The sequence below is a fragment of the Peromyscus leucopus genome, chromosome 5, assembly GCF_004664715.2.
Source record: "Peromyscus leucopus breed LL Stock chromosome 5, UCI_PerLeu_2.1, whole genome shotgun sequence".
Classification (NCBI taxonomy): Eukaryota; Metazoa; Chordata; class Mammalia; order Rodentia; family Cricetidae; genus Peromyscus; species Peromyscus leucopus.
The window spans coordinates 127,727,349-127,779,333 of NC_051067.1; the positions used below are offsets into that span (position 1 = coordinate 127,727,349).

At 50.1% G+C, this 51,985-nt stretch overlaps 1 protein-coding gene across 1 annotated transcript; it reads left to right on the forward strand.

The window, feature by feature from the left end:
- Window positions 1-13,205: 13,205 nt before the first annotated feature.
- Trim67 (tripartite motif containing 67) lies at window positions 13,206-43,462 on the forward strand. The gene is made up of 10 exons (XM_028889807.2): window positions 13,206-15,056; window positions 29,284-29,379; window positions 31,089-31,211; window positions 32,453-32,563; window positions 33,918-34,071; window positions 36,514-36,659; window positions 37,820-37,958; window positions 38,869-39,172; window positions 41,758-41,920; window positions 42,729-43,462. Exons 1-10 carry the CDS (start codon window positions 14,049-14,051, stop codon window positions 42,792-42,794), a joined length of 2,310 nt encoding a protein of 769 aa, XP_028745640.1. The 5' UTR covers window positions 13,206-14,048; the 3' UTR covers window positions 42,795-43,462.
- The last annotated feature ends 8,523 nt before the right edge of the window (window positions 43,463-51,985 follow it).

Consider the following 51,985-nt stretch of genomic DNA (forward strand, 5'->3'; position numbering starts at 1 on the left):
ACGAGGATGCGACACAGAATGTTTAAGGAAGGAGTTAGCCAGCTAGTGTGGCAGGCCAGAGAACCCCAGGCCTCACCTCCTGGATATGCCTGCTCCGTCCCAGGACTGGGTATGTAACGGTTTTTCTGTTTCGCAGTTTTGTTCTGTTTTGTTTTTGGGGTACCAGAGGGTGGATCCCCCATGCTAGGCAAGTGTTCTATTGCTGAGCTGCATCCCTAGGCTTTTGAATTTTGCAGACTGGATCTTGCTGTGTAGCCCAGGCTGGCCTTGAACCCCTCATCCTGCCTCTGCCTCTTAAGTGCTGGATTATAAGCCTGCACCACCATGCCCAGTGTTTCTTCATTAAACAAACAAAAACAGTGCCTTTTGAAAAACAGAAAAATTTGAATTTTGATGAAGGTCAATTTCCTGCATTTTAATGAATGTTAGGTATTATTTCTTATATACCCACACAATCTTTGCCTCCTTTTCCGTGAAGAGTCACAAAGCTTTTTTTCTAATAGTTCTAGCATAATAACTTACATCAGACTGAAGAGCAATGTAAAGTCAATTCAATTATACAACACAAGGTCATGGTAAAGGCCTGACTTATCCACATGAACATCCATTGCTCTAACCTGCTGGATCAAAGGCATAATTTTTCCATTGAATTGCCTTTGTCCCTTATTTTTTAAAAAAGTCAACTGGGTCCAGCAACATGGCTCATCATATAAGGGTACTTGTGTGTTGCTGGAGAGCTTCTCTCCGGGTTCCACCAAGCCCCACAGTCCCACAATCCAAATATAAAATAATCACTCAGACACTTATATTACTTATAAACTGTATGGCCGTGGCAGGCTTCTTGCTAACTGTTCTTATATATTAAATTAACCCATTTCTATAAATCTATGCCTTGCCACGTGGCTGGTGGCTTACCGGCGTCTTTACATGCTACTTATCCTGGCGGTGGCTGCAGTGTCTCTCCCTCTCTCTTCCTGTTTCCCCAATTCTCCTCTCTCCTTGTCCTGTCTGGTCACTGGCCATCAGTGTTTTATTTATATAGAGCGATATCCACAGCACTTGTGCCTGGTGGCGGTGGTGGATGCCTTTAATTCCAGCATTCAGAAGGCAGAGGTGGGTGGATCTCTGTGAGTTCGAGGCCAGCCTGGTCTACAGAGTGAGTTCTAGGACAGCCAAGGCTACACAGAGAAACCCTGTCTTGAAAAACAAAAAAGCTACTTGCTCCGCAGCATGACCTGAGTTTGATCCCTGGGAACCACAGGATGTGAGAAGCGAACAGACTACTGGGAGTTGTCCTCTGACCCCACCCCACCCCACCTCTGCCCCAAACACACCCTGGGGCGAGCACTCAGTTTCCCACAGTGTGTCATCTGCTTTAGGGGTTCTACAGAATGCATTCTATTAGACAGAAGACACTCACCTCTGCTCTTGGCTGGCCAAGAGATTTTAATCTCCTGTGGGTTTCAGGTTTTCCAAAATGCATTTCTTCTATTGCCCTAGCTACCCTTTTACTTCTCTTTGTAGAGCAGACATACAATGAATTGTATTGATCAATTTCCCGTCATTGAAATAGAATTACATTTTTGCAAAACTCCACCCGATTATGCAGTGTTATATTTCCCATATGTGATAATTTGGGCTGTCAGAATTCTCCTATGCTCAGGAGGAACATTGGCTGTGGTTTTCTCCTATTGTGAGATCTGTCACCTTGCTTGGGCATAGGGGTAAAGCTAGTTGTACTGGCTAATTTTATGTCAACTTGACACAAGCTAGAGTCATTGGAGAGGAGGGACCCTCAATTGAGAAAATGCCTCATAAGATCTGGCTGTAGGCAAGCCTGTAGGACATTTTCTTAATTAGTGACTGATGAGGAGGCTGGGCGGTGCCATCCCTGGGCTGGTGGTCCTGGGTTCTATCACAAAGCAGGTTGAGCAAGGTATAGGGAGCAAGCCAGTAAGCAACACTCCTTCACAGCCTCTGCATCAGCTCCTGTCTCCGGGTTCCTGTCTTGCTTGAGCTCCTGTCCTGACTTCCTTTGATGCTTTGGAAGCATAAGGCAGATAAACCCTTTCCTCCTCAAGTTGCTTTGGCTATGGTGTTTCTTTTTTTTTTTTTTCCTTTTTTTAAATTTTATTTTATTTATTTATTATGCATACAGTGTTCTGCCTGCATCCCTACAGGCCAGAAGAGGGCACCAGATTTCATTACAGATGGTTGTAAACCATCATGTGGTTGCTGGGAATTGAACTCAGGACCTCTGGAAGAACAACCAGTGCTTTTAACCTCTGAGCCATCTCTCCAGCCCGGCCATGGTGTTTCATCACAGCAATAGTAACCCCAGCTAAGATTGAGCCAGGAATGATGGCTCACACCTTTAACCTCAGCCCTTAGGAGACAGAGGCAAGTAGACCTCTGTGAGTTAGAGGCCAGTCTGGTCTACAGAGTGAGTTTTAGGCCAGCCAGTGCTACATAGAGAGACCCTATCCCAACAAAATGAAAACTGAGTTGGAGGCTGGAGAGATGGCTCAGTGGTTAAGAGTGTTATTTCAGAGGACAAGAGTTCAGTTCCTAGCACCCACAATGGGTGGCCCACAACTGCCTATAACTCTAGCTCCAGGCTTCTATGGGCATCTGAACTTATAGCCTCCCACATAGGCAGATAATGAAAAATAAAATAGATCTTAAAACAAAACTGAACTAGAAATGTGTGCCCTCACTTCTACGTTGGGGACACATTTATATAAAGTTGGTATCATTTCTTAAACTTTTGGTGTGACTGCAGGACCTTTATGTTTAACTATGACTTCATTTTTAATAGATAAAGACTATCTCCTTTTCCCCTTGAGTTTGCTTTATTTATCTGTGGCTTTAAGGCATATTTCCCTTTGGTATACAATTGTTCTTGGGGTTGGGTATTTAGCTCAATGGCAGAGCGCTTGCCTAGCAAGCACAAGGCCCTGGGTTTCGTCCTCAGCTCTGGAAAAAAAAAATGTTCTTTTGCCATTATTTTCGAGATGGGGCTATTACAGCTCAGGCTGTTCTTGAACTCACTATGCAACTGAAAATGACCTTGAACTCCTGATCCTTCTGCCTCTACTCCCAGAGCATTGGAATTACAGGTGTATACCACCAAGTCCAGTTTATGCAGCGCCGTGGCTCAATCCTCAGGCTTCCTTCATGCTAGGTGAGCACTCTAGCAGGTGAATTCCATTCTCAGCCCTGCCTCCTCCTCTTCTTGATCTGAGAGTTCTGTGAAGACAGGAACTGTGTCAGCCTCCTTCACAAAGACATCTAACATATAGCAGGTACACACACAATTCCAAAGACAGAGTGATGTGAGATGAGAGGCGCGGGTCATGCTGCCTGTGCTAAGGATTGCTCATAGCTGAGCAGACACTAACTCCCCTCTCACTCCTGTCTGTGAGGTGGAATGGTCAAAATCTACTGTGTGGTTATGACAATTAAATAGTGAAAGATCTAGGTTAGACATGAACCTACACCACCACTTGGGGAAAAGAATTCTCTCTCTCTCTCTCTCTCTCTCTCTCTCTCTTTCTCTCTCTCTCTCTCTCTCTCTCTCTCTCTCTCTGTGTGTGTGTGTGTGTGTGTGTGTGTGTGTGTGTGTGTATTCACAAGTATGTGTGCAGGTGTCTGTGTAGGTGTACATGTGGAGGTCAGGTGTCAATAGCAGGTGTCTTCTTCTATCTCTTTCTACCTCATGTTTTGAGACAAGGTCTCTCAGAGGATCTGGAGCTCACTGACTAGGTTAGACTGGCTGGCTAGCCAGCAGGCCCCAGGGATACACCTGTCTCTGCCTCTGCCTCCCCAGCACTTGGATTAGAAATACATATAATCATTTTCCCTGGGTACCAGGAATCTACCTCAGGTCCTCCTGCCTGTGGAGGAAGTGCTTAGCCTTTCTCCCAGTTCCTCCAGGCCCATAGAACTTTTAGCTGTGTCTTTAAACGGATTTAGCTCTTACCAGATGCCATTCTACTGTGTGGTGGTCAACTAAGTGATCTCTGGGTCTTTGCCAGGCGAATCTTCCCCTCCCCCTCCCCTTTCTGGGGCAAGTTTCCCGTCTGTGGGGTTTTCCTTTGTGACAATGTGTGTCTGTGTGGGTGGCCAAACACCCAGGCTTCTGCTACTGTCACCTTCACACGCAGGCATCTGCGGAGACAGCGGCTTTCCAGCTTGGCTTCTCATCATGTGATTCTCATAGATTCCAAGTAGAAAGCCACCATTCAGCTTGACTTTCTGGGCTCTATTGGAGCTGTACAAAAGACATTCTGCGTTTTCTGGGGTATGCGTTGGGAGCATGTGAGCCCAGCTACCTTGGCCTGCCTGCCTGCCTGGATCCGGTTTACAGCATTTCAGCCACAAGGCCTCAGGACCAGTCTGGGTCCCCGATGGAGCTTGTGACTCCATAGGTTCCACCCTGACATGAAAACCTAGGCTTACTGACAAGTCTATGTGGAGTGGACAGGGGACAGGAGCGAGGGACCTGGGTATTTCCATATTCTGCATTATAAAGACACCTATACTTCGTATTGTAAAAAGAAATCGGCGCACAATGTTATTAATGCTTAGTTTGTTCTGAGTTAACCCCTCCCAGCTCAGATGCTCTGGAGTACAAAGGTGACATTAGCAGAAATTAACCTGACCCCACATATCAAGAAGTAACACCTGCGTTCAAACACCCATGAGAGAAGAGGGAAGGGATAGTAAGAGAAACACGGGCCTCATAAGTCTCAGAAACGTGGCTGACCAAAGGGTCAAGACTGAGCTCTGGAGAGACTGACGCTTTGTGTCCCCAACACACCCTTCTTAATCTGCCGGCTGGAGATGAGATTTTAGACAGTCAGGATGTGAATCTTTGTCTTCCCAGATTGCAGTGCTCTGAATAAAGCTGAATGAGATTCAGTTCCTGTCTGTGCTCACTAGCTTCTGAAGGGACAGAGGCACCAACTGAATTCCAGTTTTAAAGGCGCTTCCATCCCGCTTCCCTTCCCCAGGCCCATGTGAGGATGCCAGTGACACACCCATGTCTCGGCTGTCTAGCTCTCCTCCTGCCTGTTTCCTCTTCTGCCAAGGAAGTGTCGTTTGATTGGGTTTTGTGCATAGACACAGAACAGATTCTGATGGGGCTCAGTCTCCCTAAGCTGCACGATGCAGGCTGCAGGTACTGAGTTGTTTTAAACACAGAATGTTGACTTACTCAAACTTCAGCTTTTATGAGAAGTATTCGTTCTTAAATATTGTCTACATCATAGGTTTGAAGACGACACTAGGGAGTCAGAAGCAAGACCCACTTTCTTCTTTTTCTCTGCTGCCGTCGAGAAGTATTCCTTTATAAAAGGCACTGAATGTAAATGAGGAAGGGCAAAGAGAAATCATTGAAAATTGAAAATTTTTGAGATTACTTTAACATATAAAATCATTGCCCGGTTCCATGTATATAAAATATAAACAAGTATTAGTTGGTCATAGTTTCCGCCTACCAAATGCTTTATGAATCAATGCACACAGCCCTTGATTTATAGATAGTGCGCTTACTTAAAGGGCTGCCTTCTTTGTGGTTATGTTTATTGTTCTGTTTTATTTTTAATTAATTAATTAATTAATTTTGAGAAAGGATTCCACGTAGTCCAAGATGGCTTAGCGCTCAATACGTAGCTAAGGATGACCTTGAACTCCTGAACCTCTGTCTCCGTTTTCCAAGTGCTGGGATTATAGTTATGTGCTACTACACTGGCCATGTTTCTTTTCTTTCTTTTTAAATCCTTCTCCAAAGCCAGCGTGCTGGCCAAATGGCTCAGGTGGGAAGAAGCTATAACTGAGCCTGAGGCCTTGAGTTCAATCCCTGGGACCCACATGGTAATAGAGAGAACAATCTCTCATAGACTGTGACCTCTACATGTGTGCATCCCCTCATGCACACAAAATAAACAAAATGTAATAGTACTAATAAAATATTGATCTCTATTCTGAGAAACTCCATCATTTCTGCTGTTTTGTCTCTTAGTAGGATACCTGCAAGAGACACTGATCATTTCCTGAGCTAAAGCTGTCTTTTCTCCACTTACTGACATGTTGGCCTGCCAGCTGGCTGCCTTCCCTTCTCATTCACACAGGGTGGGTGGATTGCAACTGATGCTCCAGTCAAAAGTCTACAGAACGCTTTATTCATAAATACTGCTGAAATTAAGCTGTTCAGCAGTTCTCATCACACCGGTGACAGATCTGGGGTGCAGAATGGAAAGGCAATTCCTTGCTTCTACAGAGCACTCACGTCTAAAGCATTTTGCTGAACTGTCCTTCTTTCGACATATATGCTTGTTATTATCTCCATTTTGTAGCTGATGAAGTCAAATCTCGTAGAGGCTCAGCATGCTGCCCAAATTTTCCTGGCCAGTGAGCCACAGGGCCAGAGTTCCAGTGGTCCAGCTCCTAAGCCCACTGTCCCTACCTCCATGTTGCCTCCAGACCTGGGATGGGGGATGATGGCCGTCAGGCTCTCAGCAAAGCCTGAGGCCCCTTGGGCAGAAATCAGGCAAATGTGGTTGACATTGAGGACCTATTATTCCTATGCTGGAGTGTGTGGGGACTTTCCTGTCATGAGGTGTGGTAGTTTGAATGTAATTGGCCCCCATAAGCTCATAGGTAGTGGTACTATTAGGAGGTGTGGCTTTGTTGGAATGGGTATGGCCTTGTTGGAGGAAGTGTGTCACTGTGGGAATGAGCTTTGATGTTTCCTATGCTCAAGATACCACCCAGTGTCACAGACTACTTCCTGCGAGATGTAGAACTCTCTTTTACCTCTTCAGCACCATGTCTGCCTGCATGCTGCCATGTCCTACCATGATGAGAATGGACTGAACCTCTGAATTGCAAGCAAGCCACCACAATTAAATCCTCTCCTTTATAAGAGTGCTATGGTCATGGTGTCTCTTCACAGCAATAGAACACTTACTAGGACATGAAGATATGCTGATGGCTAGTGGATCGTATGGAGACAGAATTCTTCATTGTCTTCAGCGTTCATGCACATAGATGGCATAAGATATCTGTCCTTGTGGTAAAGCCTTATCAAGGAGATGGCCAGATAAACTGGTCACTTCACACTGTAGTCTCATCACCGTTGTTCCCACAAGAGAGTGAGTAACTGGCACCCTTTCGTATAACCCCCCACATCTCACAATTTCTGGGTTTGCTCTTTGTTTTAATGAAGATGCTGCTATACCCACAGGAACTCCCAAGTACATCCTAACATCCCATTGATTTCCTGTCAAAAAAGGACACTGAGTGGAGACAAGGGTATGGTGAAGTCAGGCGCCCGGTGTGGTCAGGAAGAGGAAGCCAGAAACCCAGTCCAGCAAAGCAAATGGTCCATTAAAGTGAGTGGTCATGGGAGCAAGGGGGAAGCAGGGAACTGTGGGCAGAAAATGGAACGTGGAAAGGAACAGGGCAAACCACGGAAGGTTCAAGGTCAAAACCCAGCAGAGGCAGGTTGAGCAGGAGCCCGGACATTCAGACCCAGGCAGCTGAAGAACCTAACGAGACAGAAGGGACCCCTCGACTGCATGAACAGGCTTGTGCCACCACCTAACCCGTCAGAAGACCTCACCCCGGGTAGTTCTAGGAAAGCAAGGGAGGAAAAGAGGAAGCAAGAGGGAGAGAGGAGGAGAGGAAGGGAGACAGCAGGAGCCAATGTGAGCACAAGAGAGGAGAGATGTCGAGAGAGTGTGAGGATGCTTCACAGAACCCAAGGCCCCTTGATGGTTTCAGAGACCTGAGGGGAATGAGGTCCCCTCTTCTCTGACTGATTCAGCTAGACCTGACTGGCCAGTGAACCCCAGGAATCCCTCTCTGTCTCCCCAACGCTTGGATCACAGGCATGCTCGGCCACACTCCGCTTTTTACATGGGTGCTGGGGATCTAAACGCAGAACCTCATGCTTGTACTTCCGACTAAGCTACCTCTTTAACCCCTCTGTTTTACCCTTTGAGGCAAGGCTGTAGCCTAGGCTAGCCTAGAACTTCTTCTGGCCTTCCTCCTGTCTCAGCCATCCAAGTGCTGGGATTACAGGCATGTACCACCACATCTGGATTTCTGTCGTCCCCCCTTTCCCGCCACTGGACAACCATTTCTTACGGTGTGTAAGAAAGAATTCTGACTGGCCTACTTGTGGTCAGGTCCCCACCCTTGAATGAAACCACCTTGCCTCGATTGGCTATCAAATTACATTTAGGTTGGCTAGCAAAATTTTACCGAGAGGGTCAAGTCAAGGGCCATCCTTCAGTCTCATCATTGTCCAGACCAGTTGTGTTGCATGAAGATAAAACAAAAATAACAGAAATGAAAGGGTGCCAAGAAGACTCAAGGGGCTACTGCAGTTGTTTTACCAACGTTTGCCATTGGGAGAGCACCAGACTGTGTTAGTGCTTTTGGGTCAATAATACTAGTTTCTACACACCAGAGAGATACCCTAGGTACACAAAGAGCCTGGAAACTGAAATGCCTTTCATTCACCTGGGATCTGGTTCTAAAGTCTTTCACTGTAGAAGATGCTGCAGGAGAAGACAAGTGTTCTAAGACTGGATCATCAGGATCTCAATAAGGCTCCCAGACTGGGTCATGCCTTAGTAATGAAAAACAAACAAACAAAAACCATAGGTGGGGAGGTGATTGCATCAGTAAAATACTTTCCACAAAAGCACGAGGACCCCAGTTTGATCACGAGTACTGCCCCACCCCACAAACCCCTAAGCATAGTAACATGCTTGCAATCCCAGCACTGGGAGGTGGAGACAGGAAGATCTCTGGGGTTCCCTGGCCAGCTAGCCTAGCTGAATCTATGATCCTGGGGCCAGTGAGAGATCCTGTCTGTCTTAAAAAAAAAAAAAAGAAAAGAAAGAAAAAGCAAAGAAAACCAAGGTGGAGAACAAGAAAGTACCCAAGGTTAATCTCTGTCCCTGTGTGCACATTATGCACCAGCTCACACACACACATGTATACACATACACACAATTAAAATATGATTCTTGGGGCTGGAGAGATAGCTCAGCGATTAAGAGTGTGTCCGTTCTTCTAGAGGACTTGAGTTTGGTTCCCAGCATCAGGCAGCTCACAACTGCCTACCACTCCAACTCCAGGAGACCCAGGGCTCTCTTCTGGCATCTGCAAGCAACTGTACTCACGCAGGTACAGACACACATGCATACATATAACTGAGAATTTTAAAATCTTGAAATATGATTCCTATGCACTAGCCAACAATGTTTAGACAGGTAAGTGGCTAGACTTTTTTTTTTCTCCAAGACAGGGTTTCTCTGTGTAGTTTTGGTGCCTGTCCTGGATCTCGCTCTGTAGACCAGGCTGGCCTCAAGCTCACAGAGATCCACCTGGTTCTGGCTCCCGAGTGCTGAGATTAAAGGTGTGTGCCACCACTGCCCAGCTGTAGCTAGACTTTTAAGGTTATTTCCTGGAGACTGTTATCTGGAAAAGAAATAAGCTGCTCGTTGTGTGGCTGCTGATGGTGGTCCCTCCTCAGCAATGCCACAGAGGAGCTGTCGCTTACAAAGCACAGATGTGGAGACAGGCACTCTTGAAGAACTAATGCAAGCCACAGCAAGCCACTGATTCCTGGGGTATCGGTGTCTAATTTCCCTGAACCCTCCCACTCTGCAACAGAACCAAACAAGAAATATAAAAACTGAACTCAAGGCCGGGCGTTGGTGGCGCACGCCTTTAATCCCAGCACTTGGGAGGCAGAGCCAGGCGGATCTCTGTGAGTTCGAGGCCAGCCTGGGCTACCAAGTGAGCTCCAGGAAAGGCGCAAAGCTACACAGAGAAACCCTGTCTCGAAAAAACAAAAAAACAAAAACAAAAAAAAAAAAAAAAAAAAACTGAACTCAAAAGAGCGATACCATGAATTTTCACTTAAAAATTTGTTTTAGAGTTTACCATTTATAGGTGAGAACACAACATCAATTTTTACTGAAGAAGCCGTAAATCTCACTCAACTGCAACTTGAATTCGAAAAGGTTCTGAAGGCAACACAGTAGGGCCACTTTTCCCCTACCTTGCTGCATTAGCCAGGGTAACTTTTTAAGTCACCCATGCTATTTTGATAGGGGAGGTAACATGAACCTGTCTCTTGAGGGTTACTGGGACGTCTGAGAGTGAAAACCATGTTATCTGAAGTGATCGTTGCAAAAGTCTGCTTTTCTCTGCTTTGGTGGCTATGGTTTGTGGAGTGTTAGTTACTAATGTGCTTTGCACAACCATTCACCAAGAATGGCCCCAGATAAAGGTGAGAAGAGATGTATGGGTCATTTGTTGAATATTTTTGTTGTCAACATCAATATGGAAAATATATATATATCTGAACACTTTGGAAGGATGGTGATGTCTGCTTCCCAGGCCGCAAGGACTAAATAGGGCTCTATGTGAGAATATGAATTCATACCGTTGAATATTGGCCATGTAAATATTGTTACTTGACTCAGCTGCTCCAAAGCCCAGACTTTATAAACACGTTAGAAGGTGTTGGTGGCACACACCTTTAATCCCAGCACTTGGGATGCAGAGGCAGGCAGATCTCTGTGAGTTCAAGACAAGCCTGGTCTATACAGCGAGTTCCAGGACAGCCAGCGCTATGCAGAGAGACCCTATCTTGAAAAACAAAAACAGGGGCTGGGGAGATAGCTCAGTGGTTAAGAGCACTGACTGCTCTTCCAGAGGTCCTGAGTTCAACTCCCAGCAACCACATGGTGTGTGTGTGTGTGTGTGTGTGTGTGTGTGTGTGTGTGTGTGTGTCAGAAGACGACTTTGTGGAGTCGGTTCCCTCTGTCCACCTTTACCTGGGTTCTAAGGCTCAAACTCAGGCGGGCAGGCTTGTTCAGCGAGCACTTCACTCACTGTGCAGTCTCACGGGCCCCAGAAGCGACAATCTCTGTATACACATGGCTCACGGCACAGTTGCAGCAGACAGGATTCTTAATAGACAACACTGACAATCATTAGCGGTTACGGTTATGTGTGTGAAGCCCCAGAACTGGCTGGAACCGTGACTCTCACACAGACATGGCAGGAAGCCAGTCCTCTATACAGGCATAACCTGCACCCCACTCTTACACATAGCTGAGTTGACTTGGGCTACAGAACACAGTATTGGGGTCTGAGAGCCTGGGGAGATGCCTAAGTGTTCTGATGTACAGGAAGCAAAAGAGAAACTTTGCTTGCTTCTTTGTGTGTGTGTTTGTCTGTGGAGTCAGGGTCCCACTCTAGCCCAGGCTGGCCTGGAACGGACCATCTTCTTTCTTTCTGAGTTTTCCAAATGCTGGAATTTTATGTGCAGGCTACTTACTACGCCAGGCTAGGCGTGGCTTCGTGCCAAGCCTTGCTCATGCAGAGGGACACATACCTGGTTAAGAAGGGCCACCCTGCCCAAACCTAAGCAGGCTGCCTTGGTCTGAAAATGGCAATGTGAAACAGGGGCCTAGTATGTGATGCCGGGAGAGCTCAGGGTTTCCCTGATCACTATGGAATCATGAGGCTTTTAGGAGGTTCTGACTTCCATTGTGGTCACCAGGGGTGGGGCTGAGCTGGACAGCTGGGTTCAGCAGAAAGGGCTCTTGAAGAGCGTTCAATAACCCATGCTGTCCCTCTCCTAGACTTTGGGTTCAATGGTGACTTTCTGAAGGGTTTTTCAATGTGTTGCAGGCAGGACTGGGTGACTGAGGCATCATCTACAAGGAGCAGACCAGGATAGGGCTGTCCCCGTCCCCCACCTGAGGAGCAAGAGGCAGGGCTTATGTGATGTCTATGGTTTAGCGCGGCCCTGCTCTTCAACGTGGAGCCAGGCTTCTGTAAGCTATTCAGTTTAGCTGAAGTGAGATGGTTAGAAAGTAGGCCACATCTGTATTTACGGTAACAAATTTGGCACACACACGTAAGTGCTATTATAGTATTTCCCAGACGAAGCAAAAGTGGAAGAAAGCTGCAGAACCCCAGGGTTCTTTATTGGGGTGCTTTGCCATGACCTTTCCGGAGACCTCCCTCCTGCCAGATGTTTTATCCCTTAGGCACTGATCCAGGCCAAGGCAGCTGCCTCATTCTTCTGTGGGCTTCATTCTTCCCTACCGCTGACTCTCCAAACACTGGCAGTGGCCCTGCATCACTTCAGCGCGGAATCTGCACCACGATTGATGTTTTTGTTTGTTTTTATCCAGCAGAGTCTTACTATGTAACCCGCACTAGCTTGGAAATTACTATGCAGCCCAAGCTGGCTTTGAACGCATAACAATCCTTCTGCCTCAGCCTCCCAAGTGCTAGAATTACAAGCACGAGCCACCACGCTGGCTGACACATCCTTTTTAAACCGACAATTTCCTTGTCTGTTCCCAGCCAGCGTGAATCCCACAGGAAGAGAGGGCCGCGTGGCGCGCCTTTAGCTCCACGCGCTCTTCCCTTCCCCGGCCCGCCCTTAGCTCCACGCCCAGCACGCCTTTCCCTTCTCCGGGTAGCTGGCACTACCTGGCGCGGCGGAGGAGAGGAACAGCCGGGCGGATGGCGGGAGGAGCCCGGCCGCCAGGCGCGCGGGCGGCGGCGTTGCAGGAATCTCCCATTCATAAAGCGAACACCTGCTCGCCGCCTCCTGCCTCTCCCCACCCGCGAGCAGCCTGGGGAGGTTGTGTTTGGCAACCTTCACGGTGTCCCCGCCGAGTCCTCGCCGCTCCGGGCCTCTCGTCGTCCACGACCCGCCTCGGTAGAACCGAGGAAACAAAAAGGCTGGTGGCGCGATACGTAAATCAAACCTCGCCCTTTGGCGCGAGGCTGTCCGACATTTTGTGCCTGGAAAGCTTTTGCGGGGAAATAGATTTAGGAAGCGACTGTCGCACTGTTCTGCGGGGCCTTTTTCCAAGCGACTGGCCTTTTAGCGGCCGCTGTTTACGCTTTCATGGTGGCCGGGAGTGGGCAGGGCGGGAGCGGGCCAGGAGTGCTTTGGCAGGCGGGGCGGGGCGCCGTGCTAATTCACCACGCAGTCTCCATCCGAACCCCGAGCTGCTGCTCTCCACAATGATCCTCCCTGCGAAGCCCTCGGACCGGCCCCCGACTGCCAGCCGCGCGAGGCGAGCCCTCATTCGCTGAGCCGACGCCTGGCTCCCCGCCCCCCGCCCCGTTACTCTCGCTCTGGAAATTACAACTCCTGGGCGCTCGGCGCGGCGGGCGCGGGAGGCGGCGGGGCCGGGAGGGGATTCCCGAGCCAGCGGGCGCTCGCTCCCCGCCCGCCGCTGCAGCGTGGTGCGGCCAAGGTCAGGGGCGCCGCAGGAATCGGAGCTGGCGAGACGAGTCGGGGACGCGGGTCAGTACCGGCCTGCGAAGAGGCAGCTCCGGGAGCGGCGGCCGGGGAGCGGGACGGCGACGACCTCCGGGCCCGAGGACGCCGAGGCGGCCGCGGGAGCGCAGCAGCCTGGCTGGCCGTGCGCACCGGGAGTCGGCGCTGACTCCTTCTCCTCCCGCTCGCGGGCGCTGTCCGCCGTCTGGTGGTGCTGAACCAGTCCTGGCCCAGCCGCTCGCGCTTCTGCCAAGAGCTGGGTAGGGGCGGGGCGCTCGGAGAAGACTCCGGGCAACGACGATGCGGAGCCCAGCTCAGTAGCCTCGCTGGCTGACAGCAGCGGGACACTGATCCTGCACGGAGGGGAGGCACGAGGTATCCGGACGGCGCCGCTGCTGCTGATTCATCACCCGGACAACCTCAGAGGCCACCTCGAGGGCTACCCGCCACCTTCAGACGGCCGCCTCTGGTGCGGGAGCCTCGCCTGCAGGAGGTGAGGACCCCTCCCTTCTCTGGCGACCAAGCTTCTTAGGGCGGTGGCCTGAGGACAGAGAGGGGCGTGCCCCCCGCGGGTGAAGACAGCATGCCCGTGTAATGCCCCCGCCTCCCGTCTCAGCAGCGCTGACCTCGCCCGCCCGGCTGCGCTTGTCTTCGGAGCCTGACCATTCTTCGCTGGTCCGGAGCGGCTCGGGCCGCGGGCGCGGCGATGGAGGAGGAGCTGAAATGCCCTGTGTGCGGTTCCCTGTTCCGGGAGCCCATCATCTTGCCCTGCTCGCACAATGTCTGCCTGCCATGCGCCCGCACCATCGCGGTTCAGACCCCGGACGGCGAGCAGCACCTGCCCCCACCGCTCCTGCTTTCGCGGGGTGCCGCCGCCGCCGCCGCGCCCCCTCCGGATCAGGACGCTGCGGCCGGCGCGACCTGCGGAGGCGCTGGAGCTAGCACAGCTGGAGGCCTGGGCGGCGGGGCGGCCGGAGGCGGAGACCACGCGGACAAGCTGAGCTTGTACAGCGAGACTGACAGCGGTTACGGCTCCTACACCCCCAGCCTCAAGTCCCCCAACGGAGTCCGCGTGCTGCCCATGGTGCCTGCGCCCCCGGGCTCTTCTGCCGCCGCGGCCCGGGGCGCTGCCTGCTCCTCACTCTGCTCGTCCTCCAGCTCCATCACCTGCCCGCAGTGCCACCGCAGCGCCTCCCTGGATCACCGCGGCCTGCGAGGCTTCCAGCGCAACCGGCTGCTGGAGGGCATAGTGCAGCGGTACCAGCAGAGCCGTGGGGTTGCTGCGGGGGCGTCTGCAGCCCCAGCGGTGGCCATCTGCCAGCTGTGCGACCGCACCCCACCGGAGCCGGCAGCCACTCTTTGCGAGCAATGCGACGTGCTCTATTGCGCCACCTGCCAGCTCAAATGCCACCCGTCCCGGGGCCCTTTCGCTAAGCATCGGCTAGTTCAGCCCCCGCCGCCGCCCGCGCCCCCAGAGGCTACCCCTGCTTCAGCCGGCACATCCACCGCCCCCAGCGCAGGAGGATGCAGGAGCCCAGGGGGTGCCGGAGCCAGCGCGCCACGAAAGTTCCCCACATGCCCCGAGCACGAAATGGAGAACTACAGCATGTACTGCGTGAGCTGTCGGAGCCCGGTGTGCTACCTGTGCCTGGAGGAAGGCAGACACGGCAAACACGAGGTGAAGCCGCTCGGGGCAACGTGGAAGCAGCACAAGGTGAGCACTAGCTGTGCGTGGATGTCAACCAGGGTAGAAGTCAAAAGAGTCTCCTAGCCTCTTGGGAAACTGAGGGTCAAATAGGAATCCATCCATCCATCCACCCATATATTTATCCTTCCATCCATCTATGCATGCACCCATCTGCCCATGCATAAGTCTCTTCATTCATGCATGCTTCCATTCAGCCCTCCATCCACCTATGCATTCATCTATCTATCTATATTCATCTATCTATCTATCTATCTATCTATCTATCTATCTATCTATCTATCCATGCATTCGTCCATTCATCCATGCATGCTTCCATCCATCCCTCCATACACTTATGCATGCATTCACATATGCATGCATGCATCTGTCTATCCATCAGCATGTTCACAGATCCATCCATCCATGTGTTCATGAATGCATGCATGCATGCATCCACCCACCCGTCCATTCATCCATCCATCCATCTACCCTTCCAAGGATTCTAGCAGTCACCATCTGGCCAATACTCAGTGGATTAGGTACCCGCACTGGGTGTTGGATTGGTGGGTTGTGAAAATGACTTGTTAAGTTTCCTTTCTGAGACTTCCCTATTCTTCAAAAAGGGTTGCCAAAGCACAAAAGCAGGGCTCTCACTCTTAAAGTATAAGGCACATTGTCAGGACTCCCTTCTTCCAAGGGAGAAATAAGTTTTAAAGTGCAAGTGTTACCAGCTGCCTGTAGGAACCCATCTGCAGTCTTCCTTGAATCTGCTGCCAAGGCAGGGAGGCAGCACTTGGCTCAAACACCCTGGAGCACCCAGTGCTCAGCTTGTCCTGGTTCCACACAGCCTCCATCAGCTTCACTGAGCAGATTCACTTCTTCCTTTTCAGCTTCCAGAGAAGAAACGTCTCTTCCTTTGATAGTTTCCAGCTTGCTCTATGCCCAAAACTCCTTTCAGCCTATAGAAAAGAGGCCATATATCTTGGGCTATGCAAGAGATTTTGGGTGTGTCCTTCAAGAAGGGAGTGTGGTTTCCCCCAGAGTCCTTCTCTTGCCCAAGGCTCTGACACTGAAGCCGTGGAGGAATGGCAGACCAAGTTCTTACTAAGAGACCAAACACATCTGCCTACAGCCTTCCCTCCACCCCCTGGCATTTGCTCTGGGAGTGCCACTGCTAGCCACTTAATGCCTGGCAGGATGCTCTCTTCTCTGACACAGGGCAAGAGAAAAAGCCATGACAATCTGCCTGGGCAAGATCAGGCAAGATCAGGTCACTTCCTCACCTGACATTCTACCCGACAGTCTGTGTGAGGGGCCTCAATGCCTCCTTACACTTGCAGATTAGAGTCACTTGTTCCTGGGCCGTTAAAGAGGCTGCATTTCATGCACCCAACCTTCAGAAATCCACCCTGGAAGATGTAAGGGGTGCCCAGACTGTCTAACAAATATTGTGTGTATTTGGATTGAGTAGAGCTGTAGGAAAATAAGATAGCTTGCTAAGGCACCTTATCATATGAACTGCAAACAGCCCAGAGCAGCCAGATGGAGATGTGGCTTATCTATGTGGAACACATAGTTACTTTTATTCTTTCAATTGCTACAATAAATGTATGTTGTTATGCTAATTTAATATTTAGAGGAGTTTAGTTTTTTGTTTATTTTATTTTATTTATTTTTATTTATTTATTTATTTTTTTAAAGACGGGTTTCTCTGTGTAACAGGCCCCAGCTGTCCTGGAACTCACTTTGTAGATCAGGCTGGCCTTGAACTCACAGAGGTCTGCCTGTCTCTGTCTCCCAAGCGCTGGAACTAAAGGTGTGCGCCACCACTGCCCCTTGCTGAGGAGTTTTGTTTAGTTCAGACTGTCATTGAACTCACAAAAACCCTCTTTTCATCCTCCTGAGTGCTGGGATTACAGCTGTAAACCACAACAAACAGCTACATTTTTTCACTTGAAAAAATGTAGAAAAAAGTAAGCAGAGGACCCTTTGAAAATCTGCCTTGGAGCAGGAAATATGTTTAATAGATGTGCGGTCAGATCCTTAGTCCTAAAGCAGGGATTCTCAGCAGGGCCAATGTGCATTTCCATCCAGATCTCCTCCTGCCACTGAAAGGTCTGGAGATTTGGCTCCCACCACATCTAGTGATCCTGAGTGCAAATAAGAAGTCTCTCTCTCAGTGATCCAGCCCCTGCTATATACTCCTCGAACGAAGCCCTGCTGTAGGGTGCCACAGGCTTGGTTCCACATTTCAGCCTTCAAGCTACTAGCTACGTGGGCTTAAGCTACTTTAACTTTGAAACCACTGGAAATAACATCTAGTTTGGATTCTTGTGGAATGGGGTAAGTATAATTCTCTGTACATAGCCTCCTCCATTGTGGTGCTCAGCCATTAAGTGTCATTTTCTATTTAGGGTACTTAATGCTTAACCCATGAATTTGCAGAATGCAGCACCCTGTTCTTTCAGCCTCATTGACTTGGAAAAAGCAGCAACTGGTGTTTTTTTTTTCTGAATTTATTTCAGTTTTCTTTAATTTGTATGCTTTTTAAATTTACATTTGTTTTATTTTTTAATTTTGGGGGGGCGCTTTTCAAGACAGGGTTTCTCTGTGTGTAGCTCTGGCTGGCCTCGAACTCACAGACACGCCTGCCTCTGCCTCCTGAGTGCTGGGATTAAAGGCGTGCGCTACCACTGCCTGGCTACATTTGTTATTCTCTCTCTCTCTCTCTCTCTCTCTCTCTCTCTCTCTCTCTCTCTCTCTCTCTCTGTGTGTGTGTGTGTGTGTGTGTGTGTGTGTGTGCACTTGTGCATGCTATGGTTTGATTCTATTAGCATGAAGACAACTTTTAGGAGTTGGTTCTCTCCTTCCACCATATGGGTTCCTTGGAAGGAGCTTAGTTAGGTCATCAAGCTTGGCAGCAAGTGCCTTTACTCACCACGCCATTTCCCATCTTGTCAGACTTGATATGCTTCTTTTCAAATTTTGTTTATTCATCTTATTGTATTTATGTGTTTGTGGGTGCACATGTATATGGGTGCACACTTGTGTAGCTCTTGTAGAGGGCAAGGATTGATGTCCACTGTCTTCCTCCATCAATCTCCACCTTGCATTCTAAGACAAAATCTGTCACTGAAGCTGGAGTTCACTGATGGGCCAAAATGTCTGGTCAGTGAGTTCCTGGGATCCTCCTATCTCTGCCTCCCTAGCACATGATCACAGGCATGTGTTGCCACACTCAGCCTATATAGGTTCTGGGGATCTGAAGAGATGGTCTCTTCATCTCTTTTGGTTATTGTTTATACTTTAATGACTGATAATCCTTGCCCAGAATGATTGTCCCCCACACTACATTCTGTTGCATATTGTTTCATCTCTTAGGTGAGTAGACATCATTTTATAAATTAAGAAATCTGGCATGGAGAGATGGTTCAGAAGTTAAGATCACCTGCAGCTCTTGCAAAGGACCCAAAGACAACTCAGTGATTGAGGATATATTGTTCTTGCAGAGGATCAAAGTTTGGTTCCCAGCACCCACAGCAGTCAGCTCACAATCCCCCATAATTTCAGCTGCAAGGAATCCAGTGCCCTCTTCTGGCCTTCTCAGTCACTAGCACTCACATGCACATATCCACATGCACCCATACACAAAATTTTTTAAAAAGAAGTTTAGGTGTGAAATCTCCCATTCAGATTTCATGAGCTTTTATGTTTTCATAGACTAGAGGGCCAAGACTATTTTAGGGTCCTGTTAACCCAAACATTTATAGTGTTAAAGATTGCACCCGGGCAGTGGTGGCACATGTCTTTAATACCGGCACTCGGGAGGCAGAGGCAGGTGGATCTCTGTGAGTTTGAGGCCAGCCTGGTCTACAGAGTTCCAAGACAGACTCCAAAGCTACACAGAGAAACCCTGTCTCAGAAAGAAAAAAAAAGATTGCAAACCAGGGAGCTGGGGTGAGAATTTGAATTCATAAGAGAGAGGAAGTGTCTTGTATAGAAAAGTGAACTTGATAACAAGCTAAGGTTTCAGGGTCCAAGGTTGTACAGGGAAAATCAATGGCCATCCCTGGCTTGGTGACAATAGCAGCTTAATAAATGTTGCTCTCCTCAAGCTCAATCATTCTGCTTAGTAATGAGGACACACAGGAAACACATGGGTCTCTGCCCTGCACCATGGGTAGTGCCACCCGTGGGAATACGACTGTACAGATCTTGAATTTGAAGCTTGTGCCTAGTGCTCCAGCCTCCGGGACCTAGGGCATCCTCCCAATTACAGAAGAGACACAATGAAAAAGGAAGAAAGCAGGCTCTCCTCTCCTTCCTCGGCTTCACGGGAAACTACAGAGTGTGGAGGATTTCACTGGGGAAGAAGATAGCTCTGTGAAAGATGGCTCAGTGGGCCAAGCGCTTGCCTTGTGACTGTGAAGACCTGGGTTTGATCCCCAGCATCCAACATAAAAAGCCAGGCGTGGTGCTCTGCACCTGTAATCTCAGTACTGGGGGAGAGGGGAGGTAGGGATAGGAAAATCCTTGAACCTCCCTGACCAGCCAGCCTAGCTTTCTTGGAGAGCTCCAGACCAGTGAAAGAACTTGTTTTAAAACAGGGTGGAGGGCTCCTGAGAATAATACCTGAGGTTGTTCTCTGGCCTCCACCTGCATGTACACACATAGATGCATATATACCCCCTACCTCCTGCATGCACACGTGTATGCATATATATATATATATATATATATATATATATATATATATATATACATACATGTATGTATGCATACTCTTCCACCACCTGCATGCATACACATAGATGCATTATTCCTTCTCCACCACATGCATGCACATACATATATATGCATATATACCTTCTCCACCACCTGCATGCACACACATATGCATATATATTTCCTTCCACCACCTGCAGGCACACACATATGCATATATACCTCTCCACATGTACCTGTAAACACACACACACACACACACACACACACACACACACACACACACACACATCCAAGCCGGGCGGTGGTGCTTTAATCCCAGCACTCAGGAGGCAGGGGCAGGTGGATCTCTGTGAGTTTGAGGCCAGCCTGATTTACAAATCGAGATCCAGGAAGGTGCAAAGCTACACAGAGAAACATTGTCTTGAAAAACAAAACAAAACAAAACAAACAAACAAAAAAAAAAAAACAAAAAAGACAGAAATCCAAAACCAAACAAAGGTCTAGAGACATGGCCCAGTGAAAGCATGAAGACTTGAGTTCAGATCCCCAGCACCTGGGTTAAAAAATAAATAAAAAGGTGTATAGCAGCATGTATCTGTAACCTCTGCACTAGAGAAGTAGAGATGGGAGGGTCCTAGGGCTGGCTGGCCAGTTAGCCTAGTCAAACCAGTTAATACCAGACTCTATCTCAAAAAATAATGGGGAAGACAGTCAAAGAAAACACCCGATGTTGACCTCTGACCTCCACACACATCTTTATACAATCCATATATACATGTGTACACACCCATATGAAAGCACACCCACTTCCATGTGCAAAGCAAAGCGAAATGAACATCTTACTTGGGACTGGGGTGGTGGGGGGGGGTGAAGAGAGAACACAGCTGAGCACAGTGTCTAGCTTTGGCGTTGGGCATGAGAGCACCGGATGAGTTGTGCGAAGGCCACTTCGGAAAGATGAAGCAGAGCCTCCACTTCAGACTCCCACTGTGGTGGTGTAAGGTTCCCAGTGAACCCTAGAGTCTTAGGCTCTTTCCTGTTGTTCTTGTTACAATGTGGCAGAATCCACATCACAGCCTAGGTGGGCTGCCAGCAGCATGTCCCTCAGTTTCCGAGGCTGGAGATGCCTTCCACACAACTGTGCTAATTTTTCTATAGCATGACTGCAGCTTGTCATCTGATCAGTGGTTCTCAAGTAAGGAGACATTAGGTGACACTGAAATCTGCTGATTATCACCTTTTAAAACAGTGTGGGAACCTGTAGGTCTTGTCTAAACCCATTTTTATATGGTGCTCCTGGGAGTGGATTAACCCTCTCAAAGGACTTCTGATGTGAGCCATTCTAGGGAGGGTTGCCTTTTGGGCCACTGGTAGCAGGGTTCAGCCTGCACCACCACCCCACTTCAACAAGAAGTGAAAGGTTGATCTGGGCTTCAGTGCTTCCTAGCCATGTCTGAAATCCCTGCTTCAGGGAGGACATTGCCCTTCAGAATGAAGGTGCTCAGCTCTGCCTGAAAACTTTAGATGTGACAGGTGTGGTGGTGCAAGTCTCTGATCCCAGCTTTGCAGAATTCAAGCCAGCCTGGGCTACATAGAGAGACCCTATCAAGAAAGAGAGAGAGGGAAGAGAGGAGAGGAAAGGAGGGAGGAAAGGAAGACAGACTGGATCTATACCTCAGTTGGTAGAGTGCTTGCTTACCACACACAAAGCCCCGGATACGTGGTAAGCAAGAATCCTGAATGCCACATAACTGGACAGAGTGATACAAGCCTATAATCCCAGCATGTGGGAGGTGGAGGCAGGTAGATCAGAAGTTCAAGGTCATCCTGGTATGTGAGACCTGCTCAACAAGGGAGAAAAGGATAGGTGTTGATTCTGGAGCTGAGGTAGTAAGGCAGTAGAATGCTGTCAAGGTCTGGTCAAGAGTTCTTAGATAGGCATAGGACATAATAGCATTAGAGAACACATCACTGATGCCCAGTGAGTCGGCCCCCACAGAGCAAGGGACAGTGTGATCTAAAAAAAACTAGGAAAGTCTGGGTTCTATCCTCTCTGGCCTTGAGACTCTTCCAACGGAATGGTGGTCCTCAGCAGCTGGTCTGATCAATTTTGTAGGAGTATTTTTTGGCTTTCGGTTTGTTTGTTTGTTTGTTTTATTGTTTTCCGAGACAGAGTTTCTCTGTGTTTCAGCCCTGGTGGTCCTGGAACTTGCTTTGTAGATAAGGCTGGCCTTAAACTCATAGAGATCCACCTGCCTCTGTCTCCCAAATGCTGGGATCAAAGGCGTGCACCACCACTGCCCAGCTTCTTGTTGGGCCATTTTAACAAATTTATTTTATGCCTCGCCCTCCCAGTTTACTAAACCCCTTCACCTCAGGTCTCCTCATTTGAAAGTGAAGAGGCGGCAGTCTGTAAGCTTGGGCATAGTTGATGAGAAAATAAAACCAAAGAGACGCAGCTCCATTGGTAGAGTGCTTGCCTAGCACCAACAAAGACCTGCGTTCAAGCCTTAGCACCCCTAAAGCAGATGGCCCGTAGCTGTCATTCCAGCACTCAGACTGGAGGCAGGAGGATCAGGAGTTCAAGGTCATCCTTAGCTACAAACTGAGTTTGTGGTCAGCCTGAGACACATGAGACCCTCTCTTTCCACAGTGTGTGAGGTAAAAAAGACTTTGGGGATTCCAAGTGGGGAAGGCGAGTTGACTTTCTCTACTGTTGGGATTTGCTGACCTTCCAATTGTGGCCTTTGTGACTCCCCCAGCATTTGACAGTCTTCTCACTGTGGATGGGGCATCTTCCCTGTCTTTCGAGGACCACTGAGGTACAAGTGAAAGGAAACCCAAGCACCAGTATCAAACCAGTTTCTTTTCAATCCCAGGAAAGTCGAGAAAGTCCCGCCCCTGTGCCCTCCCATAACCTGGCAGCAATATCCCACCCTCTCCAGGCCAGGACCCCTGAACTCCCCATTGTTACCCAGCACTCAGAGCCACCTGAACACAGGGTCCAAACTCCCAGAAGCCCAGCTGCCCGGAGTCCATTTCTAAGGGACGTACCTACTTCTCATATGACCTTCAGTGACAACCACAGACCCAGCACTTTAGAGCCCCATATTCAGCCCTATTAGGGTTTTTAAAACATAGATCCTGAGTGAGCCAGGCTTCCACGGAGCCCTGCATGTCCAAAATGTTCCCAGGAAAGGGAACTGTGCAGAATTGCCGGCTGCACTACCAATAGCCGGGTCAAAAGTACTCTTCTGGGGCTGGAGAAATGGCTTAGAGGTTAAGAGCACTGACTGCTCTTCCAGAGGTCCTGAGTTCAATTCCCAGCAACCACATGGTGGCTCACAACCATCTGTAATAAGGTCTGGTGCCCTCTTCTGGTCATACATGCTGTGTACATAATAAATAAGTAAATCTTTAAAAAAAAAAACAAGTGCTCTTCTGAAAAGGCTATATGCTGACTAGTTTTAGTTTCACAGGCTACCTGGCATCTACCACACCCACTCACTCCTTCCAAAAGCAGCCATCAGTGATCACTGGTCAAGGTCAACAAGAGTAGCTGTTCCAACAAAGCCCAATCCCCCATCCCAAAATGCCTAGGGTGGTCCCCAAAGGTTTCTGCCACCATGCTGCACACTCCAGGTTAGCTGGCCTGGGAGTTTCATAGAGCCCATCTCCATGGCTCCTTTCTCCGGTAGGAGTGGTAGGATTACACCCAGCACGTGGCCTTGTGCTTATAATTTTAACCTAAGGGAATAATCAAGATGTAAGCAAAGATGTAAGTAAGAGAATGTTCAGCTGGGCATAGTGGCATACGTCTGTAATCTCAGCATTCAAGAGGCGGAGGCAGGAGGATTGACACAAGTTTGAAAAATCAGCCTGGGCTTGTGATTTATTTGTTGTCTTGCAGGGGTGGCCATCTCTCCTCTTGTATGTAAAAAATACTCTTTTACAGCTGAGTGGTGGTGGCATTTCCATCCAGTGGTTCACAAACATCTGTAACTCCAGATCCAGGACATCTGACCCCTTCTACTGGTCTCCCTGGGCACACTCACTTGCACATACACACATTCAGATGCAATACACATTAACAGCAACAACAACATCAATAATAATAATAATAATCGCTTTGAAAAAATTAGGTCTAGGCTGTGCTAGGCAAATACTTGGCCTTAACCCAATCTCCAGTCTTTGATTCTAGTTTATTAGGTGATGTCTACAAAACTAGGAGATTAATGAAATGTGATTAACCACAAAGGTTTCCTAGAGGGAGAGTGAAGCCCTGTTGGCACTGAACAGACCACCGCCATCTGGATGACTGTTTACGCACGGAGCGGTGTGTCTACACGGCTATCAGCTGCTGCTGGCACTTCCTGTTTTAAGCAGAGATGACTGTAGCTCTTCACCATCACATCCGTTGTTGAGTTATGCCTCAGGAGGGTCTATGCTGCAATCTGCCCACTAGAGAGTCATGATCACAAGTGTCCTAAGCACCAAGGCTTCAGGAGGAGATGTTATCTTCTCTCAAAGGGCAAAAAAAATCTCAGTACAGGGACTGGGAGGTGGCTCAGTCAGTAACAAGCTCACTTTGCAAGGGTAAGAACCGGAATTTAATCTAGTATGGTGGCACGCGTTTGTAATCCTAGCAGCTGTGAGTTGGGAGGCTGAGGTAGGCAGGTCCCCCTTAGCTCATTAGCCAGCTTAGCCTCGACTAAGTTCCAGGCCAATAGGAGACTTTGTCTCAAACAAAAATGTTGAAGGAAGGTGCCTGAGGAATGACACCTGTTTGTCCTTTGACACTTTTAATCCAAGCAGTGGTGAGGCAGAGGCAGGTGGATCTCTGAATTCAAAGCCAGCCTGGTCTACAGAGTGAATTCCAGGACAGCCAAGGCTACACAGAGAAAATCTGTCTCAAAAAGCCAATAAGAAGAACAGGAGCAGGAGGAGGAAGAGGAAGAGGAGGAAGAAAGGAAGGAAGGAAGGAAGGAAGGAAGGAAGGAAGGAAGGAAGGAAGGAAGGAAGGAAGGAAGGAAGGAAGGAAGGAAGAAGGAAGGAAGAACAGCAGCAGCACATACTACTGAGCATGCATGGAGCCATTTCTTGAAGCGTGATCCTAATTAGTCTTATCAATAGAAACCCGGAGTCAGATATTGAGGGTGAAAGCTGAAAGATCAGAGAAGCAGAGCAGCAGCCACTAGAGACCTCTTAACCTCTATGGATTCTCAAACAAAGTAGGTGCCGAGATCCGGTCTCCACCCACCATATATTCCTGTCTCCACCTCCCTAGGGCTGGGATTAAAGGTGTGCACCACCACCACCTGGCTCTGTTTCTCTTTTAGGCTCATTTAATCTCCTGTAGCCTAAGGTGGCCTCGAACTCCTGATCTTCCTACTTCCTCCTCGTAAGTGATAGGATTAAGGTGTGTGCCACCGCGCCCTGGCCTCTATGGTTAGCTAGTGGCTAGCTCTGCCCACTGATCTCCAGGCACAAACACAAACAAAAAATACAACAAATTCTCAGTGTAAAACACTGAGGAGTGAGGGGACTGGGAAGTCAGGCTTCAGTGGAGTAGAGGGATGTGGATGGGAAAGGATGGAATCTAAGCTGTGAGACAGATGCTATTTATTTATTTATTTATTTATTTATTTATTTATTTATTTATTTATTTATTAGTTGTGTGATTTGACCACAGAGACGAACTGAGACAAATTCTCATTAGTCATTATTGTCACGGAAGCAATTCTATTATAGTTTCCAAGACCTAATCCTAGAGAGGATATTTTGGTTTTGAGATACCAGTGCTTGAGCTAGCCTGATCATGGAGAGGTCATCTTGGTTTTAGGATACTAAAACTATAACCTACATGATCCTAAAAAAGCTGTTTTAGTTTGGGTGAAGATATCCTTGTCTAGCTCTGCTTGGCATAGGTCTAGCTTCTTGGTTAAGGCTGAGATTCCGGTGCAGGGTTTGTGCCCATTCTTCCCCAACCAGGCTTGTTCTTGTTGCCGGTGGGGTATGGCCTGAGCTGCTATCTGGTCAGCAAGTGTGACTGGTGCTCATTTTTACTTTGCTTTCCCACCAGTTGGCCATTCTCAAGGCCTCCAGTGGGTACTTATTCTAATACTAGAACCTGCTCTAATAATAGAACTCCATCTTGATTAGACTCTTGTTATTCACACCTGTCAATGATGCCATGCAGCTGACAGAGCCTGACACGATCTCTTCATTTCTGAGCTATCTGTATCCACCACACACAGAAATAACAGCGGAATTGAAGGATTCTGTGAGCAAGGATCATGCCTTATTGTGTCTTTGTACTCCTAGTACCCAGCAGAGCAGCCGGCACTCAGGAGGCCAAAAGAACCTTTATTAAGTAATGAATAAGCTGTAACCCTGGAATTGTATGCTAATGTCAACACCATATTTCAGAGCAGACACTATTAACTGCTCATTGACTCATAGAGCAGAGAGACTCACAAAGGAAGGGTCATTCTAGGGGCTGTGTGTGAAAAGACAAGTAGACCAATCATGCATCTTTCCAGGTGCACATTTCAGTGCACTCTGAGCGCGCTGCTGTCTCACCCCTCCTGCCTGCCTGCCTGTCTGCCCCCTTCTCTCCTTCCCCTCCCCCTCTTCCTCCCTTGATCCCTCTCCTTCTTTATCTCCCTCTCCACCTCCCCCATCCTTTTCTGTCTTCCACTCCCTTCCTCCATCCCTCCCTTCCTCCATCCCTCCTCCCCACCCCCGACCCCAGTCCCTCCGTTCCTGCCTGCCTGCCTCTGATTTCTCTTTTATCTGTGTCAGAAGCAATCAGCTGACCTCACGAGATGACAGGAGCCAGCTGGGAAATGCACTGGAATGCCTCATGGACAGAGGAGGTGTGGGCAGGCAGAGGAAGCTGGTTACAGGGATGATGAGTGTAGAATTCAGCCTTTCGCCATTTGTATTAAACAAGACAATGCACGTTTCTTGTGTGCACTTTTCTCTTGTATATGTACATGCTTGTGATGGTGTGTGCAATTGTGCATTTTAGTACACTTGTATTGAGGTGATTGTAGGGGCCAGAGGTCCACATCTGGTAAGTTCCTCAGTGGCTTTCCATTTCCACTTTGTTGTTTGAGACCACTGAGCTTGCAGCTCGTTGACTGGGCCAGGCCGGCTGGCCAGTGAGCTCCAGGGGTTTGCCTTTTACCCACCCCCCAGCACTGGGGGTACAGATACTCAGCTTTTACCTAGGTGCTGGGGACCCAAACTCAGGTCCCCAGGCCTGCACAGCAAGGACTTTACCCACTGAGCCATCTCGCCAGCCCAGAGACAATGCACTTTAAGGACTTAACACAATGTATGCCATGCATCACATAAGGAAAGGCACCGTCACTGTCATTATCATGATTGTTACTACAGGTATAGGGGCTGAGAGTGGCAGAGATGGCTTCCTTGTCTGGGTGGTGCAGGGGGACACAAGCTAGCCTCCGCACCCTCTTGTGGTGGGGCTTAGACTGGACATCTGTCCTAACTGTGCCCTCCTGTTCTGAGAATTAGAAACATGGTTGGCTTGCCCTAATTGTCCTGTTTCCACCCCCGCTGGCTCCCAGCCATGCCACATCCAGTGACTGCCTAAAGTGAGCTGTTCCAACCTCAGGGTCTGCCACCGAACAATGTAATGGAAACAGGATTGAACCCCAAAGAGCTGGTTCATTTGGAACTGTCTTCAGGTTAGTCTCCTAGCCTCTGTCTGTCTCGGGAAAGGCTGGATGTGGATTAATCTGAAAGAGGTGGCAGGGTGCCGTCATACTTGCAGAGCACTTGGTTTTCTGGGGTTCTGACTCATCCTGAAAGTACCGGACCTTGGCCTCTTCTCTGGAAGGTCGATGTCTGCTTGTGTTATGTGGACAAAGTGCATGTGTGGCATGATTCCATCCTGTGAATATTCATGAAGAGCTGGTGCTGGAAGAAAATGGGTTCATTGGCTGGAGTTACCAGCTACATCAGTGCAAACCAGGTGGCTTAGACCAGCAGATCCTTCCTCCACACTGCTGGGACTCGAGGCCAGGTGTGCTCCCGAGGGTCCGGAAAGCATCTGGCCCGGTAGTTCCATGGAAGGTAGTAATGGAACTCCGGTCTTTAGATGGTTCTCCCATGTGAATATATCAGACTTTTTGTCACTGTGGCAACTGAAAGGACAACAAAAAGAGCAAAGACCATGACTGGGGAGATGCCTCTGTGGGTGGAGTGCTCACCGTGGGAGCGTGAGGGCTGGGCTCACATTCTCAGCACCCACGGGCATCTGCATTCTGGACATTTTCCTGGATAGTTGGATTTTGCTGGCATTCTGTTTCTCCTGCTCCAGTAAAATGTGGCAAAGGCCTTCGGAAGTGATGGCTTTTTGGTTTTTGAGTTTTTTGTTTTGTTTTTCTTTTCTTTCTTTCTTTTTTTCTTTTTTTCTTCGAGGCAGGGTTCCTCTGTGTAGCTTTGGCACCTTTCCTGGAGCTCACTCTGTAGCCCAGGCTGGCCTCGAACTCACAGAGATACACCTGGCTCTGCCTCTAGAGTGCTGGGATTAAAGCTGATGGTTTTAACAGTGGTTCTCAAACTGTGGGTCAAGACCCCTTTGGGAGTCAAATGACCCTTTCACAGGGGTCACATATCAGATATCCTGCATATCAGATATTTACATTATGATTCACAACAGTAGAAAAATTACAGTTATGAAGTAGCAATGAAAGGAATTTTATGGTCGGGAGAGGGGGGTCACCACAGCATGAGGAACTGTATTAAGGGTCGCAGCATTAGGAAGGTTGAGAGTCACTGGTTTAAGATATCAGCACTTGTCAGGGCATATCTGCCTGGTAACATTTTCAGCAGCCTGATGGTAAGTGAGGGTCCTTGTGGTCAAAGTGTCAAAAGTGGAACTCAGGGCCATCTTAATACTCATGGTGAGTGCAAAGCCAAGGCGGATCTCAGCTCCTCACGGCAGATTCTCTGCACAGTTTGGAAACTTACCTGACCTGCTGTCCAAGCAAAAACAAACCATTTGTAACACAAATATCTATTAGCTGAGACAAGCAAAGTCTCCAACTCTCAAAACCAAACAATTTAGTCAGAAGAAAAGTCAAGCCAGGAGGGGAATCTAGTGAAGGCAAGGGCTGCTGAGGACAGGGTCTCCCTCAACCAGGCTAGGCCAAGACACTGCTTTTGAAACTAGAACAACTCACCAAGGCCTGCTGGGAAACAGATACATGTTGGTCCAGGGTTGGTCCAGATGTAGCTCTGTGATAGAGTGCCTACTTAGCATGTACAAGCTCCAGAGTTTCCCTCTCCGCCCCTCAAGTAAACAGCATCAACAACAAATGGGAAACAGGAATGTTTCATATGGCTTGTGAGTCGGCCACAGCCTCTTTTTAAGTGAGGACAACGTACCGGTGGGACCGGTTTAACCTCTCTTACAAGCACAGGCTATCATGATGGATGCAGGTATGTGCCTTCCACGCTAACTAGCTTCTCCATCATATGATGTCTTTTCCAGGCCCAGCTGTCTCAGGCCCTAAATGGGGTTTCAGATAAGGCCAAAGAGGCGAAGGAGTTTCTGGTTCAGCTCAAGAACATACTGCAGCAGATCCAGGTGAGCAGACTCTGGTGCTGGACAGACAGTGTGGGCTGTTTGTCAAATACACAGAGAAAAAGGAGGGCTGGTCTTGGGACCAGTGATTTTCAGCAATGGTTTTTTTTTTAGAGGGTTGACCTGTCTGGTTGTACAGTCCTGGGTGCTGAAAGTGCCACTCTCAGTCCGTTGACATGCAGGGAACATCTTTTGTCCTTAGACGTGCCTGTGTAACCAGTGCAGCAAAATAGAAACACCTCGTTCCGTAAGAAAACGTGTTATCTGAGTGTCTATGCTACGCCCCACACTGAGGCTGGAAAACACACAGAAATCAGTGCATCTCACTTCAGTGAGCTATGGGCAGGGGAGAGAGAGTTCACCCATGTGCACATGCAGAAGGGTCCACCTGCACAGAGGAGAGCCCGGAGCATTTCCATGCCTTGCCAGAGGAAAGGACTAAGCGCCCTGAATCTTTCTTCTTTACCCTCCTCTTTCTCCCCTACCTTTCCTCCTCCTTTAAACAATTATTGTTATTACTATTATCTTTATTATTTATACAGGGTCTTATTACAAAGCCCAAGCTGACCTTAGTCTTAAAAGTGCTAAGATGACAGGCATGTGACGCCCACCCTGCCTGATTCCCGCAGGGAGTCTCAAGTCACAGGGCTCTGATGTTCCATGAACACAAGATGTATTAGTTTTCTCTGAATGCCACCGTTAAGAGATCAGAGGTGGAGCAGAGGCAGCAACAGAAATGGATTCAGTCCAGAGGCTGCAAGCCCAAGGTCACCTAGCTCTTCCTGAGGCCTCTCTGCCTGGCTTGCAGATGGTAGTACTCCCCATGTCCTCACGGGGCTGTCCCTCTGTGTGTCTCTGTGTCCTGATTTCTCCTTCTTATAAGGACACCATTTGGATTGGACTGGGGCCACCCTGATGGCCTCATTTTAACTTCTGGCTTCAAACACAGCCACACGGTGTCGTCCTGGGGCTTATGATTCAGAATATGATCCAGGGGGACAATTTAGAATCTACTCAGATGCTGGAGACCTGGAAACCGAGGCAGACAGACTCACACTTTTTTGTTTGCTTTACTTTTTCTGATTATAAAAACAAAGTGTATGGTACAGAGATCTTAGAGAGTACGGAAGACAGAGCTGAAAAAAAAGCTCACCAGCATCCCTCATCTGAGGTGACTGTGCTTGTCACATACATACATCTGTACAGACATATGCATACAACCACACACACACACATATATATGTATACACACATAGAGATACTCAATCACACATATGCACACACATATACACATACACTCATTGTATATGGGATTATTCTGTGAACCACTAATGTCCCGTTTTCTTTCTTCCTCTTCTCCTTCCTTCCCCCGTTTTTTAAAGACAGGGTCTCTGGGCTAGCCTTCAGGTCAAGCTCTTCCTGCCTCCGCCTCTCAGGGGCTGGGATGACAGGCATGCCACACCTCACCCAGGCTTTTTCCCTTTTTCCCATCTCTCATGACGGCTTTTCCACGGCACTAACAATGTTCTCCGAACAGACGACAGGCTGTTTCACCTTGTGGCTGTGTCACGGTTCGTGGAACTCTTCCTTGATGCACACTCACGATTCATGCCGCCCCCAACTTAGAAACAGTGTCGAGAGCTCTGAGAGGAGCTGTCTCCTCTGGACCACAGAGGCCAGCCCCTCCTCATCACGGTTCTCTGCTTCCGCAGGAAAATGGATTGGACTATGAAGCTTGCCTGGTGGCACAGTGTGATGCCCTGGTGGACGCACTGACCCGGCAGAAAGCCAAGTTGCTCACCAAGGTGACCAAAGAGAGGGAGCACAAGCTGAAGGTAAGAACCGAGTGACCTGGTCCTCTACCCCTATGATGTCACCTGCACCCAACAGAGGGCGGCACTGCCTTACACACAGGATGGTCTTAGGCGAGTGAGTGAACGGATGTGGCTGGGAGGCCCTGAGCTGGCTGGTTCAGTTACACGCAGGAGTCAGGGAGTACTCTCAAGCAGTCTCCAAAGCCAGGTGGCCCACAGCATCCTGCTGTCTTTAGAGCAGCCTCCCCTCTCCCACCTGCTCTGAGCTCCTGTGTCTGGTGGGTGGGTGGGGCCTTCTCTCATCTTGCCTAGCAGGTGTGGACAGCGACAGAAACAGTCAGGCTCTGCTCAGGTCTCCAGCACTGTCTCCTTCTTCAGACTCTTACATCATCTCATGTATCCATACTCAGCAATGATGTGTGTGGCCAGGCTCTGCGAAGGGACATTGAGTCATGATCCCTTATGTAGCACTAAGTTCCTGGCTTGGGCAGAAGCTGAGAATGACCCGAAGTGGTTTCAAGGAGCTCTGTGCCAGAGGCATCTAAGTGAATTAGAAAACACTTGCTTTTCTTTTAGAGAGGGTCTTGTGTGGCCCAGGCTGGCCTCAAATTTGCTATGTAGCTGAGTATGACCTTGAACTCCTGATCCTCCTGCCTCCACCTCCCAAGTTCTGGGATTCTAGGCGTGTATATCATGCTTGGGCAGATTACCCAGAGCTTCAGCCATGCTCGACAAGGCACTCTACCAACTGAACTACATCTCCATTTCAGAAAACACTATCTTAGTTTATCTCTTTGTTTTTTTGAGATTGGGGCTTGCTATGTATCCTTGCTGGTCACAAACCATCAAACTCAGTATATAACCCAGACTTCCTGAGTACCACAACCCCCTCAGAAAACATTACTTCAAAGAGAGAAGGTTGTGTGTTGGGAGGGAACCATGTGTCCTGGGAAGGGGATAAGGAGAAACCCACTAAGTTATCCCTGACCGGACAGAAAGCTGACCGCATCACAGGGTGGGTTGTACATCATTCCCTTTGTGTGCCTGGCTGCCCAGAGCTCAGAAAGCTTTGCTGTGCTGGAAGGGGCCCACTGATTCCCCAGTGATGACTCCACAAATCAGGAGCCAAGTAGAGTGCTGGCTATGAGGTGGGGCAAATCAACAGCGCCCTTCCCGGCCGCCCAGCGTCCACTCACACACTGCCGATGTAACTGACTATGTTTCCCCACAAAGGGTTCTTCAGAGCTCTCTCTCCGTTGCAGATGGTTTGGGACCAGATCAATCACTGCACGCTGAAGCTGCGTCAGTCCACAGGCCTGATGGAATACTGCCTGGAGGTGATCAAGGAGGATGACCCCTCTGGCTTCCTGCAGGTGAGCAGCTCCTGGAAGACTACTGCAGGCAACTTCTTCAGCTCCACCCATGCTCCCTGCTCTTCCTGAACCAGGTCTCTCTCTAGGCTCTGTCCCTCCCTGGCTGGGACTTGAATAGCTTTTTCCTTTGCTCTGTGAGGCCAGAATACCTGGATTGTCATCATGGCTCTGACCCTCACTTGCAATAACCCTGATTCTGCACCAGCCAGTAAACAAGAAGTCAAAAAGGCATCATCTCTAGGGACTAAATACCATGCTCCAGTGTTGCCCCCAGTAATGGGAAGACACAGTCTTCCACATGAACAGGACAAACTGCACAGAGAGAGGTGGAGGGCAGGATCCACCTTCCCCGAGAGATGGTGTAGCCTTGTCAGGGCCACTTCTTCAGCAGCATTCAGGCTAACTTGAGGACATTCATTCTCAGGAACGTGGTCACGTGTTAACCTACCTGTGGGAGAAGCATGCGTCCCATTGTTTACTCTCCAAGAAGGCTGCAGGAGGGGCTGAGTGATTAAGAGCACTTGTTGCCTTGCAGAAGACCTGGCTTTGGGTCCTAGCACCCACATGGTGCTTCACAGTGACCTGTAACTCTAGTTTCTGGGGATCTCATGCCCTTTCCTAACCTCCTTGGGGACTAGGCACACACAGTGCACAGACATGCATGCGGGCAAAACATCCATACACATAAGATAAAAATAAATCTAAAAAGGAAAGAAACTGAGGAGGAGAAGGGGAAGGGTACACCTCATGGCTCTTCGGTAACGTGTGCCCAGGTCTCAGAAGCAGAATTTTGCAGCAAAGGAAGTCAGAGCCACAGGCGTGACACAGACAGTCAAGGTTTGCAGCAGAAACCGCGGAATAGCTGGGAGGGGACACAGGAGGAGGACATGGGCAAGGGTTTCAAAACCTGGGGACGTGGGAAGCACTTTCTTCACACCCAGGAGCCAACTGCTAGTATATTTCGCTTTGCAAAGTGAGAGGACTGGCCAAACAGATGTATGAAGGGGTGTGTTTGCCTATCTCAAAAAAGCACCGTGACTTCATAAAAGAGTTTGGACCACCTTAAAAACAAAACAACAACAACAAAACTCCCTAGTGGTTCTTCACATTAACATGATCATAAAAATGAAAAGCATATAAAACTACATTAGCATGATCACGTGGTTGACCTGTGGCTGAAACAACACAGCTTGTCTGGGTGATTGAGCTCACTTAAGCCTGGCCATGGCTCACAGGTCCAGGCTCAGTCCACCTCTTCCCTTCAGTGATCTATAGAAAAAGCTGAGCCCTTCCTCATAAAGACTGGCAGCTCTTCCTCTGAAAACCCAAACCTTCTTGCTGTGCTCTCTTTAAGATCTCAGATGCCCTGATCAAGCGCGTGCAGGTGTCTCAGGAGCAGTGGGTCAAAGGGGCCCTGGAGCCCAAAGTGTCTGCGGAATTTGACCTGACTCTGGACAGCGAGCCGCTGCTGCAAGCCATCCACCAGCTGGATTTCGTCCAGATGAAATGTAGGGGTGAGCCGTGGTCGGACCCATTTAGTGATGCTGCCTCCCCAAGAGGCACACAGGCCAAGTGCAGCTTGATGGCGGCAGGAGCCTGTCATGCAGAGTGGCAGAGGAAAGGGTGAAGATCCCAGGTCCTAGCCAGGATGGGAGAACTGCAGCTGAACTCCCTTTCCTAGACCAAGGGTCAAGGACAGAAAGCAGAATGAAGGGGTCCTGTGCTGCCCCGGGGGCTCAGGTTGCAGATGTGAGCAAGGCTGCAGATTCCCACCCAGACTGCACTTCCGGGCTAGAGAAGCAGCAATTCAGGACCCCATTGATGTTAGCAGCAGGTGCCAGGGAGAAAGGGCAGAGGGGTTGTGTGGATGTCAGGGTGTATCCTTAGGTGAGGAGGAGGAGAGGGAGGGGCAAGAAAGAACAAAGGGGAGGGGGAGACGCCAGGTGTGGTGGTGCACCTGTAATCCTAATGAGGGAGAGGAAGAGAGGGAGAGGAGGAAGAAAAGAAGAAAGGAGGAGGAGGGCGGTGAGGAGGGAGAAAAGAAGAGGAAGAAGAGAAGACGTGAGGAGAAAAGAAGGAAGGAAAAAGGAGGAGGGAGGAGAGGAAGCAGAAAAGGAGGTCAGGAGGAAGGAGCCTGGGGGAAGAGGAGGAGGAGGGAAGAAAAAGGGGGCAGGGAGAAAAGAGACAATGAGAAGGGGGCGGGAGATAGGAGGAGGAAGGAGAGGAGGGAGGCAGGAGAAGAGGAGGAAGGAAACAAAGGATGAAGGGGAAAGGGAAGAGGACAGGAAGCAGGGGCAACAGGGGAATAGCTTCGCAGGTGGCAGAGGGTGGCAGAGGGTGGCGAGTGCCAAGGCCCCAAGGCAGGAACACGCTTCCGCCCACAAAGAGGGAGAGCAGAATGGACCAGTGGAGGATTGTGGGAACTGGGGGACCAGTGGAGGATGGTGGGAACAGAGGGACCAGTGGAGGATGGTGGGAACTGGGTTCCGGGAGCCAACAGGAACCCACAGCCAAGAGTCAGTGAAACTCACACAGCTTGGCTAGTCCCCAAACTCACAGAAGATGGCCAGAACTGCACTCCTGTCCTATGTGTCACCATCCCCAAGATGCCCAAGGTTCATCCGGAGGGAAAGACAGACAGTGTGGCTTTAGGGGAGCCCTGTCACTGACCTCAGGCCATCCCGAGACTCACTCCCTTACAACTTGCACCCGGGGAAGGTTTGGAAATTCCACCTGTCCCAGGTGTAAATGAGACAGTGGCAAGGAGCAGGCGTCTGGTGGGGAGCGGGGGGGAGGAAGCTGTGACTGGGGAAGACAGTCCTGGAAAGTGGGGGCTCCTGGACAAAACACTTGGGGGTGTAGATGCTGAATTTTAGGGTGTGGGAGATGAAGGAGTGAGAGGGTGCCAAGGGTCTCCTCCAGCCAAGTGGAGGGAGGGATGGGCTGAGCCAAATGCCTGTTGTTGACACAGACTCCCCTTCCTGGGTAGTCAGCCAAGCCTGGAGAGACAGTAAGCTCATTCTGAGCCAAAATGAAACTCGCAGGCTTATAGAACAAGTCTCGCCGTTTTCCCTTCCAAACCAGGTCAGAGCGGCCAGTGTCACCTTCCAGACCCTCTTGAGCCCGAGCAGAGCTGGGACATAGTCAGGTTCTCCTGCTTGCCTTTAGTGAGCTCAGAGCATGCCTGCTTCAGTCCCTTGCTCCATGGGGTGACTGTCCAGCCCTCCGGCTGTCTGTTGTGTCTGGTGCCATGGTCAAGCCCCCTGACCTTGCAAACCTTCCATCAAAGTTCCAACTGCCTGTGCATTTTGTTCCTCATCCATGTCACTCATCTTTTTGTCACACCCGAGATGATCAACTTGTAAAAGATTTATTTGGGTGCATGGTTTGGAAGTTTTAGTCTGTGATTGGCCTGTGGCTTTGGTCCTGCGGTGGGCATGCCACGGTAGAGCCCAGCGCCTTGTCCTGTGGCCAGGAAGCACAAAGGAGAAAGAGAAAAGAGCTAGGGTCCCACCATCTCCCTCATGGGCACACCACCAATGTGCCCACTTGTTCTCACCTCTTAAAGTAGTGCCAGCCTGTGGAGCAAGCCTTTAACACACAGGCCCCGGAAGGACATTAAGATTGAAGTCACAGTACCTCCATTCCCAGCTCGAGTGTAAGCGGCGGGCTGGCTCTCACTTGGCTTCCTGCCCTGCCAGCCGCCATCCGAGCCCACGCAGGTGACTCTGCAGCATGTCCAGTATGGACTGTGCTGAGGTCATATGGGTGCGCTTCATGGCCTGGGAGCCAACACCAGGGCTGTTGGTGGCAAGATGTAAAATAGGACTTCCCTCCTCAGGGCACAGGTCCCAAGGGTTTGGATGGCTCGGGGGTGGGGTGGGGTGGGGGGGGTGGACTGGGGCCGGAAGGAGGGTGCTGTGTGCTGACCAGAATGATCCTTGTCACAGTACCACCTGTACCCTTGCTGCAGCTGGAGAAGTGCTGCACCCGCAATAACAGTGTCACCCTGGCCTGGAGGACACCACCCTTCACCCACAGCCCCGCTGACGGCTACATCCTGGAGCTGGACGATGGTGATGGGGGGCAGTTCCGGGTGAGCTAGACGCTGCTGTTCAGGGGGCAGTTTCCATCGAGGCCTGCTGAGGCCTGCTGGTCTGGAGGGCAGTTGCAGGTGAGGCCTGCTGTGTGAGAACCCTAATGCACAGGCCCAGACAGGACTGCTGTCTTGTGAGGCTGCTCTTAACCCTTTTGTTACCCTAAGACAAGCACCATGACTACAAAGACCAAGAAAGTCTGCCAGCCTGGGCTTTGTGGAGAGAGCACTTCCTATGGTAGTAGTTGTGGCCACAGCCTCAGGGAGAGGTGTCCATCAGAGAAGTCTGGGTGATATTTTGAGGAACCCCACAGGTATGAGCTGACAGCTCAGAGAGTGCACTGCCTACATGTGTACACTTTCCACAGGCTAGCCCACATCTTAAATACCTCCCACACAATTCTTGGCTGCCTTAGTCTGGCTCTCTGGCTTTGATGCTAGGGTGGCTGGGTGGGCTCCTATCTTGGAAGCATGTTTCTGCAGTGGAAGGTGTTCTTTTGGGCCCTTCAGAACCTGGAAAGCTGCTGGCTCATGAAGACACGTGAAAATGAATGCTAAATAGGTGTGGTGATTCATGCCTGGAATTCCAGCCCTGAGAGGCTGGGGCAGAAGGATTGAGAGTTCGAGACCAGCTTGGGCTACAGTAACATCTTGTTTCAGACAAACCAATACATACTGGGGCAGAGTAGGACAACGGGAACTTGGAAGTGAATGGGGAATTAAAGTAAAGACCCTAGAAAATGAGAATCGAGGTCCAGTCAAGGAAGCTCGCTGTCTTGGAGAACCAGAGGCCAGCAGAGTCAGGTGTGTCAGGGAGCAGAAGATGCTGCTCTCAGGGGCAGGAGGGTTCGTTCGGTGTCCCCCTCGGCTTCTGGCAGGGCTGGTAGTGGAGGCAGGCAAGTCTCAAGCAACATCCTAACTAGCTTCACACCTGCAACCCCATCCTCCCAGGACCCCATTCCTCTTACAGCATCCCAGACAGAGGGGCCAGCAATGTGAGAGGAAGGGGCAAAGCCTGGCCCCACCAGGATGACTAGCCTGGGTTGAAACACCTCTAATCTGGTACTCCTGTAGATGTAAGGGCACTTCTGGTGTTGATGTGCACCTCAGGAGGACTTCCGGAAGCTCTGAGGTGAAATGAATATCCCTGGCTCTTTCAGGAAGTGTATGTTGGCAAGGAGACCCTGTGCACCATCGACGGGCTTCACTTTAACAGCACATACAATGCCAGAGTCAAAGCCTTCAACTCCTCTGGCGTCGGGCCCTACAGCAAGACTGTGGTCCTGCAGACATCCGATGGTGAGCAATCCTCAGCTGTGCGGTCGGATGTCAGAGTACGGCCTCATTTCCCACGTCCTGGGGGTGGTGGGGTGAGCAGATGGTGCCACCATCTAATGGGGCTTGAGGTTTGCGACTTGGCCACATCACCTCTTTGTGTTTCAATTTCCTAGCTACAAGGCGGGCCATGGATAGCCATTTCCTCCGTCACTTCTAACAGAGCCTGCACCACTGGGGAGAGGCTAGGACTCAGGGATCCAGGAAAGGGACCTGGATGTGGGGCCAGGCAGCCTGCATGTCTGTGCTTCTTAGCAAGGCTGGATCAATGGACTAGAAACTTGGAGGAATACAGAGCAGGGAGAGAGGGAGAGAGAGAGAGAGAGAGAGAGAGAGAGAGAGAGAGAGAGAGAGAGAGCGCCTGTGTGTTAGGTTTCTATTGCTGTGATAAATAAAGACTATGACCAAAACCAACTTGTGGAGGGAAGGGTTTATTTCATCTTAGAACTCTCAGATCACAGTCCATCACTGAGGGAAGTCAGGGCAGGAACCTGGAGGCAGAAACTGAAGCAAAAGCCAGGGAGGATGCTGCTTACTGCCTTGTTCCTCATGGCTTGCTCTGTGAGTGTGTGAGAGTGTGCGTGTGCGTGTGCGTGTGCGTGTGCGTGTGCGTGTGTGTGTGTGTGTGTGTGTGTGTGTGTGTGTGTGTGTGCATCCCACAAAGACCACTGGCCACAGTGAATCAACTCTGATAGCAGCAAGTGAGTCTATCAATTACCTTGACTCAGCAGCAAAATTTGTGTGTATGTGTGTTGGGGGCAGGGATGGAGGTGGTGGTGATGGTGGGGAGGGAGGGAGGGAGGGAGGGAGAGAGAGAGAGAGGGAAGAGGGAGAGATTGTTTGACCTCGTCTGTTTTGACTTCTTCCTTTGCAGTGGCCTGGTTCACTTTTGACCCCAACTCTGGCCACCGGGACATCATCTTGTCCAATGACAACCAGACGGCCACCTGCAGCAGCTATGATGACCGGGTGGTGCTAGGCACAGCTGCATTCTCCAAAGGTGTGCACTACTGGGAGCTACATGTGGACCGGTATGACAACCACCCAGACCCTGCCTTCGGGGTGGCCAGGGCCAGCGTAGTCAAGGACATGATGCTGGGCAAGGACGACAAGGCCTGGGCCATGTACGTGGACAACAACCGCAGCTGGTTTATGCACTGTAACTCCCACACCAACAGGTGCGCAGCCACCCTGCCCTCCAAGGATTCAGGGGTTGGGGATAAGTGTCTTGCAGACCAGTGTCCCTTCGATTGTCCCCAGGTGTTGGGAGAGGAGCTGTTTTTAGGTACTTCATACTCTAGTTCCGGGAGGCTTGGACAATGACTGGGAGAAGTAAACCATTTGCCTGTCGCATAAATGGAAGGACTTGATGGCAGGAACAGCTCTGGCCCAGTGGCTCTTCAGTCCCCAGCTGGCCTCACAGTGGCTTCTGCTGGGAGCTTAATTTGTGGTTTTCTTACGAGTCCTGCTCCAATTATCTTTACAGTCATCAAGCTAAGCCCGAGTCACTGCACAGAGCTAATGGGAGACTTGTTTCCCACAGAGGGAGCAGAAGTCATTGCCATGGCCGGTGGTTTGCCTGGAATGACCCTGTCACTGCCCTGGGGAAAAAGGAACTTCAGTCTCAGGGAACTGACCTCACTGGGCTCCTGGTGGGGTTGCTCCATCCCTGGAGAGCTTGTGTTCTTGGTGCCCTGGTTGCTCTTACAAAAAGAGCTGAGTAACCCAGCTCCTCCCACAGGAAAGCCAGGTCTAGTTTGGCCAGGAACTTGCCTGAGGACCCTCAGGTCCCTACCTGACCACTACCTTTTTTTTTTGGTTTTCCAAGACAGGATTTCTCTGTGTAGCTTTGCGCCTGTCCTGGAACTCACTCTGTAGACCAGGCTGGCCTCGAACTCACAGAGATCCGCCTGCCTCTGCCTCCCGAGTGCTGGGATTAAAGACGTGTGCCACCATCACCTGGCTCTGACCGCCCTTCTTTTCACCACTGTCTTTCTCCTCTCCAAAGGCTTATGGGAAGGGCAGTGGCTATCCCTATGGACTCTCTAGCTGGGCTATAGAAGTGACCGGGCACTACAGGTTGACCAAGTAAAGCAGTCTGTCCAGGTACTTCAGACTAAGTGGTGTAGGTTAAGCAAGTGATACAGACTGACCAGGTGATGCAGGCTGCTGACTAGGTGCTGAAGGCTAACCAGGTGGCACATGCCAGGTGGTACAGGATGACCAGGTACTCCAAACTGACCAGGTGGTGCAGGCTGACCTGGCGATGCACCCTGACCAGGTGCCGTGGGTTTCCTGGGTGCTACAAGCTCACTTCCCTCCACCTCGAACCCAAGGGCCTACCAGTTCCATGTCTGTGTGCTTAGCCGACGTCCACCTGAACACTCTGTGATGGCTGCAGTAATGACCTCAAGCTTACGTTAGGTGCTGACTAAGCACCCTTAATCCTTACAAAAGCCCCATCTCTGTTGCAGATTATGAGGCAAATTTAGGCAGGCTGGGCTTTGCTCAGACCCGGGGAGACTAAGAGGGGCTGCTAGGATTTAAAGAGGACATCAGTGGAGTCTCCTATGGTGAGAACTCCTCAATCCCCAGGGCACAGGCTGTCATGTTCCCTAAATGCTCTGGAGCCCTTGCCAGGCAGCCCCTTGGCTTCCCAGCAGAGGATCAGAAGGAACAGGAGAGACAATAGATCGCAGAGGGAAGAACTACACCTGTGTGTCCTCCTCCCAGGCCCCAGGGTGGGGCAAATGCAGGTGACCTTCCTTCCAGAAAAGAAGCTTGACACTGCTCCCAGACATGACCTTGATGCTAGGGGATGGTTGTGTGGAAAGCTGGCAGGTCAGACTTGTCCCCACTGCCACCTGGTGTTTAGTACTAGATGTGCAGTGACTGTCCAGTTCTGGTTTCCCTTCCCATCTGTTGGACCCTTCTGCACGGAGCCCTAAGGCACCTCCAGGACACCTGCCCTCTTCAGGAACATCCTCCTCTCGGCCAGTCCACCAGGTCCTTCTAAGACTTCATGTCAGGAGCTCTTCTCACTTCTCACCTCTGCCCCTGGCTCAATCCTAACCGAGGTCTCACAGTTTCCTCCCAGAGCTGAGCAAGGTTGATGCTAAGGGAGCCCTTAGTTGATGAAGGGAAAGTCTGCTGACGGGCACAGAGGCTTCAGAGTGAGGTCTTCCAGGTCCATCACTTAAAGTTCCTCCCCGCCCGAAGGTAGATTTTTACCATCCCAGAAATGTCTTAGTCCCAACATTTGTCAAGTGCTCCAAAACTAGCATGGTCACCTGTGGAGTGGTGACTCAGGGGACTTGATTCTCAGTTCAGCATGCATCTCCCACCACACGCTGCCAGTCCCCTGGGAAAGTTCTGTGCAGGTGAACTGAAGGGGCATGTCCTTTCCAAATGTCTCTGGGCCTTGAGATCTGCATCTCCATCTGGCTCAGTATCATCACGAGACTAAAAAAGGAAAGATGACCCGTCGCTTCTCTTCTGTACTCATGCTTGGTGCCTTGTGGTTTCAGGAGGGATCCACCCAGCCAAACTCTCGTTCCCTGGTGTGTGGGTCTCAGGCACTATGGATAAGAAGGGGCTGAGCAACTTGGTCCCCCAGGGTTGTCTTCTCTTGTATCTGACACACACACATACCCTTAGAGGCTGATTTTGGATGAGGATGTTACCAATATCTGTGGGGTATTCTGAGTTACTGTGATATCATAAGCTGGATGTGGTAACAGGTTTTCCTGGCTTATCGTCCTAGGACTGAAGGCGGTGTGTGCAAGGGGGCCACTGTGGGCGTGCTGCTGGACCTGAACAAGCACACACTGACGTTCTTCATCAATGGGCAGCAACAGGGCCCCACAGCCTTCAGCCATGTGGATGGGGTCTTCATGCCTGCTCTCAGCCTCAACCGAAATGTGCAGGTATACTCCGAGCCCAGTCCCTGCAACTTGTCTGCTTCCTGGACAGTGTGCACTGTCATAAAACTGGGCACCTATTTGCCAGACAGGCAGTTTGCCGGCTGGCCTCTCTGAGCATCCCTGGAGGAGGTTCCAAGTACTGCTTGATCACTTGGAGTAAAGAGGCTCAGAGGGGCTCCAGGGAGGAGCAGGGGCTCCAGGTCCCAGGGGAATGGGAGGGCACAGGAGCTCCTGATACAGGCCAAGTGAGAGGTCAGAGGACAGGGACATCCCTCACTTCTAACAGATTCCTTCTGTTCCTGGGGCCATCAAGGGACCTGCATTGTGTCTACTGCCCAGCAGCTGGGTCCACAACAGTCTGGCATTGGTTGCTTGAAAAGGGAAACCGAGGAGCACAGTGTGAGCTGTCAGGTTACTAGAGGAGACGGCAGGCGCAAAGACTCAGCCGTGAGAACCGGAGCCCCTCTGATACAGGGCTCCACGGCGCTAGCCAAACAGGGAACCCAGCCGGTCATCGTGTCGCTCCTATTGTGAGGGAAGATGTACAAGGTGACACTTAGCCATGTGCACAAATGAGCAGCAAGTCCACAGCGTACGTTCTCCACTGGCCACGTGGCCCATGTGGCCACAGTACTGCCACAGTGTTTGGTGTTATGGACTGCTTCTCCTGCCCTTTGTTCTTCTCCATTCCCCCTGCCTCCCGCCTCTTTCTCCTCTCCCTCTCCTGTGTTAGGGACGGGCCCCAGGGCCTTTGCACACTCTGCAAGCGTTCTGCCGCTGAGCCAACCCCTGCTTGCTTCATCTTTTCCAGGTCACCCTGCACACAGGACTGGAGGTGCCAACAAATCTAGGACGGCCAAAGCTGTCCGGCAACTAGCCTGGTGGCCCCTGCGGCTGCCTGTCTGCCTGGTTGTGGTGGCGGCCCTCAGAGGACAAGGGCACAGCAGGACGTCCTGGGCCCCAGCAGCCAGTCCATGTCTGAAGATGCTCTTTTGGGGGAAATGGAAAATGAATGGGCGGTGAGCCACATGGCCATACTGTGGCTGCCGCGGTCAGGAGTGGCCTTTCACCTCTACGCCACAGAGCTTAGGGTTCCCAGTGCTCCGGAAGGCTTTGGTTTCAGGCTTCTGTTTTCTGACACCTTTTGAAAAGTTTGATTTCCCCTTAAATTTTTTTTTCCTGGAGGGAGAGTGGAAGGCTAACTTGGAGACTGGTATCCCAAGACCAGTCAGCGCTGTGACGTCACTCCATGCCTGCTTGTAACCCGTTGCTAGGACCCTGCTCCTTCTGGAGTCCCAAGCTGGCAACTTGTCACCTCTGCTGGAAGAAGCTGACCTTGAGCCTTTGGGATCTGTAGTCTTCAATACACTGCAAACAAATTCAGGACTAATGGAACATTAATCATTAATGAACTACTAGAACCTTCAGAAGGGCTTCCTTACCGCCTTTATTATTAACCATGTGCTATCAATACCCCCCCACACACACACACACATACACAGTGTGTGTGTGTAACAATCAGGTGTTTTTTGTTTATTTTTTTGTTTTTTTTTTGGAGACAGGGTTTCTCTGTGTAGCTTTGGAGCCTGTCCTGGAACTCACTCTGTAGACCAGGCTAGCCTCAAACTCACAGAGATCTGCCTCTGCCTCCCCAGTGCTGAGATAAAAGGCGTGTGCCACCACCGCCTGGCTCAATCAGTTAACTTTTATTCATTCAGTTCTAAGTTCCAAATGGAAACCCTGGAATCCAAGACAGTGACATGTCTTTGCACGGCAGTAGCTTTCTCTACAACCTGATTCCCCAGAAATTGATGGAAATAAACTACGTTGCCTTCCTAGGCTAGGCCTTGAGCACAGAAGCAGCAGACCCCGGAAAGACCTCTCATCAAGCAAGCCCCTACGGCTTCACCCAGTGCCCTGTTGGAAGTATCACCAACATGAGAAGCGGCCCTGGTGGCACCATGGGGTGGCTCTGTCACAACGGGACAGATGAGACCCCCGGAGAAAGGCTGAAACTAGATGATGACACCCTACAACTTCTCTTCCCACGTGAGCCAGGGTTCCCTGGGGTTCTTCTGAGGAGCGCTGCCCTTGCTGGCGAGATCCACAGGAAGTCATCCCCACCCTCAGGCCTCACGTCACCCCTGCCTGTCTCCCGCAGTCTCCAGCTCTGTCTGCCAGTTTCCTTGCTCTCTCCTTTGGAAAGAATTCATTTCACCAAGTGTTTCATTTTACACTGAGGAATGACTTGCCCATCAACTGGGCTGTTTTTTTGTTTTGTTTTGTTTTTTAAATATCAGATCTGCACCGATCCCAACTGTGCTTCCTCACCGCCTTCGAGCATAGGCCCTGCACCTGCTCCCAAGTACCCACCGCTGGGCTGCCCAGACCCTCCAGTCCTACCTCAGAGTTCTCACTGGTGGCCCTGGTTTTCTCAGACACTTGGATGTCACCAGGAGCAGTTCCACGCTGTCCAGCCTCCGCCCTGGGCCCTGGAGCCACCTTCATGGCAGAGGTGGACCTTTGGCTTCTTTGGACTCTCTTCCTGCTAAGTGCTCTCTGGCTCAACGGCTCGTAATTTCATCTAGAGCCCTCAGGGCAGCCCGCGGGGCCCTGGCTACCATATCCTCAGTTGCTCAGCAGGTCCTGTTGTCCCACGGCCACAGCTCTGGAAGATCCCAGCAGAGGGAGGGAAAGGTGCTTCTAAGTGAAGAACATGGAGGAGCCTCTGCCTTCCTGGACCCAGGAAGCCACATGTGGCCGTGGTCAGGGGTGGTGGTGCTGGTGCTGGTCCAAGGGTCTGGCTCTCTTGTGGGAGAGCCCAGAGACCCTGGAGTAAGAACAAGCAGAAAGACTGGCCAGGGGGAGCTCCGCAGTCTTTAAAGCCTGGGTCAAACACCTGCCTGGTGGGGGCAGGAGTCACTTGGGCAGATCTGAATCTGTGGATCGCTTCGGGGAGATAAGGAAATGGCCACAATTCCAGGTGACTTCTTTTTTTCTGGTGCTGGAGAATCCAACCCATGGCCTTGGTCCTGCACATGCTAGGAAAGTGGTCAACCACTGAGGCCCCAGAGCTCTAGGTCACTTTCCTCCTCTGCCTCCTCCGCCTCCGCCTCCTCCTCCTCCCCCTCCTCCCCCTCCCCCATCTTCTTTCCCCTCCTCCTCCCTGTCCTCTTTCCCCTCCTCCTCCTCCTCCTCCTCCTCCTCCTCCTCCTCCTCCCCCTCCTCCTCTACTTACTCTTCCTCCTTCTTCTTGTTATTTTAGTTTGTTTGAGACATGGTCTCACACTGTAGCCCAGGCTGGCCTGGAATTCACTATATATCTCAGGCTGGCCTTGAACTCACAGCAATCCTCCTGCCTCAGCCTCCTGAGTACTGGGATTACAGAGGTGAGCATCACACCCAACTCAGGTGTGTCCTCTTTAAGGAGTTCCCTGAAGTTGAGCCAGGAAGACCCAGCTCCCCAGCTCCCACAGCAGCATGGGTGGGGGATGTGGCTAGACACCTCCCTTTGCTCACTAAGCCCAGAAGCAATATGCTGATGCCAGGGACAACCCAGGCGGCCCTGCACAGCCACCTCCCCTGCCTTCTGCACAGGCACCTTTCAGGGACCAGGATGCATGGATGAGAGACGGGCGGGGCGGTGTCCCACACTTGGGAGTTTGAGGCGATCAGAAAAGCTAAGTCCTCACAGTGGCAAGGCCCTGGAATTGCAAGTGACAGACAGATAGATCATGGGGTCACCTTAGCAGCTGGTGACTGAGGTGACATTGCTGTATATACACAATATCAAGGTGAGGCCTTCCTTGGTGGGCCACTGAGAAGGAAGTTGGGGTAGGTCTTCGACAAAGACATTCAACTCTGAAGCCTGCTTTCTGTGTGGGTCAGTGAATGCCAATCCCTTAGAAACGAGTGTCCTTGACAAATACCCACTGACACCTACGCCACACACACACAGCACCTCCCCCCTTACAGCAGGGCAGCAGTATCCACAGCCCAGGCTTTCCCTCCTCTGCCCTGTCTGGAGACACGGTCTCAGCTCTAGAGGACAACTGCCTGGCCTTGGTACTCTCACACTGTATGTGGTCCAGGCTGTACCTTCAGTCCTTTGTGTGCTCTGTGATTCCAAAAATGTTCTTAGCTGCCCTGTAGCCCCAAGGGGTCCAGAGCCAGGAAGCAATATGCTACCAGGGCGAGCCCTGAGGCATGGGCGAGCCCTGCGAGATGGAGAATGCCCACTCTATTGAGCCCTTTCTCTTGCTCTTGTTGCCCTCCCCCTTCCCCGGCCCCCTCAGGTCAGGGCCAGAGCGCAGTGTCCATGTGAGCTGACTTTCCCGGGGGCAGCATGTCAGCCTTAATTCTGTGAGTCAAAGGCTTGCTTCTTGAGTGGAGACGTGTTTCAGCGCAGGTGGTCTGGGTTCGCCCTTCGTGAGGCTGTCTCCAGCCCCTATGACCTCCCTCCCAGTGCAGAGAGGAGAAGAGAGAGGATAAAATCCTTCGGGAAAATCTCAATATGGGAGTGTGAAGAACACCATCACAGGACTGTGAGAGTGGCCCCAGGGGTGCTTAATGTTGACCTTTGGGGTGGGGCCTGAGTGCTGGAAAGCATTAAGCACCCCTGGTCTCTACCCTCAAGATGCCAAGAGCACCCCAGTTAATGTGACAATCCCAAATACCTAGAGACATCCTTATACCCCTTTGGGGCTGACCTGGATCTGGGTCATACTGATTTATTGGGTGTTGACATTCATAGTGTTGGTACCCATTCCTGTGTCACATAGAGGTCTGTCCCAAAGCCACCGGCCTCCTATTACCCCAACGTAAGAATTCTTCACAGGTCTTCAGTGGAGCGTGTGAGGGAAAGGGACTTACATTTCTGCTTACTGAAGATAATGGCCAACCCCACCTCTACTCTTGGAAAGAAAATTTCCTTCCCTTCATTTTTCTTGGCCACATTTTCCTGGAAGGAACAGGGATATCTTAATAGATTTGGGACCCTCAAGAAGTTAGAGCAATCTCAGCGAGCCCTGAGACATGGGTGTTCAAAGTCCACACTGGTCCTGGGAACTCTTAGCCCAGGAACAGCCAGTTGTCAGTGACAGCATGATATGGGTTCTTGGCTGAGTGGGGTCTTGACAGCTGGGAAGAGGTGAAGAGGTGAGCCAAGGTAAAGAAGAGGCTTGAGGCAGAGAGACGATACAGCAGAGTATCTCTCAGTACTTAGCTCTTAAGTTGGCTCTGATGTTGTCTCATGGCATGCATGGGGTGAATATCCTACTTGTTCTGTGCCTCAGTATCACTGCCTGCAAACAAGACTGGTCACACCAACCTACCTCCTCTCTGTATTGTGCAGATCATGGAATAGTTTCATTGGTAAGGTCCAGGCTGAATGACTCACATTCAGTGGCTCAAACCTGGATGGCTTTACTGTGTCCTCTGACTACGGTGTCTTCCACCCAAGCTTCCTGTGATCAGGCAAGTATTTTTCACATAGCTGCCTGGCCATCTGAGCCAGTTCATATGACCACAGCAAGCACATCCCATTAACGGAGAGCCTGGGTTAATGCCATGTTCCAGGGCTTTAAACAGGCTAAACCTGTCAGCAACCTTCTCTTGAGTGCTAAAGGCATCTGCATGTAGTGTCCCCTAAGCCAAGAAAAGATGTTAGCCAGCCTTCTGCCTCCTGTTCCTTCAGTTCTGGTCTCTAAGGCATCCCCCTACCCACACACAGCCTTTCACTTTTATTTCCCCAACAGCAGGGGTGGCTTTGGAAGACATCTGAGAGTGTCATGACATACAGCTGAACTGGGACCTCGAGGGGATGGCTAATGACAAGTCCATTTCAGGCAACTGACTGCTGCTGGGATTTCCTGGCACAGGCTATGAAGGGTGGGGAGCCTGACCTTTTCCATGAACAGTGTTGAATCCAGAAGCCGGGACTGGACTCTAAGTGAGGCGATTCCCTCAAGTGGTGCAGCTCACTGAGGGCCCAGCTGTTGACCCAGCCCTGGGAGAGGGCCCAGAGTGTGAGGGCTAGCAGGGCGGCACTGGGCATCAAGCCTTTGTGCACATCGCTGAGCAGATGCTAGACAGGCCTTGGGATGACTACCGGAGCTCCTGTAGTGGCCTTTCCAACTCCAAACCCCCAGAGACTGGACTTCCTAAGCCCCCCACTTTCTCAGCCCCAGCAGAGAGTGGGGTGTAGACACAACAGAAAACGTGAATGCATGATAAAGAATCGCCGCCTTTGCACTTCCCGGCGCACTGAGCATGAAAGATGTTTGTATAATGTTGGCAAAGGAATTTACCAGAAACAGAAAGCTGTGTACTGTTGTTTTGACCCCCTTTTCCTGCCCCTTCTTGCCTCCTCTCCCCACCCTCCCTACCACATTGATTCTATTCCCCGTGGTTAGTATTTGGTGGCAGCTCTTGGTCCTGTGGCTGTTCATGTTTTGCTGAAAACAGAGGGGTGGGCAGTGGTAAGGAAAGTAATTTTTTCTAATTTTTGTATAGGTATCCACAAGCGTTTGTATTTTTTGAATTGCAAACACTGTGTTTTCTGGTCTTTAGGAGGTTGGTTGAACTTCCTGTATTACTTTTTGGAAAACTTGAGTTTTACCACATTCTTAAACAGATTTGAAATAAATTCTTTTGACACTGCCAACAACTGGAAGTCAGGTGTGGTCTGTGGTCATTGATGAGGGGACACTCCCCCATTTCCACAGACTGGCCCTGCTGACCACTGGTCATTCTTTTTAGTTTTGTGGGCTCCAAAATCTCAAAGTAAAGATGTGGTTTCAAATTCTAAGGCACCATTTTCCACAATGAAATTAGGGTTTCATTAAAAAAATTTTTTAAATGTGTGTGTGTGTGTGTGTGTGTGTGTGTGTGTGTGTGTGAGAGAGAGAGAGAGAGAGAGAGAGAGAGAGAGACAGAGAGACAGAGAGACAGAGAGAGAGAGACACACACAGAGAGAGAGCATATGTACATATTTATAACCATATGTGGAGGCTAGAGGTCAACCTCCACTTTGTTTTTTGAGACAGGTTTTTTTTTTTTGTTTTTTTTTGAGACAGGTTCTTTTACGGGCCTAGCATGTGGCAATTCAGCTAGATTGGCTGGGCAGCAAACTCCCAAAATCCACCTGTCTCTGTCTTCTCAATGCTAGGATCCTAAGTGCACCCAATGGCCCCTTCTGTCTCTTCCAAAGGGCTTTTTATAACAATGCCAAGGAGCAGGGCAAAAGACCTCCCCCTTGCTAGACCAAAGCACACCACACAGCTCAAGTGCAGACCCTTCCACACACCTGGTAATCATGCATGTGGTCAAGTCATCCCCTCATGCAGCCCAGCTGGGTAAAGCAAGCTCAGATCTCACTAGGAAACCTCTTTGGGCCTCCACATTTCCCCCAGCCTTTTCCTGCATGGGTTCTACGGCTCAAACAAAGGTACTTCACGGCAAGCACTTTACCAACTGAGCCAGTTTACTACCTCTTGGATTCAGTTTTGCAAAAGGCAAGAAGACTGGAGATATGTAGCAGTCCATATAGGGTTAAGATAAACAATCCATATAAGGTGAAGCCAGGTGTGGTGGCTCACACTTGTAATCTCAGCTCTTGGAAGGCTGGTGCGGGAGGATCACAAGTTCAAGATCAGCCTGTTCCATATGGTGACACCCTGTCTTGGGAATAAGATAAACCCATGAAAAACTGGCCTGGGCTCCAGGATAGTTCTAAGCAAGCATCTTAAGCTGAGCATCAGGGATGATGAATGTCCTTTAGCAATGTGACTGACAGCAGTCACATCTGGTCTGGAATATCCTTCATTGCCTTCCTTGTGCCATGATTTTTTTAATTTTTTGAGACAGGATCTCACTGTGTAGCCCTTGATGGCCTGGAACACGCTATGTACACTAGACCTGCTTCAAACTCACAGGGATCTGTCTACCTTGACTTCCTGAGTGTTGGGATTAATGGCCTGTACCACCTTTGAGTAGCCCTCTTCTGTCCAACTGCTCCTAAGACTAGTTAGTGGATAAGGCTCAGTAGGTGGGGTGGGGGTGACTGTAGGTTGGATTTTGAGGGAGCAAGTTATGCTGTTGGAGTGTATTTCCTACCGGTGATCTTGGGAGGGAGCAAGACCCAACAGAGGGCTATTAAGACCCAATAAAAAGCTGAGCAGATTGGCTTATTCTTGTAATTCTGTCTACCACTCAAGAGGCTGAGGAGTTCACCCTGAGTTTGAAGTCAGCCTGAGCTACATAATGAAATCCAGGCCATCCTTAGCTACAGAGTGAGAGATTCAGTCCCCCAAACCAAAGTAAAACAAAGAGACTTAACAAAGAGTCCTCTCCTTTCTAGTCAACTGCTCGCTCTCGGAAGACCCCATCCCTGTGGCTCCTCCCTGGTCTCTGAGGTCTGGACAGTCCAGCTATGTCCTGGTGTCCCAGTTGCCTGCTGACATGCCAGTCTCTACTGTCCTCGTGGCCATCACAAGGCTACAGTGCTCAGCACGAAACCTGAGTGAGCAGCCCACGTACAACTGAGTAACTGAGTGAGGTGGTGAAGACCTGGCCCGAGTTGCCTCCTCTGTGAAACCTGACACTTGCAGCTAAGCTTGAAGGAGAAAAGGAACATAGCAAGCTTTAACCTTACGACAGCCAAGCTTACCTGGGAAATACTGGGTTACACGAGAATAAGAAAAGGCAATGAGAAACTGTCTAGTCTGAGACAGAAGAGCTAACACTGCTGACTTCTGCTCTGGGAAACTGCTTGGCCCTTTCTCATTTCTGAAAAGGGTCACATGTACACTACTCTTCTCCCTGGAGAAGCGACCACCATCACTACTCTCTTAGACAGCAAATTCTCTTTGCTAAAGGTCAAACTGTCTTAATTGGAAGCTTCCAAATTTTAGCTTCCGTAAAACGTGCTTAGCTCTAGGAAAAATCTCTTTGGGGTGGGGATAAAAAAGACCACCCTAAGATGGTCACAAGATAATGACAATGCCTAACCCTACATAAACCATGAACTATTTCTGATCAAGGCTGGACCTATTTAAATCATAGCCAGAGGCTACAGCTATGTGCTAATTAAAGTTTTTCCTTTATCTCCGAGGGCTGAGAATATCTTATTAAGGAAGGCTGAGGAGCCCCCTCAACAAACTCAGTGTCTTTCAGGGCTGTCCATGTTGTGAGATACAGTGACTACGGGGGCCCTGGAGGACAGGGACACTGGTCACACCATGCCTTCTGACCAAGAAAGGGCTGAGGGAATAGCTCAGGCAATGTGATCGCTGTGCAAGCTTGAGAACCTGAGTTCTACCCTCAGAAACCACATTAAAAAACAGATGGGACAGTTGCTTGCAGATCTTCACTGTTTAGACTGCCTGCTTTTCTGAGTCCTAATTCAAGAAGTGTAATACCAGTTAAAATCTTGAGCATGCCAGCCTGGTCTACACAGCGAGATCCAGGATAGGCACCAAAACTACACAGAAACCCTGTCTCAAAAAACAAAACAACAACAACAACAACAAAAAAGCCAGGCCGTGGTGGTGCACGCCTTTAATCCCAGCACTCGGGAGGCAGAGGCAGGAGGATCTCTGTGAGTTCGAGGCCAGCCTGGTCTACAGAGTGAGTTCCAGGACAGGCTCCAAAGCTACACAGAGAAACCCTGTCTCAAAAAACCGAAAAAAGAAAAAACAAAATCCCGAGTATGCTAAAACCCTCTGTGCTTTCTCACTCTGAAGGACCTGCTTCCCTGCTGACTTCTACTGTTGAACCTGCCTGATTTCCGGAACCCTAACTCAAAAGACATGGCTACTGCTCTCCCTCTTATCCATTTCCCAGCTCCCAGCAGCAGCCAAGCTTTTCCATTTGCCTGCCTTATTGATTTTTCTCTTAAACTCGTATAGAATCGTCTTCCAGCCGAAGAAGAGGAAAAGCAGCAGCAGCAGCTGGGTGTGGTGACGAGTTTGCATCCCGAGCTGGAGACTCACGGGCCTGACACCCTATCCGACACACCGAGCGAGCTCACTGAGAGACTATCTCAAAAACCAAGGTGGGTAGCTGGAG

Excerpts from the sequence above, each read along its gene's own strand:
- Trim67 (XM_028889807.2), top strand. The coding sequence starts at position 14,049 with ATGGAGGAGGAGCTGAAATGCCCTGTGTGCGGTTCCCTGTTCCGGGAG. Across the intron at positions 31,212-32,452 it reads AGAGGGAGCACAAGCTGAAG|ATGGTTTGGGACCAGATCAA; the intron begins GTAAGAACCGAG and ends TCTCCGTTGCAG. Across the intron at positions 34,072-36,513 it reads GGATTTCGTCCAGATGAAAT|TACCACCTGTACCCTTGCTG; the intron begins GTAGGGGTGAGC and ends TCCTTGTCACAG.